Genomic DNA, 72,089 nt, shown 5'->3' with positions numbered 1-72,089 from the left:
GTCACAGTCATTGTGTAACTACCCATAACTGCACTGTGTTAACATGTCCGTGCAAATCAATTCAGGACAATGTCCTGGGATGACCTTCTGCCTACGGCAACTAAATTTAAAGTGCACTGCTGCATTAACACTAAATGAAGCTTAACTGGCATTTGTCATGAATGCTGATGTCATGACCTTTGAATCAGATTATGTTTCTCTAAGCTCAGCAGTCTGTGTGACTGCTGACATCACAATTGTAACGGTCTGGGCTTTTGTATCTCTGCCACTTGGGGTTTCTCTTCTGCTTTCTGAATCATTTGACTGTGGACTTCACAATCGTTTCTTCATTTCTCACTCACCTTCTCTCTGCTCTGTCTTTCTGCGTCAGATCAACATGTGGTGAGGACCAGGAGGCGGTGCAGGCACAAAAGATCTGGAAGAAAGCCATTATGCTGGTGTGGAGAGCTGCGGCCAACCACAGGTGGAGCGTCTTAGCCTGAATCTGCCTCGATAATCACTGGGGCTTTTGTTGTTTAGAAGCCAAAAAAAGTCTAATTTACTCTCATACTCTCTCTTTACGTTAAAAGCATCATGACTGCATTGAGAAATATCAATATTTTCATGCAATACTGAGGTCATGGGAGCCATTTCCCAGTTATCCATTTTTTTTACGAGGCACACAAAAAGTTTTTTTTTTGTTTTTTGTTTTTATTTAGCCAAGGAATTATGAATAATATAATTTTATATTTCATCAAGGTGATAAGAATTGGTCTTAAACATTTGGGTTTAATTTCTAATTGTAATGTGATTCAAAGTGTGAGCTTCTAAAAAGTGGTAAACCATTCTCTGAAACATTACAAGCAGCATGCCCTGGATGCACTTGTTGCCCTGATGTGAACTGTGCTTAAATATTCCCATGGCCACTGTTGTAAAGGCTAATGTGTTTTGCTGCTGCTGTTGTCTCTCAGGTATGCCAGTGTCTTCCTGCAGCCCGTGTCGGATGACATCGCCCCCGGTTACCACAGCATTGTACACAGGTCTGACCATCTACACCGCCACACTCACTGACACTTGATTTAATTTTGTGAAACGATATTAACTTAACCTCGCTTTACCAGCACATTATTGCTGTGGCCTCAGCCTGTCTTGTGTTGCTGGGCAACATCTAACCACCACTATTCTGAGAAACAGAGTCCTGTGGAGTTGATAGGCTTGATACACATTGTGTGAAGTCCTTTGACATTGGTTTGAATGAAATGGACGTCACATAAAAGTTAGCCACTACAGTTTTAAGTTAAAACATTTCCGTCTGCCCTGTGACTCCTGCCCCATGTTCCAGACCCATGGACCTGTCGGCCATAAAGAAGAACATCGAGTCAGGTGTGATCCGCACCACAGCCGAGTTCCAGCGAGACATCATGCTAATGTTTCAGAATGCCGTCATGTACAACTCGTCAGACCATGATGTGTACCACATGGCACTAGAGATGCAGCGTGATGTCCTGGAGCACGTCCAGCAGTTCCTGGCCACCCAGCTCATCATGCAGACCTCGGAGAGCGCCATCTCTGCCAAGAGCCTCCGCGGCAGAGAGGGAAATCGTAAGCCGGGAGAGCCAGCTGAGAAGGTGGGTGTGACATTAGGATTTCCCTCAAAGTGTTGAACTGATCGTCTCAATTTCATAAAGAACTTTCAAAAATTTCAAAAATGCCCACAAAATCTCAAAAGTACCTCCTTAATGTCCTAAAAGTCGACTGTCTTTGACTGAGCCTGTGTGATGTTTGCAGTCCTGTCTGCCTTTCCTTGTTTATAGGCCAGGATTATGAATTCAGTTTACATATGTAACTGGTTTAAGAGTTGATGTGCAGTGTGGAAAATAAAGTTATCAACACATTCACAGAAACTTGTGAAAGTCCACTTCTTCACTTATCCATGTGTCTGTACTGACCTTGGGAACAAGAACATGCATTGATTTGCTCTCTGCTGCTTCTGCTCCATATCCTGATAAACTGTGATCATGACCTTACAGCTCACCCTGGGAGCTGATTATAGATGAACACCGCTTAACTGCAGATCAGCACCTTTTTTTCAGCTTAACTCGGCTGTTCTTTTCTCAAACAGTTCATGTGACTCGTAAAATTCAGAATGTGCAATTATAAGCTGTTGACATTACAGTTTATACCTGATAAAATAGGAAATTCATTATTGTCTTTGCTGATTAACTGATTGGCTGCCAGCCATTTTCATTGCAGAATTGCTGTTTTACAGCAATTTGACCCAAAAACAGTGTGTTCTATGACGATGTAAACACTGAAACTACCAAAACAAACTGTATTCTTTTATCACACGCCATCGGCAGTGAACTGTTGTATTTGAATTGACGTCATTGGCAGACAATGAGTTAAGTTCTGTATGTGTTTTTTTTTGTTTTTTTTAAATAACAAGCACATTTGTTAAGAGAAAGAAAAGGTTATTTGAATAAAATGATCCCTCTGTTTTTCACAGGATGGGCCTCCAGAGAAAAAGTAATTAACATTCTGAGACCATGGCTTGTTGGTTTCATGTAGAATTGTAATTATGTGTTTTTTTTCTCTGATGATTGTGGTCATTTTAAATTAACACATGGTTAGTGCTGCCAGTTTTATGTATTTTACTCAAAGCTGTATGTATAAAGCCAACATGCTGTTTGAACCAGCACAAATTTCATGAAGGCAGGTGCTGAAAATCCAAGTAAACGCTTTTACATTAATGACATTATTCTATATTTCAGGATCGATGTGGTTCGCTCTAATTTAGGAGTGAATCCAAGGGGGAAAAATGTGAAATATTTGGATTATCATATATGCAGGCAGTCTACAGAAGAACACACAAGCAGTTATATGCACGGGACATTTAAGACGTCTAATCAACATTTTCCTCCACTCGTTGTGTTGTGCTTCAGTGGAATGATCCGTGGTCACGTCTCCACTGTTGATTCATGCCTTGCATGCTCTGTACCTCTCCTCACTAACTACTGTCTGTCACTGAGTCAGCCGTCTGCTTGTTGTCTGTTAACACTCGTCTTATGTGCCATTCATTGTGTGTATGTGACTTAACTGCATGGATGTGCGAGTGGATCCTTACTTTTTGTTAAGAGGCTTTTGTTGTGGATTTTCTCCAGCTGGGGAAAATCCTGGATTGTGCTGCACTGGCTTAATCTTCTTGGAAAATTCAAAACTATGTATGAATTTTACTTTACAGCTAATATTTATGAAGTCACACAATGTTTTAATCTATATCTGGCTGGATATGAGATTGGAGCCACATTATATTCACAGCATCAAGTTCCAGTGTGTACAGATTAGTGACGAGTAATGGTGACACTGCAGGTTGTAACACTCACCGTTCCCTTTCCCACCTGCATCAGGGAACTACAGCAGCACAAAGGAAGCTATAGGCCTCCGCTTCTAGATGCATGCTCTGGCTGGTTTGTCTGTTCCGGCTGCTGGAGCAAGAAGGTGGTGCAAGATTTTTGCCCTTGCCATAAGCACATGTATGACGTTTATTATGCACTTACACAAACAAACCTATGGGTGGTTTGTTCAATTTATGCCAATGAACTCCTCAATTTTACCCACTGGACCTTAAATGCAGCTGACTGATTGTTTAAGTGTAGCATCTGAAGTTCATGGGACTGAATGAAAGTCATGATATTGTGATAGAAACATTTTGTTGTTTGTGAGCTGTGTTGGAGAGTGTCTGCCTTCTTGTGCCCGTTTGTGTCATTTCTCTCTGTGTTTACAATCTGCAAACGTGTGTCTGTGTGTGGCATATGTGTCTAGTATGTTTTGTGCAGCAGCGGTCAGTTGGACTCCTGTCCCTCGGTGTGCTTCCGTGTTGACGCAGACTTGTTTGGAACTTGCTTCACATGCACGTGTGTCTTTTTCTCTCTTTCTCACTCCAATGTTTGTCCTCCTACAGGACAGTGTCCCAATGGCCTCTCCTGCTTTCCTTCTCTCTCTCTTTGTAAGTATTCAGGTCCTCCCTACGATTTCACCAGAACCAGGACATGCTCCGCATACACTTGTCTCAATGCAGACACACACATACACACACCACACATTCGTCTTTTACATCTTATCTCTTTCATTTTCCTAATCCTGGTTAAAAGTTTTTAAAACCTTTTGTAACTCAAGTTATTGACCGTTGAATTCACTAGAATAGTTTTAATTACAACTGTCTGTGAAGCCCCATCCCTTAAAATCACACTCTAAAAAATAGACTTTCAGGACATTTTTTTTTCCCAAAAAAGTCCCTTTGTCTTTTTCTTATTTCTGGACTCTTCTAATCAAGTCTGTCCATTGTGCTCCTGTCAGTAAGTCACGAAATTCAGTTTCAGAATGTATCTACACAACTATACTAGGCTCTATAGATTTGTATGGCGGAAAATACCTAAATGTCACCTACAGTGATACATGCACACTCTTCACACATCACTGTCTTTGTCATCCTCGTAAAACATTTTTTGAACACAATATTCTCACCACACACACAGAGGCTCCGTTCATCACCCCAGCTTCGTCGACCTTGGGTCAATGACTCCATGCCAGTTTCCTGTGTTTTTATGTTTCCGTGTTTGTCTGCATGTTCTAATTTCTTTTCTCCTTCTTTTACTTTTTTTAAAATTCCTTTTTGTTTTTCATCATTATTTTACGTTCTTCATTTGGGGAGGAAGCCTTTCGAAAGTGGACTGTGCTGTGTTTTTGTGTGGAGCTCAATCACGTGAGAAGTTACCACCACATGGCCTCCTTACAAGCTGTCCAAGTGACCGCTGCCTTTTCCTGTCTTAATTCCTTCTCTCTTTTTTTTCTTCTTTTCCCCCCGTTTCTCCTCACTTGTCTCTCCGCTGCAGGACGGAGGCACCAGAGGTCGCCGCAGTGCCATGGAGGCAGACCTCAAAATGAAAAAATAGACCGAGGTTTCAGAGAATGAGTCACAGAGACTGAGAGCCTGTTTTATAATCGGAAGAGTTGGCGCTAAATACTTACTGGTCACTTTGGTTGTTTTGTGATGAAGACTGTAGACTGTGTACCTGGTCTCTGTGTGTATACACACTTAGTCACCTGTGCTTTGCCATGGATGAGGGTATACGTGTTGGTGTGTGTCTGTCAGCGAGCTGGAGAGAGCTGCGTCGAGCTTCCTCTCCACTGTGAATGATTTGTTCATGTGAAGTACTTCACTTAAGGACAAATAAGCCGGTGCACCACCTTCTTCCTTAAGTATCACTTCACCAGCAAAGGTTGTAGGTTAATGTTTCCTCCAGCTGAGGTGGAACAGCAGAGAACACCACGAGAAAATACACTCTTTCACCAGCAAATGCTTGTTTGGCACCAGGTGAATGAAGTATGGGTGAGTTCCACTTACCAGATTGTTATAATGATGGATGCATTAATACTAATCAGCTGATTGTTCATTTGAGTTTGAGTGTCCTGCACCAAACTGTGACCAGATATGAGCTGAAATGGCATGAAACAGCAACAACAAATAATAATGTACAGGTTTCACAAAATAAATACGTTGTGAATACTAAAAGGAAACGATCCACATTCATCACATTTTTACTGCTGAGGTTTTAACGGTCTAACAAAGATCATGACTTGCATGATTTTACTGAACAGGTCGCTTATCTTTAAAGGATCACTGCTGTTTTGATCACATTTATTGCTTCATGTTCATGCCGACTGTTTTCAAAAGCACAGGTTGACTTCTGACTAACAATTTATGATAGACGAGGTGGGGCAGAGGCTAGCATTGTTGCCTCACAACAACAAAAAAGGATTCTGGTTCGGATTTCTGTTCAACTGAGGGTTTTCCTGCCTGGAGTTTGTGTGATGTTCTCCTCTCACAGTCTGAAAACAAGCAGAGGTTAATTTGACACTCTAAGTTGACCATAGGTGTGAGTGGGAGAGTGAAATATTCTTCTGCTTTGGCCTGGGGACATGTCAATGGTGTACTCCGCCTTTCGCCCTACGTCACCTGGGATTGGCTCCAGCTCCCCACAACCCTCATGTGGATGATCAAGCATTAGAAAATTAATGTAAAAAACTATTTAAACAGGCGTGTGAAATGTTTGAGTGACCTCGTTAGTATATGTATTTTGTTAAAAGTGATCGTGTTTTCAATTTGGTTCCGTGTTCAGGTACATTCATAGTCGATACGTGTGTCCAAGCCCAGAAAATAACAAGGAGTGGAAAGTAAATTGGCTCTTTGTGCATGTAAAAACATGTGAACCAGATGTTCAACTCTCATATGAAACGGCACTGAGATTAGCTTTGTTTAACAGGAGCCCCGTCAGTCTGTGAAAGTAGGAAGTTGAAGCATTCGTTTGCTTTGTGAAAATGTTTGGTGGTCGTGTAATCTCCAGGTTGTGCTGCGTTAAATGCCTGAAATAGCATTGATGCATCTGTATTTAAGATGGAGCCAGTGTGTGTTGTGTAAAAAGCGTAGGAAACATGTTTGTAATGTTTGTGTGTTAGCCGGAGAACAGAATCAATTGGTCAAATAGGTTTGTGTTTGGGTAGCCGATACATGTATTATGTTCTGTTGTACATTTGTTAAATAAAAAGATTTGATTTAAACCTAAAGCAGGTCTGTAAAGGTTGTCTTTTGGCCACTAACTGGTAATTCTGCCTGGGTGATGGATTTCAGGCACAATGTGTGGGGGGGGAAAAAAGTGGTTTAACACTAATGGAATCACGCAACCAGGAAATAGTGTAACATAATTTATTTTACAATGACATAAATAAAGGTAACAAAGTAGAGCAGCAGAGTGAGACCTGCCCACTCCCAGCAGGAAGTCATTTTTACAGTGTACATGTAAACATTCAGCTGCTCGCTACAAAATACTGCAGTCATTGGTTACAGAGTGGAAAAACAAGTTAGACATTGAATCATGAAAAGGAAAACGCTGCTACAGTGTGGTTCAGTGCTTGTCGGGGCAAACTGTGAATGTAGCCCAACATATCTATAACTAAAACAAAACTACTACATTCAAATACAAACACAATGTTGAACTGTGAAACAGGGGTTTACACGGTAACTTCATCCCGAGCTAAACTCATGGATTACAGGAGTGGCAGAGGAGTAGAGCTTCCTTTTCACCAGCCGGTACTCTGGCCTCAGCTTCAACACTTTGTTGGATTCAAAGATGTGCGTGAGCGACGGCCAGCCGTCATTCTTCTCCGCCTTGAAGATCACGGACAGTTCAAACGTTGGAGTGACGCTCGCGTCTGGGAGGACGGTCCCCACAGACTTGAGGCCATCTTTACACTCCACGTACACCTTGATGGACGCACCGCGAAGGCCACAGGGCTCGTCGATTGATGACGTCACCACGTCCTGACCAACCCTGGCAGTCATCAGACGTGGCAGCAGCAGCACCTGGCACTGAAGGCAGGACGCCTTGGCCTCCGTCAGACAGCGCTCCATCTGCCGTGTCACATCCTGCTGAAGTAACCGCTCCTCAAACTCCAAACCAGCATCTGGGTTGAAAACTGTGGGAAGAGACCAAGAGTTTTGTTAGAATATGGATCAATAATTCATAATCACTGCAAGTAAATGTAAAGAAAAGCCTCATATCTATGATGGAAGTCAGGCTTTTCTGTAAATATCTCATTTAACGGCTTATAATTTACCTGACTCTACATCAATGACATATCATATGACCACTCTTCATGCGTCATCTGCTATTCAGGAAGTGACCTGAATATTGCCGAGTGATATGTTTAAAAAAAAACATAATAATCAAGATTATAATTTTTCATTTAAAGTCAGTTTACATGATTTGATTTTTGGAAAACAAATAGTTATGAAATAAAAATACTTTAAATGAGCAGCATTTAACATCCGTGTAAACACCTGAACCAGTTACATCAGCCAAAGTAATTAATGTAATGTTTCTTCCGCCACAAAGTATAGTTCTTCTTGTCAGTTCAATTAATACCGTGTTAACTTTAGTGGCGCATTAATATCTGACTGTAATAAGGTGACTGTTGACCTAATTGCCGACCTAAGAACCTACTTCTTTAAACGACCGTTTTAATTAGCTTACGACTACCAATAAACGTGAGGCAATTAATTGTATTACTTTCTTTCTTTGTTTTAAAACGTTTATAGAACAACTTACATGACGAACTGTTCTCCCTCTCGTCGCAGCTTTCGACGCTCCCCCGCCGGGCAGAGCTGCTCTGTGAGCCCGGCGATGTGAGCTGGAGCAGGTACTTTCCTATCATGTCCACGACGCTCTCCTCCTCCGTCAGGACGGACGCAGCGTTTCCAAAGAGCAGAGCCGGTGTATGGACCATCCCGATTCTTGACTGCAAAGCTCCGGTGTTTCCTCCAATCGTTTGTTCTGTGTTTTCTCCATGTATGAGGTTAGTAAAGTCCGGCAGCTGTGACAGTTGCGCGGAGCTTTTATATCAGAGGAGCCGTGGGTTGGGTTGCATCAGCTGAGCCGTGTCACGTGTGGGCGGGGCTTCAATCGGGAAAGTTCCACACGCAACATGTCAGGGCATTGCGTCGGTGACGGAGCCGAGCCGAGCTGATCCAGGTCACGTATCAGGATCACAGACAAATATTTGACCATATTGTCATTTATTTTCCCAAACCGAAAAAAAGTGTGACGACCAAATTAACTAAATAACACGAGACAACAGTAAATAGCAACAGTGAATGCATGATGTAACATTTCTCACTATTCCCACCATGTCCTTTTACACCTGATATTTCGAATAGATATAAAGATCAGCCATTAAGCTAAGTGATGTTTGACAGATGAATTCACATTTATGTGAAAACAGACATAATTATTTTTTACAAAAGAGGCTGGAAAATTTTAAGCAAATTAATTTGGTTACCACAAAAATCATTCTCCCATCTGTTGGTCCCAACCCTGTTTCAAGGAATGACTTGGAAAGAATGAAAGAATGTGAATTCTTGTTTTCAAATTAATTTGCAGTAATCTCATAAAACACGAGGCCTTGCCAGATACTTAAATCTACAGTATGTAACTTTCAGTGATTTTTCTTATTATTATTATTGTTATTATTCCGCCTCTCTAGAACCAACCAGAGGTGAAAAAAGTACTAAAATATTGTACTCAAGTAAAAGTACCAATACTTTGATGAAATATTACTCAAGTAGAAGTAAAAGTAGTCATCTGAAAATGTACCCAAGTAGAAGTAAAAAGTAGTTCATTTGAAATGTACTTTGAGAAAAAGTTACTTAGTTACTTTGCGTGGGGTGTGAGGGTATTAGAAATATGACAAGGGCTCAGAAATCCAAAACGCACCTGGCGCGACACACGATATTACATCACTTTTTGCGCGCGTCCTCTATGTTCACGTGCCAGTGCTGGTGCTAATCACATCATCATTCGTCTGGTTCTGGTGTATATTTTCCCCCTGTAGGTCTTCATTGTGCTGAATTTTTATTTTTACTCAGTAACGGATAGGATTTTTTATTTAAGTAACTAAGTACAATACTCGAGTCAATACGTACTCAAGTAAAATACAAAATCCTGATTTTAAATTGTACTTAAATACAAAATACACACAAAAAAGTATTCAATACAGTAACTTGAGTAAATGTATTTCGTTACTTTCCAACTCTGGAACCAACGTAGCATGATTTCTATGCTGCGTCATTCATCTGAAAACTTTGTCAAGAATTGTCCACACGGAAACAGAGAAACACGTAAACAATCTTTTTCTTTGATGTTGTGAAAAGGTTCCGTGTGAATACGGCGTCATTTCAGGAAGTCTTCATCCACATATGCCAGGCCTGTGTAGTCATGTTTCCATCATGGTACAGTTCTATTTGGTACAGTATGGAATGGTAAAGCCCTGGGTCAGGTTTGTGTTTGGACTGTGGCCTGTGCCCGATGGCTGGGTCATCAAGAGATGTAGCACGGCGGCATAATGTGGCAACGACAATGAACGTTGGTTTGTGGCTGTTTTTCTCAACAAGGCATCAAACTTTGTATGAAACACTAAAAATACGTACCAACCTACAGTGGAAACGCGGCTTTTGCGGCAGCTGTAGTTCTGCTCTACCAAGACATTGATTGTGCACATACAGCATGTGTGCTTTTACAAACGGAAAAAAATAAAGGTAGGAAAGAATATAAAAGTTATCATAAAGCCGGCCTCTCAAGATCTTTACACACCTCCACTGAGAAACACACAGTCGTTTGGAGATAACGGCTATCCTCCGTATTGCATGAACTCTTTTGATAGTGGTTTGAAAGTAATTTGTTTGTATTTAAAAGTTATGCACGGCAGTTTTTAATGCATTAAGAAAGTACTAGTTCCATTTTTCCCTGCTTTGATGAACAACCAAATGAGTTTGTAGTCTGGATGTCTGTGAGCACATCAAGTCTAGACACGGTGACATGAGCTCTGCCTTACTCACAGGTGAGTAAGACACAGGCCATTCAGACACATGAACGCACACCTGGTGCAGCATCAGACGTGTTTCCATTCCACACAGCACTCTGCTTTGCCCCTTCATTGATTGCATAATATTTAGTCACTGTAACTCCCTTAACAAAAAAAAACATTTACCCAAAATAAATCCACTTGTGACTGACAGCCTGACATTATTAGAAAAAAAGCAGTGTAGCTCATTGTATTATGTTTAGTGAAAATATTCAAAGTAGAATTAAGAAAATTTAAACAATCACTCCGCTTAACACGTTTTTTCATACACACACATTTTCCTGTATAGCAGTCTTAGGAAGGACACTCGTTGCTCTTTACCCTAACCTTTAAAATCCCAACTAAATACTGAACCTAAACCTAATTCTAACCCTAACCCTAAAATCAATAAACGTCTCTTTATCAGAACATCTGAACAACATCAGACCATTCATATTGTCCTTTCACATCATTTCTTCTCTTCCTGTGGTTTACAAGGTTTTCTTTGGTCCTCAAAGATGTACAGGGTTAGGTTTGCACAGCTTTCCATCCGTTTGGAGAGCTTAATCAAAGCATTACCTCTAACCTTAACCATAGCCCTAAACTTAAGAAATGAGATTCTTACTCATTTGGACCAGGTTTTGGTCTCCATGAGGACTACTGGTCCTGACAAGGTCAGTGTTTGTGCCAGAGAAGGTCCAAATAAAAGTACACACATACACACACACATATATATATATATGGTACATGCAGGTTGGCTAAATGTCATGACGTGAGAGCAGACACGAATAAGGAAGTTGCATATTAACCATTATTCTTTGTAAAAACCCTAACTGTTGCATCGCAGCTGCCAACCATTCATGTTCAGTCTATGGTGTCATCAGAAAGTGGTGTCACCACAGAGGAAGTGTCATTTTATGGAGCTGTGGGGGAATTACAGACTGTGGTGACGTCACACACTCACTACATTGTGTTTTAATGTACGTGCTTTAGAGACACAGGGCGTTCTTCATGTATGATCAAATCTTGATCTTGAAAAGCAAAATTGTTCATTTTACCTTGTATTACAAGATGGTATTGTGTTATTCAATAACCACAAACACTGGGTCAAATTCTCCATGTGTCAGCTGATGTCGGCTGGATGGAAGTGTTTTTGGTAGAGAACAAGCTCAACCTGTCTCCTGAGGTCACAACACCCACCTCACCCGTCTGTAAACAAGGGTCAGTGCTGATCTTAACACACTCATCATATCAAACACAGGTTATTATTGTTACAGCAGAAGCCTTAGGCTGCATTGAAATGACTGTCCATTGCTGTCCACAGGTTCATGTTGAGCTGAAACTTTTTGTTCTAGATTATCGACTAAAATGTTTGATCTAATCAAAGGAACTTACTGTTACACACTGTATATCTCAGCTCCTTCAGTGTGGAGAGTCTGGGAATGAATGAGGAAAAACAATACTGACAACAGAATCCACCTATTTTATACAAGAACAGAATCAATCTTATAAAGTCTTCTTGTAATTCTTCATTCCTGGGACTGATCTTTGTTTAATAATATTAATAGTGAATATTTTCTTTATTGCACATTCGTAGATGTTAAAATGCATGTTATGCCTTTACACTGACTGTCTTTGCTGCTTTAACAATGTAAAAGACCCCATTGTGGGGCTAATGAAGGACTGTCTTATCTTGTGTGGAGGTGAGGTTTAGTTATTTTCCTCCTCCACCTCTTTGTTTTATTTGAATGATGCCACAGGAAACAGGAAACAGAGACAATCAAATGTCTTCACCTCCACAGGTGAGGATCAGTAGCTGCCAAATTGACTCCACACACAGTGAAGTTTATGTTCAAACAATGCTGTTTTATTTTAATCTACATGCTACATTTGCACACAGACGTGTTATAGGCACGTTAAGCACGTGCTAATTTAAAATGCAGTGTTCATGAATGGACGTTAACACGGTGAGGTTTGAATCTGAAGATAGAGAAAACATATCTGATGCAACCTCAGGGTGCAGTTTCAGCGGCAGCTCGGGAGGTGTGTGTGTGTGTGTGCACGTGTCAGGTGTGCATGTGTCACATGTATGAACATGGTGTCAGGTGTCCTGTGACTGCTTGTTTTGTTGATCGCTGTAAATTGACATACTCGTGTAGACCCCGCCCCACAACCCACACACACAGGTTTGCACAGCTATACTTCTTAGGACATTAGAACTATACATTGACTTCCATTCATTTGAACAGCCTAAACAAAGCAACATTATTACTAACCTTAACCAATTAATACTTAACCCTAACTAAACTTAAACGGTAAAAGAAGAAATGAGATTCTGGTCTAGAAAAGAAGAGACGAGAAATACAAGTACACACACGCACACACACTCTCTCTCTCTCTTTTTGTTTTGTTGGAATAAGCCTTTTTATATCTTCTTTCAGCAAGGAGCTTCATTGAGAGCAGATCTGGATTAAACAAAGCACATATGCTAATGTTTGAATCTGAACCTTGTTTGACATTTTAATGAAGGAGTTGAAACAGGCAGGTATGAAGATAGCAGATGAAGAGCAGCGTTTATGTGATTTGAATGTTTTTGAGGATGAATTTCATGTTCTGCTCCACTGTCCTGAATACAATAAGCAAAGGAACATTTAGTTTAAAAGTCCAGGGGAAGAACCCAGGTCTATTTTGGCTTTCTGAATGTGATGTTGCTTTGGTTGTTAGACAATGTGTGGTTAATAAGAAAGAGAATATTGTACCAAACTTAATGACTGCTTTTGTTGTTTCTGTTTTTTCCAGGAGAACTATCACTATAAAATTGTCAATGTATATATTGTTAGATGTTATGTGGTCATCTTTGTTTGGTGTTATAAGCCCTGATGTGCTGGGCACCGCTGAGTGCTTATTATGCAAATAGATTCACCCAAATGAACACAAAGCTCAAATCCACCAATACATAATTTAATGTATTGCTCATTCAGATCACACTAATTCTTACACACTGTTCAGTCAATGTAATATTTGACTTTATTATTCTAATTATACTAATTATTCTAATGCTACGAAAATCAACCTTTTTGGTTACACTTTATAACATGGGTGTCAAACTCTGGCCCGCGGGCCAAATTTAGCCCCGCCGTGTAATTTCATCAGCATTCACCGCTAATACTACAAATCCCATAATGCTCTGCTGTTGTTTTGTGTTCATTGTTATTTTATTTTCAAATTTATTAGCTTGTGGAAAAAGTTAATGATGATATTTACCTCAGAAGGCTGCAAATAGAAAAGAGGCATTACATTTTTTATTTAAATTTTATTTAATATGCCATTGATGTTTTTTCGTTTGTTTTTTGAAAGTTGATTTTGCACTATTAAGTTATATAAGCGTTGCTTGTTCCACATTCAGTGTTAAAGCAAATCAGTGTAGCAAACTGAGCAATAATTAACATTTTATTCATGCACTTTCTCTTGCTACTTCAAGGCTTGAATGTTTGATTCATTCATTATTGTTATTTTATTTTCAAATGTATTATTACCCTGTGGAAAAAGTTTATTTTGATATTTACCTCAGAAGGCTGCAAATAGGAAAGAGGCATTCAATTTTTATCCATCCATTATCTACCGCTTATCCTGTATTTAAGGTGCATTCAATTTTTATTTAAATTTTATTTGATATGCCATTGATTTTTTTTATTTATTATTATTATTATTATTATTATTATTTGAAACTCGATTTTGCATGTCACTATAAAGTTATATAAGCCTTGCTTGTTCAATATTCAATGCAAAACTTGTTTGGGTCCCTATTAAAAGGTTAAATTGTTCAACCTTGGCCCGCGGCTTTGTTCATTTTAAAAAGTTGGCCCACTCTGTATTTGAGTTTGACACCCCTGCTTTATAATAAATACCCACTATTAGCATTAGTTAAACATGAATAAATATTGAATTCATCATTTATACCGCAAGATTACTCATTAGTATGTAGTTCATAAACACATATATATGTTTTACTCATCACATCAGCTCAGTACAGGCTAACACATCAGCACATGAATAAACTGTGTTTATAAACTACACACTAATGAGTATTCATGCGTGTAATTAAATATTTATTAATGCTTAACTAATCCTTACAGTGTGTACTTCTTATAAAAGGTTACCAATGATTTTTGTTTTAAAACAATCTCACACTTCTACAAACACATTTATGGATGGCATATTGAAATTCTCACAGTTAATGTTCCTATATACACCATATGGACAAAAGTATTCGGACGCTTGACCATTCCACCACCAGTGATTGCAATGTCAAAACACACATACAGTACTTGAATATAGAGTTGTTCCCCGTTTTAGAGTTAGAACAGTTTCCTCTCTTCTTGGAAGACTTTCCTCAACATTTTAAAGTATTTCTATGTGTATTTGTGTCCTTCTGTAGAGCATTGATGAGGTCAGATGGGCACTGATGTTGGACGAGAAGGTCTGGCTCACAATCTCTGATCCAGTTCATCCCAAAGGTGCTCGATGGGGTTGAGGTCAGCACAACCTCTTCCACACTCAGTCAAACCATGTCTTTATAGTCCTTGCTTTGTGCACTGGGGCACAATCATTGCTTGGAAGTATAGCATTGTCCAAAAAGTCTTGATATGCTGAAGTGTTCTCCTTCATTGGAGATGAGATGAAGCCTGATTGAAAGACCTGAATTCATACCTTTGTCCATATGGTGTATGTTACACATTTGACCTCTAAGGTTAGGCTAAGGGGTGAAGGAATGCATTATGTCTATGAGTGTCCTCACTAAGAATGTGAGTGTGTGACCAAATTATTACTATAGGGACTAAAGGGAGTGAAGACATTTTGGGAAAGTGAGGACATTTTGGCTGGTCCTCATGTTCTGTCCAGTTGAGACTTAGTTTTAGGGTTAAGGTTAGGCATTTAGTTGTGATGGTTACAGTAAGGCTAAGGGGCTATGGAATGCATTACATGTCCTCACTGTGAATGCTGTGCTGTGTCTGTGTGTTTATAGCATGTGTTTATTTTAGTGCCTCTTGGAAATGGTCAGTGATCTCAACAGGTTCCTTCAGAGGTTGAGGTTTATCCAGACTGATCATGAGCGTGGGCTCCCTGCTCTCTGCCTCTATGTGCCGCCAGTCACCGTGTGGAGCACAGGGCCGGACGCCTGCTAACGGGTGCACTGTGTCCTGCTTAGGTGGTGGTGTGAGGCAGAACTCTTCCTTCTCCTGCTGCTGCAGGTGTCCGAGGATGGTCTTGGACAGGAAGTGAGGGTCGTCATCATGCTCATCTGGAGGGAAAATATTATAATTAACACAAAGATATAAAAGGTTTGCATTATTTCCTAACACTGACCTAAACTCTTCATTTTAGTTTCTTTCACTTTTACAGAAACATTGCAAAACAAATCTATTAACAGAAAAGTCCTGATTGGCAAACTAAAATAAAAAAGTGTAATCCCATTGAGAGAACTCTCTGACCATTGAGCAGGATGAGTCTGTAGCGGTTTCGACACTCCAGCGACTGCTCCAGAATGTTCTGCAGGGTTCTGTAGAAGAGCAGGACCTGCTGCCTGCGCTCAGGCTCCCCAAATCCAGCACTGCTCTCCTGGGACATGTTGTAGAAAGTCAGCAAAGGTGTGGCGTACTCTGCCACACAGTCATGGGCCTGTACACACACACACACACACACACACGCACACACACGAAGACATTAAATAAAGACAGATGATGCATTTTCCTGACAGATAATCCTTAAAAGCACCAGTAATGCTTAATTACCACATGGAACCGATAGATGGCGCAGTTACTCTACCGGTGAATTCTCATATTTAGCCACAAGGTGGTGCTCATGCTGTGTACTGAAAGAGAAAGAATAGTCTGGAGCTGCTGTACTTTTACAATATTTCTCTTAATGCGTCTCAGAGTGATAGTTGGCTTAGTTGAAAAACAGGTCTGTGTACTTCTAAAGACGTTCAAGACCAGAAAACTCTGATGTTTACGCTGTAATATTTAGAGTATAATGAATGTATATCAATCAATGTGTCAGTCATTCAGTAAGGATTAGACCGTGACATGTCGTCATCATCATAGTCATCAAGAGTTGTCTGATTTTGTACTTGAATGACTAAATCACTACAAGTGAACGTCTTACTATTAAAAATGTACTTTAGTAATAAAGGTAGGTACAAATGTTTATTTAAAGTAATACTATGTAACCTTTGTTGAATAGTACCGTGGCTCATTTAGGTCAATGTTCAATCAATCAGTCAAATATAATTTTAGTTGTATGGCCCAAGTAGCTTCATAGGACTCATCATGGTCCGTGAAGGTTAAAATAAAATAAAATAAAATAAAAACTTTTCAGCAGTGAAATAAATGAGATGCTGAAACGTCATTGAGAGTCACAAGTCCAAAGGTTACACACTCGCACTTCAAATATATCAAAACCGAAGTCAAATCTGGTGAAACACGTGGCCAGATGTGCAGATTATATTTACCTCATCTATCTAAAAAAGGACAACACACATCTTAATGTCAAAGATGTGATACAGTAACATTCATGTTTTTTAGGGCCCGAGCATGAACGCCAGGGGCTGAAACGGCTCCTGGCACAAACTTGTGCGAGGAACCTATCGTTATCCTTAAGATCATTATTATTATTATTATTATTATTCTGTGTCTTTGCAGTCATTTCTGAGGGGGTTAACGTGCATAAAAAAAACTCTGAAACTTTGCACGTTAGTGCCCGAACAAGTGCGTTGCTCCAGGCCTCTATAGCACCCCCAAGGCAAAATGTGGAAAGAGCTAGACAAAATTAAGTTGCACCAAATTTCGCGAAACTGTGTGGGAACTCACAGCCCAAGACGAACAAAACCATGGCCTCAACTCAACAGGAAGTCAGCCATTTTGAATGTGGCAGCCATTTTGGCCATGTGCACGTTTTGTAAGTGACCTAACTCATGCGCGTTTGTGAAAATGCAAATTTACCCACTGCAGGACTAATAAAGGACTATCTTATCTCATCCATGTGCGTCATAGGCACACATTTTAAAGGTGCATTATGTAATAACTCTAAAGCAACTGGCCATAGATCCTCCTAATATGTCACAGAGACTCAGGAATAATGTTCATTTAACAAACTGAACTCACCAACAACAGTACAGCCTAAATAATATGAAAAAAATATTTTGCAGACTGCAAATCATGTTTATGTTTTGAAATCGTGTTTTGGCATGTGGCGCCACCTACCGCTGTCTACCAATCATTGCAGTCAGTAGCGTCTCAGCTGCCGAGCAACCACAGGTTGCCAGTTACGACAGAAAACGAAACCTAAAAGACCTCGGTATTTTGAATTTGAATGTAGTAACTGTTTTTGGCCACATTCTTACATATGGCACCTTTAAACAAGTAAATGGAATAAACATTCATAATCAACTTGCACCTGTGAAATACTGTTGAAACACAGGATTTTCATGTTTCCCTCGACTAAACTACGAAGCCCAGTCAGAGTGAAATCTCTATTAGATTTACTGCATCAGAAACAGTGGATATAAAACACACTGATGTGTCATCTTGAAAAGCTGAAAAACAATATAGAGAAACCATCCCCTGAGTGTCACTTTACTGTGACTCCCTCTCTCTCTCTGTCACATTTATGATATGAAGTCTTTACAAATCTTATCAAAGGAGAAAATATCAGCACACGGAGTCTCTGAACCCACGCTGGCAATAAGAACTGAATTACAGCACAAGTAGTTTAGCGCTGAAGCAGCAGCTTCTCTGGGAGATATATGCGTCTGCCTGTAATCTCATACACTTGAACTTAGATCAACTTAAAGTGGAACCTGTAACTCTGCTATATTACATCTCCACCTACCTTCCCGTCCTCTGCCAGAACTCTGTAGACGCTGTGCTTGTAGACCCGGCCGCGGACCCCTGCCCTGTCTATCTCGTTGTTTGGCAGGTTGTCATGGAAACGAATGTTGTCGTCCTCGTCTTCCAGCTTGTGAGAGATGTTGGTGTTAAGAGGAATCAGGATGAGCAGCTTCCTGGAGCCGCGGCCCCAGTAGAGACCGCTGGATTGATGAGTGGCACAAAATGATTTGATTGAATCCTTCAAACCTGAGACACAGAAAGACAGTTATTTATATATGTTATATATGTTCATATTCATTCATACAGCTACAAATATGGTACTTATGCCCAGTTATAGTAGACAATGTTCAGCTGAGTATCTGTTTGGAGAGGGAACCACAATATGTGTTGTTTTGATGTGAATGAAGACGGAAAAGATAATTCAACGTCCAACTGAGAAAATAAGTAACCCAACAGTATTCCCAATGTTCACCATAGGTTTACCATGCCGTCAAAGACATTAGACATGTACTCGCCTTACTGTAATTGAGAAGGTTTTTTTGTCTACTTGCAGGTGAACGAAAAGGACAGGTGAACTATGAGGACAGGTGAACGAGGACAGGTGAAAGATGAGGACAGGTGAACTATGAGGACAGGTGAATGATGAGGATAGGTGAAAGATGAGGACAGGTGAATGATGAGGACAGGTGAATGACAAGGACAGGTGAACTATGAGAACAGGTGAAAGATGAGGACAGGTGAATGATGAGGACTGGTGAACTATGAGGACAGGTGAATGATGAGGACCGGTGAATGATGTGGACTGGTGAACTATGAGGACAGGTGAATGATGAGGACAGGTGAAAGATGAGGCAAGGTGAATGACGAGGACAGGTGAACTATGAAGACAGGGGAACTATGAGGACAGGTGAATGAAGAGGAAGGGTGAATGATGAGGACAGGTGAATGATGAGGTAGGGTGAAAGAGTAGGACAGGTGAAAGACGAGGACAAGTGAAAGATGAGGACAGGTGAACGACAAGGACAGGTGAATGACGAGGTGACGAGGTGAATTGGCGTTAATTAAGCTCCCTATGTGAGAACCTTTGTGAACTTTGACCCATTTTGACTGATTTGGGTTTCCCTATTTTATTTTGTCAGCACTTTAACTTGTAAAGGTTTGCCTTTTACAATTCATGTGAGATGTTTGTCCCCTTGTCCTTTTTGCACGACACAAGAAAGAACCTTGTTTAAAAAAAAAAAGTAACTAAATAACTTTTTTACTTGCACTTGTGATGAAAATAGTGGTACTTTTACTCGAGTAGAATATTTCAGTACTCTTTGCACCTCTGCATGTATGTATGTGTTATGATGCAGCAGACCTGCTGGTAAATCATTGACAGTATTTCAAATATTACTAAAAGTTAATAATATCTTGTTGATTTTTTTCTACAACAAAAATGGAGTTCTAGTTCTCCTGTCTCCAAACAGGCTGCACACTCAATGTGCTCTACCTCTAAAACCCTGAACTATCCCTTTAGTTGTTAAATGAGTGTGGACATAAAATCATAAACACAGACATAGTATAATAGTGTATAATACAGCAGTGTGTGAGTGTGTTTTGGCATTACTGACGTGGCAGAACCAGTCGTAAGTAACCCAGGTAGAAGGACCAGGCCAGGCCGTGGGCCACGTTCATCTTCCTTCCCTCACAGATGTCCGACACCTCCACCTCCGATGGACCCTGCACACCGAACACACACACAGATGTCACCTCACCCTCTGCTCCGGAGCTGCCTAACACCTGTCTAAAGGTGCACGGCAGAGAACAGGGGACATCCCTGCAGCCAAACTGGACAAATATCTTCTCAGATATAGAAACAGAACAAAGCCTGACTTGCTGTAAAGAGTCTGAGGGACGTTGATACAATTCTCTGAGGACAGTGTGATTGTCATGATGAAGATGAACACTGAGTCTATTTTTAACTCCAGAAATGACATATCAATGGCAAGTGTTTCAACACAGGGACTCTTCTGTCGGAAGTGAAGTCCTCTTTTGCTGAATCGGAGCTATTATTTAACTCTAACCCAAAACTCTTAATGTGATCTAAATGTAAACGGTGTGAATGTAGGACTGGATGATAAACGTTATAACTATATACAATTTAGACATCAGTTCGTATTGATCATTATTTATATGACGTTAATCATTACAGAGTGCTGTTTTCTCCAGAGTGAAAGTTGAAGAAGCCTGTTCATTGGGTTTTTAAACATCTTTAATGGCAGAAAGAAAGAAAGAAAGAAAGAAAGAAAGAAAGAAAGAAAGAAAGAAAGACTATATAATTATTGTATTTTTTTAGTATACAATGTAAACTATTACTAATTAATAGTATTGAATTACTCCATGGATGCCATGTGAGGTTAAATTTTCTAAATGACACTGCTTTAACATTATATCAGCTATTATTATAGACTATGGAGTTGTGTCTAGCACATTTCAGTCATTTGCCTTGTGACATTTCAAATGTGTGTTTTTGGTGTGTTTGCTCTACAGTCGAAGGAGGAAAATGAAAAACACAGTTGGGGCGTTCTTACCAGGAAGCCCAGGCTCTTGAACAGCGCGTACAGAATGGGCACTAGGACGATGAGTGTCCAGGATTGCCCACTGTCGGGCAGAGGAGATCCAAGCACGTAGATCCGGAGGACGGCCGACACTGCAGCCAGCAGAGTCTTTCCCCCCAAACCACAGGCTGAAGGCACACGACTCAGCCGCCCTCGATACCTGGGTAAAGCACAATACTGTTGAATGCTCAATTAAATTATACTGTTGGCAAATATTTAATCAAAAATAGTTCTACAGCAATGAAAATTGTCACTGTAACTGTAAAACTTTGTTATTGAAAGACTTAAAAGTAGAACACTGAGCTGTAAGACTGTCTGTGCGGCTGTTACTTACTCGTACACACCGGCACTTATACATAGTTAATAACCAGAGGAGCTCTTTCCTCTTTACTCCATCTCATATCTCACCTTGTGTTTGAGTGGTGCAGCATCTCCTCTGCCAGCAGACAGAGCCCGTGCAGCAGAGGGCCAAGGGTCAGGACAAGTGTTGCCATAGCAACCCAGCCAAATAACCTTTCAGGAGACAGAAACATGATGCCTCCTATTGTTATGGCAGCCAGCGTCGCAGCGCACACCTTAGGTAAATTCCCCCGAGGCAGCGGGATGAGAGCATCTTGTTGGCTTCGCATCTGTCAGGGAGTAGAGACTCGATGTCACTTTAAATAACAGACGTGACACTGATGGCTAAACTTTGTCAAACCAGTGCGTCTTAAATGATCCGGGCTTGAGAAACACATTTATACTACTCAAGTTTAAATGATGATTGAAGTGGTGCAGTATACACTGTGTCTTCATATACACGGTCAAAACAGGAAGTAACAACAATAACAATAGGTGTGAATGTTCGTCTCTGTACGTTGTGGAGGATAAAGTGATGGAAAATGAATGCACATCAGGAAAAGGACAAGGATATTTCGTTTCTCTATGAACAGTCTGCTTTGTTTCTAAATAATTTCATTTTAATGGCATCATTTTTTTGTATTCCAGAAATAAATTGCACTCTAACACACTCTGATTCTGATGTCCTCACAGTGTAAAGAAAACCCTGCAATTGCTGTTAAAGGACGAGCAGCAGCATTTTGAACTGACAGCAGATGTGAAAATGAGACGTGGCTGAGGCGTAAAGCGCAGTACAGTCATGATAAAAACAAACATTTAAAGGTGATGTCAGGTAAAAGCCACAAATGCTAAAAACTGGATTAGTTTATATAGTCGTTATCAAATCTATCAAACATAAAAGATTAAATGGACTAACCTTGTTGTGATTTCCTTTCCTTCTGTTCTCGCTCTGCTTCTGACGCTCCTTTTCTGCTCTCTCCACCTTTTCACTCACAGTCCAACACTTTCAATTTTGATTTCCTGGAAGTTTGCACTCCCTGTCTGTACCTGTAACACGCACGCACACGCACACGCACACACACACACACTTCATCATTGTTGAGCTTTTTCGTTTTTTTAGTTTCTCAAAGCAAGTGCAAGAGAGACAAATTAAAAAGTTTTTTGCTCGTCATAAAACTTTATATTTTGCAACGATAACCAATTTGTACTCTACAGCAAGTGTCACCGTGGCTACCGGTCAAATTGCATTTCACTGTGGAAGAGCTGTTAATAACTCTTTGCTGAACAAATTAAACAAAACCTTTATTTTCCCATTCAAAAGACGTTTAAGAACAGCAAAGACAATGAACACAAGCAAATATGCATGTACATGGCATGCCTGTGTGTTAAATCAAGTAAAAACACACTTATGTTGACTTATTTGTGTTGTTCTGCTCTCTGTCTGTCTCTGCAGTGGTTTCCTGGGATCAGTGTTGTCATGGAGGCTCGTGTTGTTGACAAGGACCAAACCAATTGTCATCTCAGGTTGGAAAAGATCTGTCTTATGTTGTTTAGTTTGTTTTTGTGTGTGATAAAATGTTCTTATTTACATCGTCTTTTGAAAAGATGAACGACTGCATGACACATGTACACTTTCAACTCCTCAACCCTTTTTTTGCAGATGTTAGTCTGTCAGTATACTTGGTGGATGTCTGGTGTTTTTTGAATGTTAGTGGAGGGGAATCCATGTCTCTCTTCAGCAACTAAGAGAGGCTAAAGGTAATTAACAGAAATACAAGTTTCTTCCTGTTCCTCATTCGTTTTAAGCACAGAAACTTAGACCTGAGCCAATATCTACACACCTTAGAAGCCTTTTTTACTCCAGCATGCACCTACTAGCTGACACAAAATGAAATGGCACCATTTCATTTGTTTATTTATGAAGGAAAAGATGCAAACAAATTCACTTGCCTGAGCTTCTCAAATGCACGTTTTTGCTGTTTTTTAGTGAGAAAGTCAGTCCTTCATCACCACTGCCATCAGTGATGTAGATCCATGGTTCTCAAACTGTGGTACATGTACCACCAGTGTGCACGTGTCCTCTGGTGGTAATGAGGAATTTTGACTGTGTGGAGTGTGTAAAAAATGGAACAAAAAACAGAATAATTGTAATAAATGAAATAATAATAATTAGAGTCACCTTATGTCTCGCTCCATCTTAATCTAATTTCACTATAACTGTGTGTGAAGTATTTGTGAGGAAGAGGAGAATGATGATTATTGGGAATAAATCTGCCTCCTGTGAAAAGACAAACATATTAACACCACTGTATGTTAACATTTGTGATAATGGTGTTACTTCAAGAGCTCAATATCTTCTCAGCTGGTATTTAGTATGAACGCTCACACACATTAACAGTGTCACAGTTACACATCCTAACAACAACAACAATCCTGTGCCACTGCATTTTTCCATGTCCTTTCTGTCATCGAAGGTCTTTATGTAAATGAGCTTCCTCATTTACAGGGTGTGTGCTGCTTCAATGTCACACTGTCCTGACCACAGCCAAATATCCAGAGAAATATCTGGAAAATCGCTTTCACATTTCTTATATTTATCTTATTCTATTCTGATTTCGCATGTCACCGTCCACCTCTGACCTTTCAGCTGATGTAGCAGGTGAGTTTATCTGATGGGAATCATAGCAGCTCATCGCTAATCTTCAGCAAACATCTTTTATTTTATTAAGTTACTTAGCTCTCATTGAAGGTTTTAAAATGTTGTTGTAGCGTCACTCAGTAAATGTGTATGTTGCGCATAAATGTGCTGTATAAATGTGGACAGTTACATTTACTCCTCGAGCGATCTAATCTAATGATATGCTGCATGACCTGCTCCTCGACCGCAAGTATGACTTTTTATGTCTAACTGAGAGGTGGCAACAACTTAATGATTTCTCTCAGCTCAATGAAGCTACACCACCTGGGTTTGTTTACTCCAGTCAGCCCCGTCTCACAGGAAGAGGAGGTGGAGACCTGGAAGATCTAGTCTGTCAAACTGACGGCATATTCATCTTTTGAAGCCATGGCTCTTCAACTGAACGGTCCAACTCCCACTGTTTTAGTCACTGTCTCTCGTCCACCTAAGCCAAATAAGGATTTCATTGATCATTGACTTGGTAATATCTTTTAACGCTACCTTAACACTAACAAAAGTGAAGCAGTCTCTGCTTATTTCTTTTTGAAACATCAAAAATATTAATTTAGCAGAGCTCTCATCTCTCATAATCATTGCCTCCATTCCCTGCTGAATTCACTTGCTCCTGTTAAAACTCAGACTGTCATTTATCAACTCTGCTCCCTGGTTCACACCGCATCTACGACAACTCAAAGCCAAGGGACGTCAACTAGAGCGGCTCTTCAAGAAAACCGGACTCTCCGTTCACAAACAAATGTATCACACCCACATCCTTCTCTACAAAGATACCCTCTCCTCAGTTAAATCTCAATACTATGCAGGTTTAATCAGTGCTGGTAATGGGAATACTCGAGCCCTGTTCTCAGTCCTCAACAACACACTACGCCCTCCGAACTCACTTCCTCCACAGTTTTACTCCTCAGATCACTGCAACTCCCTAATGTTATTTTTCAATGAAAAAATACAGAGGATCCACCAGCAACTGACCCCTCAAATCCCCTGCATTCCATCTCCTCCGGTTTTTCATGCCCTCTTCTCCCAAGCATTCTCGAGCTTCCAACTGCCCTCTGCTGCTGACATTTTGGATCTCATCCAGAAATCTAAAACATCTACATGTCAACTTGACCCCCTCCCTACCTCCTTAGTCACTGCCTGTCTCCCCTCCTTGTTACCTCTGATAACTCCCATTATTCACTACTCTCTCACCTCTGGTTCTGTACCTCCCACTCTTCAATCTGCTGCTGTTACACCTATACTTAAGAAACCCGGTTTAGACCCCAGTGACTTTAACAACCTGCGACCGATCTCCAACCTACCATTTCTCTCCAAGATTCTGGAGAAAGCAGTGGCTTCACAGATACATGCACATCTCCACAACAACAATAACCTTTATGAACAGTTCCAGTCTGGATTCCGCCCATGTCACAGCACAGAAACAGCCCTCCTTAAAATGACTAATGACCTTCTGTTGGCAGCTGACTCCAGACTATTATCCATCCTCATCCTCCTTGATCTGAGTGCAGCCTTCGACACAATCTCCCATACCACCCTCCTCGACAGACTAGCATCTATTGGCATCTTCGACACACCCCTGGAGTGGTTTAAATCTTTTCTCTCTGGCTGCCCTCAGTTCATCCAGTTGAAAACCTTCACATCCCAACCATCTCCCCTCTCCTCTGGTGTTCCCCAAGGCTCTGTACTTGGCCCCATCCTGTTCATCATCTATCTCCTCCCCCTTGGTCAGATCTTCCGCAAATTCAATATCCACTTCCACTGTTATGCGGACGACACCCAGCTCTACCTTTCTTCCAAACCCACCTCCACCTTCCCGCCCTCCTCCGTCTATAACTGTCTACAAGAAATCAAAACCTGGTTCTCTTCCAATTTCCTGAAACTCAACAGTGACAAAACCGAAGTTCTCCTCATAGGTTCCAAATCCACTCTCACCAACACTCCAAGTTTCACCATCCCCATCGATAACTCCTCTGTTTGCCCCTCCCTACAGGTTAAGAGTCTGGGTGTTGTCCTTGACGGCACTCTCTCATTCCAGACCCACATCAATAACACCACTCAGTCTGCCTATTACCACCTACGCAGCATCAACCGTCTCCGCCCATCTCTTACTCCTGACACCACTGCTATCCTGGTCCACTCCCTGGTCACATCTCGCCTTGATTGACTATTGTAACTCCCTTCTTATTGGTCTTCCCCACAAGTCCATCCATAAACTCCAATTGGTTCAGAACTCTGCCCCCCGCATCATCACCAGGATCCCATCTATCAATCAAATTACACCTCTTCTGCAACAGCTTCACTGGCTTCCGGTTAAATTCCACATCGATTTCAAAATTCTGCTTCTCACCTTCAAGGCCATCCATAACCTCTCTCCCCCATACCTCTCTGACCTCCTTCACATCAACACCCCTTCCCGGACACTAAGATCTGGCTCATCTATCAGCCTCATTGCGCCTCCTGCCCGTCTGACCACCATGGGGGCCAGAGCCTTCAGCCGCTCTGCCCCCATGGTGGTCTGGAACTCCCTCCCCCCGGGCATCAGGAACATTGTCTCATTCCCCATCTTCAAATCTTATCTGAAAACCCACATTTTTAAACAGTCCTACTCTCTCTAACTCTCTACCCGTTGCTGTTATTTTTTGTTGTTATTATTTTGTTGTTTTACGGCGACGTTGAGTGTCTTGAAATGTCGCCTTCAACTATAATGCATTATTATTATTATTATTATTATTATTATTATATGAGTTACATGCTCACATCCTCAGTGACTCTGAGGAAAGACTCGAGTCATTTCTGGATTATTTTCACTCATGTTCAAAAAACAACCAGTATCTTCAGTGTTTGATGATGAACTGAAATGAACCTGGATGTCAAATAACAAAGGATTCAGGGGCAGGAAATGTACTAAAAATACATACAAACCTTCACGCCTTTAGGGAGTGGAGAGTTAAATGAATGTCCTTGTTTGAATCAGATATAGCCTATATGGTGTCAGATTACATACTGGTTAATAATAGTCCACAAAACAAAAAAGGCTGCAATTTACTTCCTTCATATGTCCGGCGACTGAGTTTACATGTGATAAAAGATTAATTAAATCTTCACTGCTTAATGTTTGCACAGTGATTGTACTTTCAGTTCGAGCAAAGCACTGACTGTGATTTAGGTGAAGGAGAACATGTTGTTATTGAGCTGCTCTATAACAGGTCCTGTCAGTCCAACCGGCCTTGATGGAGACGGCTCTGTGTGTGTGTGTGTGTGTGTGTGTGTGTGTGTGTGTGTGTGTGTGTGTGTGTGTGTGTGTGTGTGTGTGTGTGTGTGTGTGTGTGTGTGTGTGTGTGTGTGTGTGTGTGTGTGTGTGTGTGATCTTGTCTTTCTATGCTTGTGTGGACCACCTCCTGGCAAAACACCTTTTTTATAGGGACATTTTTCCATGTGGGGACATTATGCCCGGTCCCCACAAAGGGGGTGGGGGGGGGGGTTTGTGTCTGTCCAGGTATTACAAATGTTCTGGGGACCTAAATCTGTTTACACATATTATGGGGACTTGTCTTTCTTATGGGGACAAAAACCAATTCCCCATAACGTAAATGATTATATTTTAAGGTGAAGCTATGTTTTAAGGTTAGCTTGTGATTAGATTGTGTGTGCGTGTGTGTGTGTGTGTGTGTGTGTGTGTGTGTGTGTGTGTGTGTGTGTGTGTGTGTGTGTGTGTGTGTGTGTGTGTGTGTGTGTGTGTGTGTGTGTGTGTGTGTGTGTGTGTGTGTGTGTGTGTGTGGCTGTGTGTGTGTGCATGTGCACGCTCACTCTTAAAGATATAAAAAGCACAGTATCCATACCAAAGGTTCATGCATATTTTATTCAAGAGTAAAAAAGTGGATCGTCCCATGGGGCATGCTTACAGTGTTAGTGACTGGGGGAGTCAAAACAGAAAGAGAGTGAGGGAGAGAGAGAGAGAGAAAAAAAGAGAGAGACCGGGAAACAAAGAGCAAGAGAGAGAGAGAGAGAGAGAGAGAGAGAGAGAGAGAGAGAGAGAGAGAGAGTCAGAACCGTGGCACAATTTCTATGGCACAGGGTCTCCCAGGGGGTTCACCTCTCCCAAAGAAGCACAACAAAATCAACCAAGGAGCAACGAGAGAGAGAGAGAGAGAGAGAGAGAGAGAGAGAGAGAGAGAGAGAGAGAGAGAGAGAGAGAGAGAGAGAGAGAGAGAGAGAGAGAGAGAGAGCTTAAATATTAAGAATAATGTCTATAATAAATAGAATCATAATAATCATAGAATCATAAATATCATCAAATAACAAGAGGAATCATCAAGAATTATGATCAGAGAGATTACACTTTTTTTCCTTTAAACTGTGATGGCAACACACTGGATCTTCTGTTAAAATGTTTCTTGCTGCGTTTTTTTTGCTTTGAGCAGCGCAAGTTTTAACCATGCAATCATGCGTCTGGCTGCCTGAATGCCTGTGCCTCTGTATATAGTATGGTCATTCATCGATGCTAGTTTAATTTGTCATTATTCATATTTATCGTTTTTAAAAACAACTCCTGTACACTGACAAAGAAGAGGAGGAGAGAACGTTGACTCGACACGTTGAGTAGATGTGTGTGTGTGTGTGTGTGTGTGTGTGTGTGTGTGTGTGCACCGTCATTCTGTACAGCGTCGAAAAGAAACCGCCAAACACAGGTCGTGAAAAAAGAAAAAAAAAAGAAAAACTAAAACATGGAGAGAGAGAAAAAATATATATAACGCAAAAATGAATACAAAAAATAAATTAACATTATGTACAAAATAAATAATTCATTATTCCTCAGTTCATTTATATTAACCAGAAAAAAAAACAAATAAAGAAAATGTCCTACCATAGTGAAACACAGAGCACAAATATAATCTTCACATTATTATCAAAGAACTTAACTCTGCATGCACTGATGCGTTAATATAAATGCTTTACAAAGACCTTTTCTTCTGATTTCTCCTTGTTGTCTGGACTGCTACCTTCACCAGGAGAGATTGTTTCCTCGGATGAAATATCAATTCCTGGTTTTGGTCGTTTTTTTTTTAGGCCAGAGATTCCCGACCATCGCTGCTGTTTGGCAGCAGACGGCAACACAGGAAGAAAGGAGGATGTAGAAAGAGAATGAATAGAGTATGACTTCACATTTCAATCCCAACTCCCTCACGTACATACTGTAAAGCATGTTAATGCCACTATACTGCATCGGGCATCACGTGACCATATGCATCAGATGTGCAATAGAGCCTCTTAATGTATCCTATTTACACACAACAGGTCGGGAGGAACACTTGATGGAATCTGATCCGGTCCCCAGTCTCAGGGCTTTTTCTGGCATGGGATCAGAGTTTTTCAGGAGGTGGATGGAGGTGGGGTGAGAGCCTCCACTTGGCTTCAGGCTGGAGGACGGGTGCAGTGCAGTGCTACAAAAGCAAACGGGGAATCTCCTTCCGAGAAGAAAAGGTCAGCAAGGGCTCAGATTACACTGCAGCTGAGATTATCTCACACCACCACACCACACGTCCCACGACCCTTTTTTTTTTCTTTCTGTCGCCCCGGTCGATGGCGACGTCATCAGTCTGTGTTCGCGAAACGAAAACACTTTTTCAAATATAACCGCACGGACATTTACATGTTTGAAGCATGTGCACGCAGGCAGGAGAACGTGTTACCTTACAAAAAAATCGTCCTATCGCAAATTTGCCTTCACATCCTGTTTGTGGGATAGTAACAGGGAAAAAGAACCACGCATTATCTTGATCATCATAACCCTCAACCCACCCTCCCACCCCCAAACTCCACGTGCAAACACCTGACCCCCACCTGACAAAACACACAGCACTGACACAGCCACATCATGCCTACACTGGTGATCCCAACACACATGAACAGCAGCTCGTCCTGTTTTGCATGGGGGAAGAGTTTTTTCCTCCCCCCTGTCGTTGTTGTGCAGATACATGGGAGTTGTAGTTCTCTAAATATGGCCGATCAGTACAATGAAGAGATTCAGCCTTTGGTGGTAAAGTCCTGGTACGCTCATGCCTTTAGATACAGCTGAGGGCAACAGGAAAAGGAGTAGGTAATCATGTGTGTGTGTGTATTTGCATATGTGTGTCATCTGTAGCCGTGTATGAAATACTGTGTGAGATTCTTGTTTTTTTTTTTTTTTCTTCCATGTGTTAATATGCCTATGTACACGTATCTATAAATATGGTACCATGTCAGTGTTGTAACTGTAGGTATGTGTCAGAGAATGGGGGAGTGTATGTCCATCACTGGATATTGCTGTTGCTGTCAGTGCCATTGGGCTCTCCCATGTTCATGCGGCCCATTGACAGGCCCACGCTGTTGACGCCGTCGCGCCGCGGCGGCATCCTCTCGTTGATCCGGTCCAGACCTTTGGCCTCCTCGAAACTGCTGATCCGATGCTGCGGGGAGAAGCCTCTGATGGCTGCAAAGATAACACACACACAGACAGACAGACAGACACAAGCATACACAAGTTAATATACAAAAATACATTCAGTAGAATCTTGTGCAAACCCAGTGGCAACTTTGAAGGACAGATACAGATCACACTGAACTGATCAACTTAAATTCCAAACCATATTTTGGTTGCTTGTGTATGCACACGCTCCCAAAACACACATTGTGCCTCAAATTCAAATTTTAAATGCTATCATTTGAGTTCACCACATAGAGCATTTGGGATAATCTCATTTGTGATGCTCCCTTTAGCTGAAGGCCATCAGTGGTTTGGATAAACAGAGTTCAGTCATGTACGCAACTAGGAATGGGACAATATACAATTTTATCTGGATTTGAAAATACTGTCTAGTTCACCAACATACAGTCCTAGATATTTATTTTCAAGCACCACATGGGGGAGCCTGCATCTCTGCAGTCATCTCAGTACCTCTTGGATTATATTCAGGGTTTCCACAGTTGATATCAAATTGAAGGACTTTTCAAGGACTGAATGTGCTGACTCAGCTTAAGATGGGAGGGCAACTCATAGAGCCGATTCGCCCATGGCGTCTGTCCACTTTTATTTGATTGTCCTTGGGATCTTGGACAAAGTCAGTGTTTGAAGTTTTGTTTGGTGAGCCAGAGATCTTGGAATTTACATTTCCCAGGCATCACGTTGTCATTCGCGCTCTCTTGCTTATCTTTACTCACTCATTGTCCTGCACGGAATCTCACGTCAACGGCAGAGAGAGAGAGAGACAGTGACAGTGTCCACAACAACGCTATAGTTGTTCCGTGTAGGCCTAGTCTATGTACATCAAGCAATGCAGTGCGTGAAACAGTAGGTGGCGTCGTAACAAACGAGGGAGATTTACCTAAATATCAACTTCTTTGTTGCACAAAATTCAAACTTTCAAGGACCCGTGGGAACCCTGTATAATGATCTTTATAAGATTCCAGTCTTTTAATATAAATCCTTTCTCACTCGCTCAGTTACCGTGATCTGCAACCATTTAGGTCAGAATAATGACATACGTAACATGAAATTTTGGGATCGTCCCATGCCTAATATGCACATCTACACTTTTGCTCCACCAACGTCCACACACACATCAGACAGTGTTCATCTGTTGTCAGAATGCTGAGCTAGGATTAGTTCAGTTAGTGCACCGTTGATCCTAGATCAGTAGTCTGAGACACTGGTATATTAAGAGACAGACACAGAGACCGAACAGAGCACAGTTGTCCATAAGTCCTTAAAACCTCTTTCACCTCCTCTGTTTGAGCCACTTTTTTGTTGTCAGTTACCAGTTTATCATCAATGTTGGTTAAGGAAGGACAGACGTGGGGTGAGCCTACCTTTTACTACACCAGTCAATATTTACCTGAAGAGTTACCTGTCAAGCAAAACTATCAGACATGACTGAGGGAGCAGTTGTGTGTATACAGCAGTAGCAGGAGAAGAAGTGTTTATCTTCATCTCAAACTGATTTTTCAGCAGTGGAATTCCCCCTCTGAAACATCTCACGGACGCTTCTTTGTGTTTTCAGTCATACTCTGACCTGTTTGCAGTCGTCTCACTTTACTCGCCCAATGTTGCCGTTGCGTTCGTCTGTCTTGATATGAAACGGATCACTTCCTGTGTGCAGCGTGGGAATCACGCCCCCACAACACGAGAGCTAAACATCGCTACACTGAGAAATGCTGAGTGGTGTGGAGTGCTTTAGGCTTAATCAGCATTGTGTGAATGAATTTGACAATGGTTTGAATGTAGCAGACACTTGTTTGTGTTTTTCCACAGTTTCTATACATTTTGAAATCAGTGAAGTACACTTTTATATTAGACATGTAGCAGAGGAAAGCATGGAGCAGATGTATGTATGTATGATTTCTTAGAGAATTTGTCATGAACACCATGATGTTTGAGCGTGATGCTTTAAAATGAGCCCAACTTCATATTACCTTTACACTCACCTCACAAACTGCTGCTGTGTTACACAGCAAACATCCAACATATCATATTACATAACAGTAAAACATAACACAGGACCATCATTTATTTTCTTAGGCAAATTATGGACTGTAGTTTACGTAAAGCCAAAGACAGCACTAAGGGTACAAACACAGGAACTACGGTTAACTAAGCGTGCAGATTAATCACTCTAGTCTACGGACACAGAATAAACACAAACGCCATGACCACAATCTGTTCAGCAGCACACGAGAACCTGTCAAGTTCTTTCTCTTTTCTTTACACTGTGGGTTTAGATTTTCTGATTAATTCTCAACTATGTAAACACATCCTGTAGTTAAAATATTCCAAACTCATCAGCTAAGGTGCAATAAGCAACATTCTGCACCACAAGGTGTCAGGAAATGTGAATTTCCATGTGTAGTAGAGAAGTAATGTCTTGAGGAAAGGGTGATTATGAGTACAGGAGTGCTCTGCTGAATGCAGACGAGCCACTTGGTGGCAGATACCAGAGTTAATATTGGTTTGGCATCTCCTGCGATGGGGAGCTCTAAGAGCTGTGACATGGCTCCAAAATGTCTGTTTTGATTGAATATCTTCGGTTGTCCGACATGAATACTAATATGCGACGCTCAAGTATTGCGTATTGGAACTTTTAACTTAATCTTACTCTGCAAATAATTGAAGCAGCAGCAACTTCTCCGTTTTGAATGTGTTTCAGCTTTCAGCTCAGTCTTTCACAGAGGTTCTGACCATGTCCCGCATTCTTCTACAGCAGGGGTTCTCAAAGTTTTGATACCTAAGGGCCAATTTAGGAACCCTACATTGGACTGAGGGCCGCCAAAGAAAAAAAACCAGAAAAAAATCCCATTTGTAATTATTTTAATGACCAGATTGCAGTTCAACAGTTTAGCTATAAGTAATATAAGTGTTAATAGAATGTAATTTAAGCATTACCCAGTATTTTGGCCATTGTTCTTACCTTTTAATTACAGGTTAATACCAAGTAACACATTTCTGTTACCATATATTTACTGGGTAAATAGCTAGTAATTGGGGGCTGTAGCTACTTGCTTATTACCAGCTTATTACCCAATAATACACTAAAATTCACCACATAGAAACCAGGTAAATACCCAGTATTTTTGTTTACACTTATTGGTCTTTATTGTCCAACAAACATTTAACAAGCTTAGTACCTCCTGGATTAAAACTATCAACTGTAATTCATTGCGGGCCGCCAGAAATGTTTCTGTGGGCCTCATTGGCCCCAGGGCCGCACTTTGAGAACCAGTGTTTTACAGCAAATGACTCACATGTCACATGACCTCACCTTCTGTATTAAGGTCATGTGGCCATTTGTCCTGGAGAGGAAAGGGATTTGGTCAAAATCTCTGTGGAAAAACTAACTTGAATTTTAAATTTTAGAATATTTTACCATCAGATTTGGTTTGACAGTTTTACAGGCGAGTGGTGAGAAACAGATTGATTGCATGTTCCATCCTCTACACAACTACAGCTCCTATGAAATAGAGAGAGAAACGGACAGCAGCACACTGCAGACGAGGAGAGGTCTGAGCGACCCTGCCCACCCCCACAACACCCACTCCCACCCACACTCCCGCTCTTCTTCTACACTCCGTGTAAGACGACGTGCGATGTGTGTTGGACTTGAATGGGACTTAAAATAAATGATTGCGTGTGTGTGTGTGTGCGTGTTGGAAGAGAAGATGCAGTGTGATAATTCCTGCTTTAGCTGAAGCAAAGAGAAAAATGCGCGTTCATGTTTGTGTGTTTGAGTGTGGTGACTTTAGCGCGCAGCAGGGTTTTAGTTTTGTTGTTGAGCGCTGATGTGGTTAGAAGAGCTTAGTGCGTCGTGGGTAAGGGAAAATCTATGATCTTATGAGCATGGGTGGCTGAGAGCGCAGCCATGCTGCACACACACACACACACACACACACACAGTGAGATGAGTGAGATTTTACCTTCGGCGTCCTTAACTGTCTCGATGGCTTCTATGGCCTCAATGGTAGCTGAAGGATGGGCAGAGAGAACAGTGAAGAGGTAGGAGGAGAGGAAGAGAGAGAGGGAGAGAAGACGACAGGCCCAGAGGGAAGAGGAAGTGCAAAGAAAGAAAGAAGGAGGAGGAGAAGAAGAAAGGGGTGAAGGCTGAAACATGCTTCTGTGCAGTTATGTATAAATGTATTGGCTTGAGGAGGCAAAGAAGCGGTTATGGGAAATTGCAGCTGGAGGAGGATCCTCCAAAATCTCAAGATGGATGAAATAATCACTTGGTTCGGTCCGTCACTAAAACAAAAAAGTAATTAGCCAGAAAAAAAACCGCCGGCAGGAAATGAAGCAGATTTAAGAGTGGAGTGCAGTCAGGGAAGATTTCTGTACATCATTTTCTCAGACATGATAAGAGTGATGAATTATTGATTACATGTAAACCCCCTCCTCTCTCACTTCTCACACTCTCCTGTCTGCCTCTTGACTTCACTTTAGTAAAAAACTGTAATTGTCATGGTTTGGTAAATGAACACAATCACCTGTTTGACACGCTGACGTTTGCATTGACTGACAAATATGAGCCTGTGCAGTCCACATTCACAGGTTCTTACAGGCTTCAGGTTTCAGTCATGTGAGGAAGTCAGGGCAGGGTCAGCGTTAGCAGTAGCTGGTGTTAACTCACACACACTGTAACTGCCTGTCTTTGCATTACTATACTTTAAAAGAAACAGTTCAGGTCCTTTGAAGAGTTGCTGTATGAGGTACTGACACATGAGTCAGCACTGATATTTTAGCCACTTAACAAAAGGCTTACCTGGTAAAAAAATCTACTCCCACTTAACTCCTGCACACTGCTAGATAGACTTACCCCAACTAGACACTGAAGAACGTGTTGCTTTGTCAGCAAGTTTACACCACAGCGCACAGAGAGTTGTTGATTCACTGCTGCCTCTATTAGTACAGTAAGTTCAAACGTGTTTTCTGTGACTTGAGTGTTGGAAATACCTCATTCAGATGAACCAAACTGACACAAATTTACTAAATGAGGCAGCAGCAGAACAGCAGCTCCCGTGTCCCCGTCTAAAAGCAGGTACCAGCTGTCATACGACAAGATTAAGCAGCAAGTTTCTTGAAGATATCGTAGCCTTCAACAGATGTAGATTTTATTTGGTACGCTCGCATTTACATGCATGTTAAAAGACCAATTTCAGTCAGGAGAAGACAATCATTTGCTTTTCATAGGACTTTTCTAAGGTCTCATATTATGTCCTATTTCTCCAAGTTAACCTAGTTCCCTGGTGTCCTAATGCACATGTCTGTGACATGCTTTGGTCAAAATACCATAAGGATGAAGCACCACAGCAGTTCAATCACCCTGCCAAAACAGCCCTGTTCAGAACAGACCACAAAAACATGACCGGGTCATCTTTTTTCACACTTTACCTACTCATAGGGCCTCCAGAGTCCCAAATATAAGTATTAAAATGATTAAAAAGTTGGTTTTGCGTAATATGTCTCCTTTAATGGCACATGAACATGTTAGTCTGACTAAAATCAAGCTGCTATAAACTGCAGTACATCTTTCTCCAGCAATCACAAGTCACACTCCATTTAATTTGTATCATGATCATGACTACAGCGCCACCTGTGGACATGGAGTCAGACGTACATGGCAAATAAATCAATTTTCTCCTAGGACTCAGCAAGTTGTCCGATTGCCTGTCTTAGTCAGACTATGACCTTAGATTAAACTGCGTGTAATCGTACTGAGTTAGTATAAGCATTGGCTACTGCATGTGTGTGTGTGTGTGTCAGTACCTCATACAACCTGAACATTAACGTATATCTCTCTGTGTCTCTCACACACACTCACACAACCTGCAGGCTGTTAGTATCCTGAGCACTGGTGAGGTGAGGTGGAGAGAGTGAGTGTGAGTGAGTCAGAAGAATGACAAGAGGACGGGAAGGAACTGGAAGATGGTCCAAAGCAGACAGTCAGCCTGTGTCTATGTGCATGTTGCTCTGGAAGGTGTTGTGTGTGTGTGTGTACAGTGTGTGTGTGTGTGTGTGTGTGTGTGTGTGTGTGTGTGTGTGTGTGTGTGTGTGTGTGTGTGTGTGTGTGTGTGTGTGTGTGTGTGTGTGTGTGTGTGTGTGTGTGTGTGTGTGTGTGTGTGTGTGTGTGTGTGTGTGTGTGTGTGTGTGTGTGTGTGTGTGTGTGTGTGTGTGTGTGTGTGTGTGTGTGTGTGTGTGTGCGCACATGTGTGAAACACTCACCACTCTGCAGAGTCTGTTTGCCCCCAGACAGCACTCCGCTGGGCAGCATGCCTGTAGGAGTCAGTCCCTTCAGGGTCAACACATTCTCACTCTCCTCCCTGAGAGACAGACAGAGATGGTGTAAATGTAGGTGTGAGACAGGTGTGTGTGTGTGTATGTGTGTGTGTGTGTGTGTGTGGAATAAAAAGAAGAGGGAAGAGGTGATAAAGAGAGACATGCAGAGAATTACACACTGTGCCATAATGGACATCTGCAAAAACATTAAAACACTCTTGTGTGTTTAAACGCAGTATCCAGGGACTGACAATCTGAAGACTGCTGATTAATTTCTGCAGAAGTTAAATGAAATACACACACACACACTCTGTTTTCCATGACTTCAGAGGACATTGCGTTGACGTATGCCATGTTTCCACTACATGGTCCCAGCTCGCCTCGCCTCTGCACGGTTCGGTTGGTTTTCCATTACAATGTAGTACCTCCTCAACGTGAGCGGAGTCATCTCAGCACGGCTGCATGAAACTGATGTGACTTTGTTTTACACACACACAAACTAGTGACTTGTAAAGTGGTTGTTTTCAGTGTCCTGAATCATTCGATTGAGTTAATTAAAAAGATTTGTTCATTACTTCCTGCATGACCTGAGCACAGACTCCATCTGATACAGTCACTGAAGTAAAATACAGCAGTTGTGACGCAGCTCGCCGCTCACTATCGCAGAGCAGTGCTGTCTCTAAATACACCAGACTCCTCTGTTGCATGATGAGATTCTAGACATTTCCTTGGTAATTGTTGGAGATTAACCCACAGTTTTTAGGATTGTTAAGTCTTTTTTTACTGATCTACACTTCGGCATTGTCCGCTTTGATTCCTGAGTCGGACGTCTTGCTCATGACTTCTCCAGTGATGTCCCTCTGGCAGTCTGACTACCTCACATTTTAGTATCATCTAACAGGTACTTAAAAAAGTACCAGGTACTAGGTAATATGGCTAATGGAAACGCAAAATAACCGTGCAGAGGCGAGGGCTTTACATTACTTATTCTCACCTTAACCTCAGCCTAACTTTAAAGCATGTCGTCACCTTAAAATGTAGTAATTTACTTTATGGGGACTTGATTTTGTCCCCCATAATGTGACTGTGTAAACAGATTTAGGTCCCCACAACATAAGGAAAACCAGGTACACACATATTATGTTGAAACCCACCGTAGAACAGAGAACATTTTGGCCATCTTCCCAATAGCTCGGATCTTGTTTTTGATCACCTCTTTCCTCGCCGCAGCTGCACTGGCTGTAAGACGATCAAGCGCAAACCTCATCATTAATAAACGCAGCAAATGTAAGCAAAAACATATATTCTACTAGCACATTTTTAGCTGTTTCTTCTCACCGTCAAAGATCTCCTCTCCGTCGTTCATGAGCTCGTCGTCAGAGCAGATGCTCAGGACGTTCACCAGCATCTCAGTGACTGTAGCACAAAGAAAGACACACTTAACCATATACATTACATCATATACAGTATCTACAATCATTATCTCTCCTTGGCACCACCAAAAATGACTTGAGAATCTGAAAAACATTGGCATATGGCATTTTTTTGGGAAAGGGGTTCCAGAGTAGAACGATCTTAAAATACCCTTTGTGTTTTTTGGGTTTACAACAAATACACAACTTTGGCAAAACAATAAAGTCATAGCTCCACCTCTCTAACCTAACCTTTAACCCCATTAGATGTCATGTACACGGTGCACAAGCTTTATGCAAATGCTCCATGTGTACGACAGTTTTAAAGGCGCGTTTTGTGATTTGTGAAATGATGCCGTGTTTCATTTTTAGGAGTTGATTCTTACTTTTTCACAACAAAAATGATCGTATAAGAAAAGTTATGGTTCTGTGTGGATAAGGTCTTACTGTGTGTGTGTGTGTGTGTGTGTGTGTGTGTGTGTGTGTGTGTGTGTGTGTGTGTGTGTGTGTGTGTGTGTGTGTGTGTGTGTGTGTGTGTGTGTGTGTGTGTGTGTGTGTGTGTGTGTGTGTGTGTGTGTGTGTGTGTGTTCCTGTATTTGTCACTTTGTGAGGACCAAAAGTCATATAGACCATACTGGTGAGGACATTTTGGCTGGTCCTTGGTTTTTGGTGGTTTTAGGGTTCGGCATTTAGTTGTGGTTAGGTTAGGGTAAGGGGCTAGAATGTGTTATGTCTATGAGGGTCCTCACTATGAATGGAGTGCAAACGTGTGTGTGTGTGTGTGTGCGTGTATGCGTGCATGTGTGTGTTACCCTTCTCCCCCACGAAAGGCAGAGACCAGGTGAAGACGTCCATGAAGTTTGGAAGCCAGTAGGGATGAGGAGAACAGTTGAACTGACGGATGTTCATCACATTATTCTCATACTTCAGCACTGCCGCTGTGCACACACACACACACACACATACAGAGAGGGAGAGAGAGAATGTGTGAGTGAGAGAAAGAGAGATTATCCTTTCCCTTAAACTGTTACAATTAAAAAGTAGTGAAGATAAAATGTAAAAATGAATATACTGTATGTTTCAGGTTTAGAGTTGGGTGACAAATATCAGCACAACTGATCTCATATATGTTTATTATGTGCGTGCGTGCGTGTGTGTGTGTCAGACCTTTGTTGTTGTACACATCCAGGTAGTTTGGAGCAGAGAAGATGGTGATGAGGGAGGGGAAACCTGTAGTCTGACTCTTCCTGTACATGCGGTACCTGAGGGAAAAAGAGAGACACCAACAAGCCGCCCACGTTATTCAAATAAAAACACACACACTCCGTGGACTAAAACTGACGAAAGCAAAAGAGGGAGAGGCTGAAGAGTAGACAAACGAAGAAGAAACGGGATCCCACACATAGCTGGCAAAAATATGTGTGTGTGTATGTGTGTGTGTGTGTGTAAACGTGCCACTGAGCAGCTTCTGAAGGACCCTGATGTTTGAAGAAGAAAGTGTCAGCGCCTTAGTCACAGTGCGAAGTAAGTCTAGTTCTGCTGGGTTTGATGTATTGCTTACTCATGGAAGAAGAAGGATATTGGTGGAACTTCTCTCTGGTTTAAAGACATGACTTTGCTGGAGAAAAAAAACATGTTTTAAGGATGAACCTAACAAGTTTTGGAAGAGTTTGACTTTATGGAACACAACAATATACAAAAAGCATGGATTAATAGTCTGATTTAGCTACTATTAAGGCTGCATCTTTTAACATAATGAACTTATAGTGTGATTGTAAAGTATATGTATACTGTTTTTTGTTGTCCTCTGTATTTGTAAACAGAAAATGTCCCGGCACAATTCTGTTTCCTGAGGTGACACATGATATTTGACTCAAGCGCACAAGTCATTAGTTCCCACAAAGTAATAAGAACACGTGATAGCACAGTCTCGTAAAGGTTACTAAACTCGTGACTAATGGGGATTTTCAGGTAAAAGCACTGAAGCTCATTCGACTAATATTGTGTTTTCTTTTTAACCTGCCCTTTTGCCAAGAGCAGCACGGCCCCGGATGATTACGCAGACTATTCTGCTGCAGGACAGACAAAAATGCCGTTAATGGATTCGCGAACAGTACAAATCAGAATAGCACTGCCTTAATTGCAGCATTATAGTTAGAGGATTTTCACTGAGTTAACAGATGCCGTTAATGGATTTGTATTTGGGCAGCAGATATTGTGTTTGTCTCCCTCTGTCTTTATTTAGAATAGTAGCGTAAGCCTCACATGGCCCTTTGCCTTCACACGCTGTTTCAGAGAAGTGTGTGACCGCAGTTAAAGACAATGCAAACAACACAGTTTCAGGGTGACGGAGAGAAAAATAGTGGAATGTATTTCTCTTATTGTGCCGATTCCCACACAAAGCAAAATAACAGCCCAGCACACGAAATGTCAAGGTAGGCCATTAAATTAAGTGGTGATCCCTTTTAAGCCGAGAGGAGGACTGAGCTGTGACAGTCAGTCAGCTTACCCAGCATCCTGTGCTTCGTGCGCTCGGATGATTGACAGCAGGTTGTTGGTCTGTAGGAACTCGCACACTGCTGGGTAACTGGGGACACAAGGAGGGGACACAGAGAGAAGCAGTGAGAGCGAGCACATACGTCTGAAATGGAATCATGCGAAAACATGGGGGGGGGGGGAGTGATCCAAAAAAAAAACCATCATGTGTCGTTATATATTAAGCCTTGATAGAAACCACAACACAGATGGAAGTGTTTAAAGTTGAGCAGAGCAAGATGAGTCGGCCTCTTGTTTTCTAATGTCACGTCACGCTGGGACCAGCAGGGGGCATCCATGAGCACAGACAGGACTGAGCTATGGCCGCCTCAGTGCTACACTGAGTCAGGACGATTGATGCTGTGTCTGCTAAACATAGAAAACACAGTGTTCTCCTCAGATAACATACCATAACACCAACTTTTACACACGAGGAGCCCAAGTACGACCACACCGGCTCTCCGTCTGTGCTCCAGCTCCAGCTCCTCGTCTTAACATCCCTCCGTTATTATTTTTTATTAACGTCCCAGCTTTCATCTTCTAACCGAACACCACCTCCACCACCACCACCATCACTCTCCTTCTGTGTTGCTCTCCCTCTTTCTCTCACTGTATCTTAATATCACTTCATATCTGGCAGGAGTAGCCAGTCGTCATAGCAACAGAACCGTGCAGTCTCCCTGGGGATTGTGGGATATCGTTTCATGCTGAAACGGAACTGTGTGTATGTGTTTGTGAATGTGCTGTGTTTATGTACAGTGTGTGTGTGTGTGTGTGTGTGTGTGAGAGAGAGAGAGAGAGAGAGAGAGAGTGAGTGAGAGAAGAGGCCAAGATTTTCTGTTTCTTGTACAAGTCCCAATCACTGTTGTATCTTGGACGTGATGTAACCAAGAGCATCTCTCCTCTCATAACCAACATCCCAAACTCATACACAAACACATATTACATTTGTGATTAGTCAATGAAAGCCACATCGCAATAACACACAGCGAGGAACACATTTGAGAGGAACAGTCTTATTTCTGACTGCAAAATCCACGTGTATTGTTATTACAGTCGGTCTTCAATATCCACGAGCTTCACAAGTGCAGGGATATGTGATTAAATCTGCTCCAATTGGAGCTGTTTCCCCCTAATGTAATAAGTTGCCACTGCTCTTATGTAATATATCCTTTGGTTGGTGTTACTATGAGGACTTTGTTTTGTCCTGTACCTGTAGAAGTAGGAGCAGCCTCTGACTGTGTTGTGGCCAAAATACTCCTGGGTCTTCTCATTGCCAAAGTCTTCCAGGGGGTCCGCCCACAGCAGGTCGCACATGGGCCCAAATGCCGGCGGCTCCTTGAATCGGTCCAACTAGGACACACACGCAAATACACACAGAGAAACACACTAAGTATAAGCTTACAGAAACATCATTCGAAGCCAACGTATGCAGAAATTTACACAGAAACACAATTATACATACATATATATATACATATATACATACCTTCATATTACGCCAAAGGTGCAGTCATATCAAGCACACTCATATGCATAAACCAATACTGTATAAATCAGAGGAGGAAGAAAGGCAAACACATAGTGCACACAAATGCACACAAACACATACTGTCAGAGCAGAGCATCTCCATGGCAACGCTCACCACACAGGAGGGAGAAGATGTCACACCAGCAGATTCACCATGGAAACATTGCCATTAGATGAGGAAGTGTGTGCTCTCATGTCACTGTGCGTGTGTGTGTGTGTGTGTGTGTGTGTGTGTGTGTGTGTGTGTGTGTGTGTGTGTGTGTGTGTGTGTGTGTGTGTGTGTGTGTGTGTGTGTGTGTGTGTGTGTGTGTGTGTGTGTGTGTGTGTGTGTGTGTGTGTGTGTGTGTGTGTGTGTGTGTGTGTGTGTGTGGTGCCTTTGTATTCTGTATTAACTGTAAACTGTGTGCGTGCGTGCGTGTGTGTACATTATTGTCTGTTTCTTATGAACTGTGCTTTTACAGTGGTAGCTGGTTTAATGGCATAATGTTGGTTGGTCAGTGTTTACAGATGTGTTTCAGTATTGTTCACACAGTAGGTCAATACAGATGTTAGTGTTTTTCTCGGCATGTATTTATTATTATACTGTCCATACAGTAAAGGTATATGAATCAGCAGTAACTCCAGTAAAGTGGAAAACTAAAGAAACTCTTGCACTGTTTTCATGTTTTTCTACTTTACTAAAAACAAAAAATGTAAGAGAACATTAATAATTCTACAAATGTAGATATTGAATTGAACTATTGAACTATTTTCTTTGACAAATTTAATGTTCCATATTTAATTTAAGACAAGGTTGTTATTCTGCCTCTGTTTGGTCTTTGTGAGCTGAAACAACTCCATCTGTCAAGTAATACTATCAGACCATACTGTGGGAGCGACTGTATGTATACAGGGGACGAGAAGCATCTATCCTGTCAAACCGCTGAATGCTCCTATTCCAACCAGCAGCCGTCTCATGTCACCAGAGCTGTGTTGCTGTTTCCTTCATCTGCCTTGACATAAAACCCTTGACTTCCTGTGTGCAGCACAGCAACACAGAGAGAGTCGTGCGGAGCTGAAAGGCTTTATCAGCTTTCTGTGAAGTCACATGACATACTGACTGATTACTTTTATTTACAATTTAATTGAATTTATTTTGTAATTAAAGGATCAACAGGCGTGACGGTGCCTTTAAGTGGGACTTTGTGTTTACAGCATGGAAAGTTTTGAAGACGGCATGCTTGCTGCTCAAATGCTAAAGTCGTGAGAAGACTGTTGCCAGGCAACAGCAACATCACCTAGCATGCAGGTATAATGTTAACGTAATACAAGGAATATAGAGTCCATTGGGAACCTTTTGGAAGACAAATTAAACAATTCTGAACTCCATAATTACGCAATATTACACTCCACAAACGATAACTTGATTTAAAAAAAGTCATGACGCCTCAGAAAACCTTTATGATGCTGTGAATAAGACTGAGGGACTGGACTTTAACTATTGATTTATTTAGTTCCACGGAATAAAATAATACTAAAATAACTAATTTCTAACTTTGAAAGAATGAAAATGTATATTTAGTATGTCAACATAGCTCTCTCACTTTAGTAAGTCACATTTAATAAGCTTCAGCCTACATAAGTTATGCATGTCAGTACGGACTTTTTATATGGCCCGCTTGTGTCTTACTTGTATGTGTGTGTGTTGTGTTGTGTCTTACTGTACCTTTTTGATGTCGTCCAGTGTATGGATCTCTGGTGAAAGGCCCCCATGCACACAGAGGAACTGCTGGTTCATCAGGGCTGCCAGCGGCAGGCAATCAAACGCCTCCATGCAGGAATCGTACACCTGCTCCGAGTACTTGATCTTACCTGGAGGTGGATGGAGGAGTGAGAGAGTACAAGGCTTGAGACAAAGGAAGCACCTCGGTGTGTTCTAACATGCTTTCAACAGCCACTATCCCTGCAAACATAAAGCCAGTCGCTTTCACTTGGGCTGCGTTTGTTTCATATCGCACACAAACACATTGTGCAACAAGAAATCAAACGCGGAGCCTGTACATGGACGGATCTGAAGGAACTCGGTCTTCAGGCCTTGGACTGACTCTGTATGTGAGTATAAAGGTGCTAACATAACACGTTATGAATAATGTCTTTCCCAGCACTCTCATGTGACCTGCTTTTTTAAATTATTAAGAAATGCTCCTTCCCAGAGAAGAAATGTATTTTGGTGAGGAAATGCACATATTCTTTCAGGCAACATACGGATGCAAAGACAAAAATCAGTCTAAAATATAAACAAGAAGCAGTGTAGAGGCAGAATCTTTGCTTTAAGAAAAATGATTTATGATTTGGCAGCGGCGTCCGTAAAGACATCCAACACACACTGGCCAAACAATACATCTGACACAGAACCACATCGTATGATTTAAATAGCTGGAGGAGAGAGAGAGCGAGAGAAAGGAGAAGACTGAGGAAGAACGGAGGATTTTGGATTACAGCGAGCAGGGAGGAGAATGATCACTTTATAAAGAGGAAAGGATGGAGTGATTGATGGGAGGAGACAGGAGAGGAAGGAGAGGTTACATGTGTGGAGGGGAGGAGAGGAAGCAGAAGTAACGATGAGGGGAGAGGGACGAGAGAAAGAAGAGAGGACGTGAGAACAAAATGTACACAAATCGAAGCCAGTATTGTTGAGCAGTTGTGTGTGTGTGTGTGTGGTGACGGTGAGGAGTGTGTTTGTCAACCTCTCCATCTGCCTTGTGTAGAGCAAGAGCTCATTATTGCACCAGTTGTGAGCTCCTTACACACACACACACACACACTTAAACATTTATAAAGACACTCTTGCACACACATGCAGTCATAGTACGTGCACTCACACTCACACACACACACACACACACAGCAGATGGTAATTGAGGGCGACCACTATTCGCCATGAGCACCAGGGGAAATTAGCTTCCTCGTCCCTTGGCCAATCAGACACAGAGGAGTAAGTCCCTGAGCCAATCATTACAAGCCAAATTAATTTGCTGCTAATCACCCACTCTCACTCAGAACGCTAAAACTCACTGGCAGAGGAGCGAGTCAGGGAGAGAGAGAGGAGAGGAGAGGGAGGTAGAGATGGAGGAGAAATAGGAAGGAAGTGTTAGAAAGGAGGGAGGATGCAAACCTGCCAGTAAAAGGAAAAGATGAGGAGGAGGGAAGAAGTAAAAATGTCCACAGTTATGTTTATAAGATGATGTGATGAATGTGTAACATTTGATGAATGTGAATTTGAATTCCTCCACACGTTGAAACAGTGTGCAAACAAAATCTGATGTTTGGACAGAGGTGACAATTACGTTGTATTATTTTTTGTAAATCCAAAAATGCAGTAATAATAATAACAATGGATGCAATTGGGTGCTCGGGAGAGAGCTGTAAATGTAGTTCAAGCCTGACTCATCATTGCAAAGAGCATTTCATTGGCTGGGACTATGTCATAGGGCTCCAGGAAGGTCATATTTCAGAAGAGGACCGATTATGACAGAGAATCTGCCTGGTTAGTTTGCCTGTATCGTGCAGTTTAAGCTCAAAAACAGTCTTTTAGTATCACATATATTATTTGACAATGATGGAAACATGAAGTTTTAACCAAATCATGGCATGGTGACTATGGTTAGCTGCTTGTTGGCTACTTACAGTTGTCAGTGACGTTACTGTATCAGCATGAAAGGGTTGTATTTGAGTCCCCTTTTTCAAAGAATTACTTTGATGTTTTGTCAAATCATATAATGAAAACTGCTCTAAAATGAAAGAAAAAATAACTAGTTAAAGGTGCCATATGTAAGAATGTGGCCAAAAACAGTTACTACATTCAAATTCGAAATACCGAGGCCCGTGGTTGCTCGGCAGCAGAGACTCTACTGACTGCAATGATTGGTAGACGGCGGAAGGTGGCGCCACATGCCAAAACGTGCATGATTTCAAAACATAAACATGATTTGCAGTCTGCAAAATATATTTTTTAATGCAAATATTTTGGCTGTACTGTTGTTGTTGGTGAGTTCAGTTTGTTATATGAACATTATTCCTGAGTCTCTGTGACATATTAGGAGGATTTGATGGCCAGTTGTTTTACATTTATTACATAATGCACCTTTAACAAACCAACAAGTAGTTAATAGAAAATGTGACTTAAAAGCTACAGGGAGCAGTGATGGACTGTTGTGTTTTATTTTATTTTTACAAGATACATCAGCAATATGATATGATATGATATGATATGAATAGTTACTCACATTCTTGTTTGAAGGTAAAATATTCCGTCAGATGTCTACATTCATGGTTTCCCCGTAGAAGAAAGAGCGTCTTTGGGTAGAGGATTTTCAGCGACCACAGGTACAACACACACTGAAAGTTTAGCCATGAATGAGAAAATAAAACCTTGTTAGCAAGAGAAGCTCAATAGGTTTATAGTAGTGATCACATGAATACAGTACACAGCAGGACGTGTTGGACAATCTAGTCACACTAACATTTAAGGCTTCTCTTTTACTTATGTTTTCAAGGTCTGTCAGTCTTTTAAAAGACTCACTGATTCTTCCTGTCATATCGCTGAGCTCTTGTGTCTATACAACTTTCCTGTTTCTAAGTGAATTTGTGTCCATTCCTTCTGCAGAGCATTTATGAGGTCAGGCACTGATGGATGGATGCGAAAGCCTGGCTCACAAATTCTGTTCCAGTTCATCCCAAAGGTGCTCGATGGGGTTGAGGTCAGGGCTCTGTGCAGTTCAGTCAAGTTCTTCCACACCAAACTCGTCAAACCATGACTAAACCATGTCAAACTAGTCCTTGCTGTGTGCACTGGGGCAGAGACAATGCTATGGACGCATAGCATTGTCCGATATCTTGGTACGCTGAAGCATTAAGATTGTCCTTCACAGGAGATAAGGCGCTGAGAGCCCAAAGCCTGACTGAAACACCTGATTCAATACTTAACAGTTGTGGCCAAATACTTTTGTCCATATATGGTATATTTACTGCACAGACATTAGAGTGATATCATTATTTTTCCATTGATCAATCCTTCAAACCACACATTCCACTGCTTTTTAGCGCATAATTAAACATTATAAATAATAGTATTTCACTTTCAGTTCCCTTCATTTCACTTCAACCTGCAAATTCAAATCACAACTCACAAGCCAGGAATTCCTCCTGTTAATGAATCATCTACTGCCCAAATTAATTGAGCTGAAAGCAAATTGATCTGTGCTCCAGACTAAACATGGACCTAAAGAGGGTTGTGACCAGAATCAGTGTTGATTAAGTGAGATGGAAAACAATAAAGTCATTACAGATGTACGGATGTCTTTTCAAATTTCCCTGCGTCTTACATGCTTTTACTGTCATCATTTTATTAACCTTACAAATGGCCGGGGAGAGCGTTCTCTCACCTTTACGCCATATCATCGCCGCTCTACACTGATTTCTCTGTGCCCTTGAAGTGTGTTAGGAAGGTGGCCTAAAAACTGTTCCCACTGCTCCAAACTCACTCCATGTCTCTGACACATGCCTCCTGCCATTGTGGCTTCAGAAGACATTCACCATGTGTATAATGGATTTAAAGGTCCAGTGTGTAACTTTTCAGAGGGATTGTTGGTGGAAATGTAATATACCGTAAACTACACAGACTATACTCTGGGCAAGGGATTTGCTTTAAAAATGCTGCCATCTTGCACCACTTTTGGCGCTTTTCCACAGTTCTATCACGACTCGACTATAAACGGTTTTTATTTGCTTTTCCATTAGCTATAATACCTGCTCTGGTGAAGTTCCAAGCGAACTGAGATGATACTGAAATGCAACATGGACAGACTTCCGGCTACTGATTGATCACCAAGTGTCGTTATTGGAAGAGTCACAAGTGTGATTTCCCAAGAATCAAACCGAACAATGCTGGACTGTAGATCAGCTAAAAATACTTAAAAATCCTGAAAGCATTTGTTAATCTCCAACATTTAGCAAAGAATGTCTCAAATCTTAACATTTAACAGAGGAGTCTGGTGTATTTAGTGACAGCTGAAAGCCGTGCTGTCCCCATCGGCCGTATTTCAGTTCAGTGGCTTTGTCAGACAGAGTGTGTGCTCTGGTCGTGCAGGAAGCGCTGAACGATTCTGTGAACAAATCTTTTTAATCAGCCGAGTCTAATGATTCAGTACACCAAAAATAACTGCTATACAAGTCACTAGTCAGTAGTGTTGTGTCACGTGTGAAACAAAATCATGGCAGTTTCATGCAGCTGTACTATGATGACTCCCCCACGTTGAGGAGGTATTATACTAACTAGTGCAGTGACCGTAGGAAGTATGTATTCCTATAGTGGCTTCTGCAGAAGATTGTTCAGTTATGGTAATGCATGATGAGGAACGTAAAGGCTAACATAATACAAACACTGTGCAACTTCATTAGGCAGAACGCAAATGTTTTCATTTTAGATTAGCATTAGCTTAGCTAGCTGTTGTGACTGTCAGCCACTGTGAAAATGTCTCACCCACCGTGAGGACTCCCACCTCCCTGCTCCAGACAGCGCAGCTGCTGCTGATGAGCCACTGTCTGTCTGGTGCAGCGTGATAAATCAGAGAAAATAAAAATTCCTCCAAAAATGTGAAAATCAAGGATGCACACCATCGGGCCATGCTCAAGCCATATCCAAAGTCTTAGGGCGATCTGACTAACGGTCAGCGAGATATGCCTGTGACAGACACAACTTGCTCCATAGATAGATGGAAAACCAACCAAACAAAGTAGAGTCAAGCCGAACCGTGCTAGAACTGTATAAACGCTCCATATTTTTCTATCTTTTCAATCTAAATGAACAAACCAGACAGAGTGTAAAGATAAAGAGGCTTATAGTGCAAACAAAGACATGATATCCGTGTGGTAAGTGAAGGCCACTGTAGTTCCTTCAGCAGAGGAGTTCTTCACTTTTCTACAATCTGTAGTCTCACCGTTAGACTAATTCTTACAGACTGGACCTTTAATTTGCTCTGCTGGTCTCTGCTGCATTTCAGTCAAGTCAAAGTATCGCTGTAATACTTCACTGCACTCACATCCAAAGAATCAAATGTCCAAACTGCCCTCTGGATGAGCTTCTGTCTCCACTCAGCTTCCATGCATATTTCAGTGAGCAGTAGATTATACTCCTGTCAGTGATTACAGGCCTTGAATCAGGCTCTGCCCATTGTGTCCTATAGGAAAGCTCTGGCTACTAAATGTGAATAGTGCGTGAAAGCTGATCTTAATAATGAGACTCCCTGTCCATGAATTTTAAATTACATCACCTTGGTTTATGTACAGACACACATATCTCAACACTGAAATCAATCTCACCTTAGAAAATACTTGTGCGTTTATTGTATACAATATTTTGTATGAATACACTTCAAATCTACAGACTGAACTGAAGACGTGCTGATAAGCGTCCATCGTTACCTCGATACTGAAGTAGCCCCTGTCCACATAGTCCCCAAGGAAGAGGTAGCGTGTGTTGGCAGGAGAACCTCCCACTTCAAACAACTTCATCAGGTCGAAGAACTGGCCGTGGATATCTCCACACACTGTGGAAAGAACACACGGCACTGTTACAGTCACAGACGCCACAGCTCGCAGCTGCCACATGTTTAGTTTCCACAACTCAGTGGACAAATGTGCGACCATGTTTGCTTCAGTGGCTCCATATGGCCTGATTTGCATCTACAGAGGTACATATCTGTCCTTTGTGCTGATCTAGAAACGCCGCTCATCTGTCTGCTATAAGAAATATATAAAAAAAAAACAAAGCAGACAAAATCTGGTTCTATCACTGTGAGGAGTTTGATTAAAGACTGCAGTCAGTATAAGAATGCAACAGATTTACACACAATGTACAATAAATCAATCAAGTCTTTCTCACACTGAGCATCACAGTCCTCATCTAAATCATCTAAAATGTTGTGTAATATGTATATTTACTATAAATGCAATGTGTGTAGTTATTATACTGAATATATGAATTTGTGTATTTGTGTGATTATTTTCCTGTCTTCAAATGTAAAATTGGATGTTAAGGAAGCTTAAAATCTGACCTTCAGAGACCAAAAATCTTAAATTATTGTAAAAAAAAAAAAAAACACAATGATAAAAATAATAATGTTTATCTAGTGTAGACACCTTAAGGTATAGTTGCCAAATAATTAATTTTAAAATAAATATTAGGAATGTGTATATTTTTTTATAAATAGTTGGTTGTGCCACCTGACATTTTTTTTGTTGTAAAGTTAAAGATACTGTTAAAAAATGATTTAAAACAGTTAGAATAGTAATTCTATATATGAGAAATGTTCAAACACATTGTTCTGGACTCAAAAATATGCATTACATCCATTTTGAAAATACTTAAAAAAAATACATTTTTAGAAGCTTTTTTTGTCATTGACCCAAATAACAGAAATAACTAATAACAGAAAACTAAATGAGAAATAAAAGTGCATGAGTTATGACTTTTGGTTGAGTCTCAACACTTTAAGGTCAGATCAGGAGACCGTGAATGACCTGCGAGAACATCTTCCCGTCCACCTCCCTCACCCTCACCATCTGTCTGGCCTCTCCTTTTTCACCCGTTTCACTAGTTGATGTCATAGACGCCCCTCCGCAGCCATTTTAAGACGGCCATTTCACATCCATTTAGAGTCTGTCTCCCAATCTGCTTGGCAAATTAATGTCTGTTTTTCTGTCTTCTCCTAAGCCTTCACTTTAATTTGAACTGGGATTTGGGAATACAAAAAAATGGCATGAATGAAACAGATCTGTAGCTGTCGTCCTCCTCAGACCCGTCTCTTCCAGACGCCTTCATGTGAACGCCTTAAAAGCCTGTCAGTTTCGATTAGAGCCGTCCACCTGCCTGTCTGTTCAATAGTTTGCCTTTATCTTAGAGCATTTCCACAGAGGCGGCATCAAAGTGCACAAACTATTTTCTGATTATCTTCTTAAACATCACATATCCTGCACTTTTTTCTGAAGTTTTTTTTCTAGAATATAATTTCCAATCACAGCTTACTCGGACAGACAAACATGAAAACACTCTCAAGTGTTTCTGGGTCAGATTCTCTGTTGGAAACAAACTTAGAAACAATGATCGATACGCAGCTCCTTGGGAACGAGAAGGCTGGAGAACCTCTGCACTTAGCTGCTTATGATTGACTGTCTCTCCAACCGCCTGTCTCTCTGTCTTTGTCCCCAGGGATCTGTACCTGTGAAAACTGAGCATTGTTCCCACACGGCGTGGGCCTGGCAACCCACACAACATGGTCTCACTGCCTGCACTTGCATAAATGCAGGCAGAGATGCGCAGGTACATTCACCAAGCGGTGTCAATAGGTTGAGAGCGTCTGAGTCTTGTCTTCCTGTTTGTCTGTAATCGCCTCAGAATCTTGTTTTTCCATTTTGTTTCTCAATCTCCTCCTCCTCCACCTCCACATACTCCACAGTTCCATTTCTCTGGCAAGGGAATTCTTGCAGATATCACCAAACACGGCACCCGCTATTGTCAGATACGTAAGTGCCAACTGGTTCTCTCAGTGAACTGCGACCAAATAGCGTTTCACATTAAGAGTGTGACAGGTAAGTGTGGCAGATTAATGAATTGACAAATAGAATCTGATTAATACATAATTACAAATCTTTCTGTCTTTTGCGCTGCAGCTCCATTTCCCTGTGTCTCTGTTTGTTACTATCTGTGTCCTCGCTGTGAAAGAGAGTGTGTGCTCGGCTGTCACTCATGTATATGCACACACACACCTCTTTTTTCAGTAGGAGAAATGCAAACTGTTTGAAAGAAACAGTTTGACACTTCAGGAAATTCACATTTCCACTTTTTTTACTCCATGAGAAGATTAATACCCCTCCTATTTTGTCAAGAGCCAGCAGCTCATTAGCATAGCGTTAGCATAATGAGTATAGAAACAGGGGGAAATGTCTTGGCTGGCTCTGTCCAAAGGTAAAACAAAATCTGCTGAGGTAAAGCTAAACTATTAACACATGTGCAAAAACAATAATTTGCCAGGGTTAGTTTTTGGCTAATCACCAAGTGATAATTCCAACAGTGGGAAAAGCACCGAAAATAGTATGATCCATGAGTGACAAACGTGTCTACAAACTGACTAACTAGTGAGTAATCACTCGATGCTTCATATCACGTTTGTCTCCAAATGTATAGCAGAGACGGTTAAAGAGGATGAAGCCATTAAATATTGATTTCTATGGTTTTAATGGCTTTTGGAAATCTTTTGGCTAATGTGAGTACACGTCGTCGTCAACAAGATATAGAACGTTGGTCTTGTTCTTAGATATTTTAATACACAAATGTTACATCTTTAAGTGTGAAATACTGAAAGACACAGCTCGTAGAGCTCGGCCCACACTCACTAATGTAGTGTGAACTCACAGAAGCAGCAAACACTCACAATCACATGACAACATGCCATGCATTGGGATGCACGAACTCTAAGGGTTGTGTAGACTGAACATAAGTCTTAACTCAACCCAATAACCTGGTTTATCATTTAAAAAGGAGATATTAAAAAGGGCCTGTTTACAAACTAGCTGTTCCTCATGCTAAGCTAAGCTGTCTAAGCAGGTTGTATTGTCATATTCACTGTGTAGACGTGTACCATCTGTCATCTAACTCTTTGTTTTCTCTTATAATTAGTATCGACTTCCCTGTAATTCTTCATTAAATTACAGACTCGTCCAGCAGCCCCTCCCATTTCCATACCCGTGACTGGCGCCTCAATGTCCAACATGGTGCGCTCTTGGCGCAGGATGGCGGCGCCCTCATCGATGATGCGCAGGGCCACGGCCTCCTCCAGCCGGCCCTCCTTGGTGAGATGAGCTTTGAGCAGGTCCACCCGCGGCCGACCCTCGGCGTCGAACACCTCCTTCATGGTCAGCCGGTGGGCCAGGGGGAAGGGGACCGCTACAGAGGGATGGTGGGTGATGGAGTGATGGAGAGGATAGCAGGCAGATGGAAGTAAGAAGGGAAATGTGAGTCAGAGGAGAATCAGTGATGGAGCAAGAGAGGGGAATAAATCATATTTGAGATTAAGGAAAAGGAGAGTTTAAGAATGTGGATGCACATATGGGTGGAGGGAGAAATGGATTGTGGAGGGAATGAGAGAGGTTGGTGTAGGAAAGAGAAGAGAATTTATTATAATGCAGAATTTGATTTATTGACATTTCTTGTATGCCACACTAAGCGCGCCACAAACATCGGCAGCTCTCAATCTTCACCATTATCCTGATCACACTTCTGCTGCAGGCTCCAAGCATGGGTGTGTGTGTGTGTGTGTGTTTCTGTTTTATGGAGAGAGCTATATGTGTTGTATTGAAGCAGGAGCTGCCAGCGTTACCACGGCTGCCTGCCTCTGTTCTGCAGCAATGTCTCTCTGCCTCTGTTCTGCAGTAATGTCTTTCTTACATAATGAAGGCCCCCGGGGCTCTGCTGGAGCGGGGGGTTGACTGTCAATGGGGGGTGATACAGCAAGAGAGCACAGCTGCACGTGAGCAGTCAGACCCACACACACACACACACACACACACACACACACATATAAAGACACACTCGACAAAATGCAGACACGCACACAAGTGTTCTTAAACAGGAACAAACTCAGCGGCAAGACACATAAAGCGGAGGCACATGAGCGCATGCGCACATTATGTATGGCAAAATGGCAATACCATGCATGAATACTCAAGTGTGGCACTGTAGTGGAACACTCTCACACACACACACATACACAACACAACACAACATAACACACACATACAAGCTTATAAAAGGTATTGTTATGCAGGATCCACAGAGCCTGTTGGAGCCCCACCAGTGCTAACACAGATAATGGCCTAGATTATACACTAAAACTAGGCCTAGCTCTCTCACTCTCTCGCTACACACACTCTTTCATTCTCTGTCACTTTGTCTCTGTTTTGCACCCTCTCTCTCTCTCTCTCTCTCTCTCTCTCTCCATCTCTTTCTGTCTCCATCTCTTTCTGTCTCTCCTGCTGCATCTCTCTCTTCCCACACTCTTAGCTTCACACTGGTGGCCGTCATTAAATGTTAATTGTTGCGCGTTAATGTCACTCAACAACCACATACACCCATAATGCATGGCTTGTAAAATCATCAGCACCATTTGACCAGTAACACCAACAGAGCTTGCGTTTGCCGTTTGTGAATAAAACTGAACCTCTGGCTTCTCACTGAGTTATTATTGAATGGCTGCAATGGTTTCGAGATATTTTCTGTCCCCAATCAAACCAACGATCTCTGATTACCCACGACTTTACAAAGACAAACTGCACGACATGTTTGGACACCCTAAATTATTTAACGGCACCTACCACAAACCAAGAAGGTTTGCCGAAGCTCAAGACTCAACCCAACACGCTATAACACCCTGAGATGTCCCAGAACACCGTGAGCTGCCAAGCTGCCAGCTCTGTTTTCTATCTGTGAGAACAGAAGTTGTACGAGTAACAACAACCAGTTGTGCTTTTCAGGTTGGGTTTAGTGTAAATGGTTTTTGCACCTCAGGCTGTGAGAGAAAATAGCCCAGAAAAGAGTTACTCATGCATGTTGGTGTTTACTGTATATGGCTTCATTTTTATGTATGAAACAAAACAAAACGAACCCAGCCAGTATAAAAGTATAAACCTCCTCCTTTATTCGTATATCGTACAAAACAACTGCACAAACAGTAAGTATGTGCAAGGATACATGAACTTTGTGCATTCTCTGTGCTGCATGTATATCTCTGGTTCGAGGTAAAACTGAGGCTCGTGTGTGAAAGGGAAAGGTGGGGGGTGTGAAACTCGTAAAATTGTGAGAGCAGTGTGAAAGTAGGGCAGGTATGAGAGGGAGAGTGGAGAGTGGCAGAGACACTGAGCTCAGGGAAAGGAACTATAGTTGGGAAAACTATAGTTGGCAGTTAGAAGAGAGAGAGGAGAAGTTCAGTACTGACACAGTCAAACCACAACGTTGTTTTACACCTGACCACCGATGCACGAGGTTCAAGACTGAAAGATTTCTGTTTAGAGCTGTGAATTATGAAGAAACTACGTCTGAAGTTAAATTTGTAACCACTACTTTCACCTTTTCTTTCCTCAAACCAGTTTTACTGGCAAAAATAGTAATTTTCTCCCCATTAATTAAAGCATTAATTAGTATTTATTCCTCATCTATCGTTCAAAGATCTGAACTCTTATATGAATTGAAGAGACAGAGAAATAAAAATGGATAAAGCAAAGAATGGGGGGCTTTTTAGTGACAGCCCTGTGAGATGGCACTTAATGCACAGCTGTGCTTTGCTAAATGCTGACATTAGAATGCTATCAAGCTGACAGTGGCACAATGCTAACATGCTGATGTTTAGCAGCTATATTGTTTACCATGTCCATTGTCTTTTTATGGGTAGTGCAGTGTCATTTGAATGTGGGAACATTCTGTGTGTGGACATTGCTGGTTCTTCCCAAGTCTGTGTGGCTCGTTTGAAGATTCAGTAAAATGACCATAAGTGTAAATGTGATTATGGATGGTTGTGTGTCTCTGCATGTTGGTCATGTGATAGACTGGCTGCTGACCTGTCAGGGGTGGAGACCTGCCCAAAGTCAGCTGGAAATGTCTCCGACTCCAATTTGGCCATCAGTGGTATCTAAAGTGGTATCTAAAGGATAATGGGCAAACCTTCTGATTAGCATGTTAGCATGCTACTATTTGCTAATTAGCACTAAGTGCAAGCAACTAGGAAATGTAATTTGATTCAAAGCATAGCAATCACTTAATTGAACATGTTACCTATGGACAACGTTGGAACAGTCCAAAGTCTCCGAGAGCCTGCATTGAAGCTACACAGCACAACCTTTGGTGATTTTGTTTGTTATTGTTGTTATTTTTATGTCTCTGTATGTAACATCATTAGTATGAAATGTCCTTCATCTGAACAGGCTCTGTCAAGCAATACTATCAGACCTGACTGAAGGAATGTTTGTGTAAAGAGGAGCAGTGCAGGGGTGGGCGGTAGAAATCAAATTGGAAACTATTCATGGGCGTCTGTTTGAGTTTTCAGTCGGTCACCCTGTTTGTAGCTGCTTCGCTTTACTGGAGCATCTGGCCTGTCTTGTCTGTCTTGACATGAAAGTAATCACTTCCTTTGTGCAGCGTGGTAATGAGAACTGAACAGTGCATTGAAGCGGTGTTTCCATCATGGTACTCTTTGGTTTGGTACAGTATGGTATGGTTTAGAACAGTAGAGCCCTCACTCAGGTTTGCTCGACTGAGAACAGTGCCTTCACTTGGTGGGAGGGATGTGGGCTGTGCCCAATGGGCACGTCAGCGAGACACGTTGTACCGGTGTGACGACAGCAGACAAAGACAAAGAAAAACGACAACAAACAGTGACATCAAACGCGACGCAACAGACAATGAAGGACATCCAGCAGCTAATTTTTTTTGTTTTTTTGTTTGTGGCTGTTTGTCTCAACAAGACATCAAGCCGGTCGCAAGGGAGTGATGCTTTTTTTGTCGCCCACTCACCTGACTATCGTGGGTCTAGCTCCACCCGTACCATTACTCTGGAACCCCAAGGGAAGGGTACCGAAAAATGGAACAGTTGGGGCCAGTTATTTTGGTGCTATTCCTAATGGAAACAAACCGTACCAAACCAAACTGAAGTGTGGCTAAAAAGACACTTCAGACAAATTTCTCACATAAAAATATTTAATATTTTTGTTGTCCTTCTATGTTAATTGACCTGTTGTATCCTGGTGAGTTTATCCCAGAACCTTTAGCGATTAATTGATTGTTATGGTCATGTCTCCTGATGAGCATGAGGTAAAAACTAAACACACGAAACACACTTAAGTTTAGAAATTGAATATGGTGTGACACACAAACACAATAGATCCACGTTTGTAAAGAGGTACTTCAGACATCACTTTTACAAATGATGTTTGGGCTCCCCGACAAAGGCTCATCTGACGAGCAGAAGTTGCACAAATTCAGTGGTTGAGCTTGTGCAGAACAAGAGCACACACTGACGATTCAATACATTTTAGTAGTTTCAAGTAGTCTAGTGGAACCAGTCTACTTAGAGTCTCTGTGTGAGAGCAGAGATAGTTGCAGCACAGGAAATGAAGAAAGCCACGTCATCCACAGAGTGTTTGGAACAGTTCAGATAATCTGCTGTTTGCTAAAAAAGGTAGTTATTGATGGGACTGTTTCAACTTCAAGAGCACAAACAGAAGCACCGCTTCAAAACTCTGCTAGTTCTACCTATTAAATCTTTCTGTCGTTGCGAGTTATAGCCCCTTGCAAAACAAATTTCCCCATGGCACTCAACCTTTAAAGGTTCTGTGCAAATGTTGTCATCCATCCATTTACAAAGCACATGAACTCTACACAGTCTGAGTGTATGCTCCAGGTAATGAAAATATTTTAGAATTGAACGTAGGATCGTGTGCACCAGACTGATGTGGATCCTCATTTCAGTATGAATGGAATCACAGGTGTGTATGCATGAATGAAACTCTCTGTGTGCATGGAAATAGGAATGAATGGAGAGGCTATTGCACTTTTCTGATCAAACTATTTCCCACGCCTACTCTTTTTATTTTTTTTTCCATTTCTCTTCCCCAATGTACAATTCAAAGTAAGCAATCTGTGAGTGATGATAAGTTAGTTATTTCATGTTATAACGTTGTGATGCATTATCATGATTGGCATCAAGGACCAACTTTAAATTGGTCAGGCAGTTGTATCAGGGGGACCTGAATACAGTGTCAAGTCCTTTTCAGACATGAATTCTGAATAATGTCCAGAAAATGGGCTTTGACATTGACATATGTCAGAAGCCACAGGAGACATGTTCACAACAGCAGCTGGATCCTCCAGAGATCCAGCTGCAAAACATGTTTGAGGATGCAGGAGGCAGGACACTCGCTTATTTCGTTCTCGCATGAGCTCACTCTGACATTATCCAGAGATTAGACTAAAGCCCAATTTATACTCCTGCGTAAAGGGCTCTACGTAGGTTACGCGGAGCCTCTTCGACAGGCTCTGCGTCGTCTCCAACAGCACAAAATATTTTTTAAGTGTCCTTCACTCCGTCGAGGGACAACGGAGACGGCAAGAGCTGCGATTGGTCCTCAGGACAGGCCGAGCGAAGCTGCTCTGTGCCGGCTCACAGTGCACACCGAGCGTCCACAGAGACGTCGACAACGTTGCTGCCAAACTATAAATACGCCATATCTTAACACACAAACCACATGTTTAGACTCTAAATGGCCAATTTCTCGCCTCAAATTATCTTAAAACTGCGTTCCGTGACACAGAAAAGTGAGAAACGGCCACTGTTTCAACAACAACAGTCTTTCTCTCTCTTTCTCTCTCGGACGCCATTGCTCACTGTAGCCAAAAGCACAACAACCTTGCGCAGCGACCCCTACGGATCGGGCGGGAAATTGCAGCGAGTATCCGTCACCACGACGCAGAAGTATGAAGGTTCGAGGGTCTCCGTGGTGACGCAGTCGGATAACGCATTACGCAGTCGGAGAAGTATACTGTGGCCTTAAGGAGGAGCCATTTTCATTCATTCACACATACAGCCCGCCTGGACAATCTCCAGAGTATCTCCAGAGTTCAGTGCATGTCTGAGAGCAGCTTAAGGCCGTGTTTACACTGGATACATGTGTGGCACGTGTGAACCATAAAATGTCTTGTGGACAGTAAAAATGATCTTTTTTCACAGGTTCAGTATCTACATCTTCCACAAGCGCCATATGTCTTACATATTGCAACTTTAATATATGTATAAAGATGATAAGCCTAAACTGCTCAAGAGCAACCTACTAGGAAGACCGGAAGGATGTAACCAGACCTAGACACGGCACTATGCACCATGACAGCCTTTTATCTGCTAGCAGTTACTTTTTAATTAGTAAATGTTGGGGAGATTTCTGTTACCAGGGCTTTGGGATCAGTGATAAAATCTCTGGAGTCAGTGATGAATTAAGGTGGAAGAATTGATTGAAGACAGCTCAGTACTGAGGAGGCAAAGCCAGACATAAACTGCAGGGCGTCATCTCAGATTCTGACGAACAACTTGCCCGTGTTGATACATGAATACAGCCAAACAATCCTTGAGACGGTGCACAAGGCCAGTATGCCCGACACACTCTCTCTATTTGAGGTTCAACAGTGGCAAACTACTCACTATCAGTCTCAACCTTGACCGTGCATCGTTTCTCTGTCTTACATCCCCCTTTTCCCGGAGAATTTAGGAATAACAGGCCTTCAGTTTGAAAAACAGGCCTTATATGAATCTAAAAACAAACTCCATCATTTGAGCCATGAGATTAATTGTAGTTTTGTATTTCTTGTTTATCAAATGAATATATACTACAGGAAGTTTTAAAGGTATACATAATCCCATTAGTATAATAAATCTACATTTTGCCACATTTGAAAACTAAGTACAAAGGTTGATTTGCCATCAGGCAGGCTTAATTAATGTATAATAACTGAAATGCTACCTGTGGGTAAACTGACTGTGAATTGATTACACCCTCCCATGCTTGGCAAAAATCCAATCCGATTGATAAAATATTGTCACATTTAGCAGGAAGATGAACAGTGAAGCCAGTTAATAAAATCCTGCACTTCTTGACTAAAGTGATTGTTGTGATGAACACGGTGAACTCCACTCACTGAAGTGGAGACAAGTGCAATGAAAAAACATGTCATTCATCCAGAGCTGTCCTTTTCACTGAGTCAACCGATCACATGACTCGCGCTTGTGAGGTGAGATGGACCAAATGGTGTGAGATGAGCAAAGAGGTGAAAAGCATTTTCAGCTTCCCCCTAATGTAGTTTATACTGTTTTTGTCTTCTGGCCCTTTCCCCATAGCTAAACTCCCCAGTGTGGAATTTATTAGGCACCAAAGCTGCCAGCTCAGCCAAAAATCTCCACATCACAGAGCAGTGAGAGGAAGCTTGAGAGGAAATCTATGACATAGCTTTCAACCAAATCTCTGTAATTTGTTTGGGCTGGCCTAATAGCCTAACTGGAGCAGAATCTGATCAGAATCATCTTGTTATTGTGTGCACCCTTCATCCCTAATGGCTAAAGTTAATTATGGGAATATTTCATCAGTTTTAATAACACAGGGACACCTTCCGCATTCAGAAATGACAATTGCAGAAATGACGGTAGAAGTCGGTGATGATCCATCAGCACTTGTTTGTGCCTGTCGCCTGGCAAAAAATAGGTACGAGGCAAAACAAACTAGTGCTTCTCCATCAACTGCTTGTCAGATTTAGAGAAGATAAACAGAAATGGCCTTTGGGGCTCAGCTGTAAATATGTCAGAAGTTAAACTGCATCCGTTCTCAAGGTAAAAATGATACGCAAACATTTATCACAAAAAGCATGACAGAACCGCGCTCGTGTCGGCTGTGAATGGAATTATTACAATGCAGTACTGTGTCTGCAAGTCCAGACTGTATCTGACTACTGCTCATCCTGTGACATCAACCAGATGTGATGGCATTCCTGCATGTGTGTGCGCATGTGTGTGTGTGTGATGTTATATGCGTTGTCCTCAACAGGACTTAATCTAAAGTGATTACACACACACACACACACACACACACGCACATCTCCAAAGATCAGTTCAGCCCACTGCCTGTCTTAGCAGGAACAAATGAAGAAGGGACACACTGAGGGAGGAAAGAACAGAAATCTGGGTGCACAAGAGTATTTTTCAACCATCTTTGACCCAGATCAGCTAACACACATCCATGGGTCTTTGAAGGTGCTGGTGGTGGTGGTGGTGAGGGGGCAACAAAAGAGGCGTTTGAAGTCATTCAATTAATGCACAGTACACACATGCACACACACATGCACGAACAGAAACAGCGCCCCAACCCCTAACAGCCTGCCCTCATTAGACACCCCCCCCCCCCCTCTGGAGTACTTTCATATAAATAGCCATTGTCCTGCCACCCTGCACACCACATGGGCACAGAGACCTGTCAAGGTGGGACCCCTGATTCACAAAATAACACCAGACTCCAACACACACACACACAGGGGGGGGGAGAGAGTGTGCATGAGAGAGCGAGAGCGCTCTAGGGGACCATGGAGGAACGGGACAGCATGCTGTACTAAAAAGAAATATGCCCAATGTGCCTCAAGCCTTGCCAGAGGTGGTGTGTATGTGTGTATGTGTGTGTGTGTGTGTGTGTGTGTGTGTGTGTGTGCGTGTGTGTGTCATGAATACTACATAATTGCATGTGTGCTTATTGGACATGGGTCCACTCAGTTTCTGTGAAAACGCGTCTCTTTCCCTGATATGTTTAAAGGCAAACAATTACATAAAGACCTCTTTGCACTATATTTGCATGATGACAACGTTTTATGGAGATGACTTTGTTGAAGTTGAAGTCCCACTATGTCCCACTTTGATAACTTAGAATGATATGATAGAAATACCAATAGTCTATAAAAACGTACAAATTATAATGGCACTTTAGTCAAATGTGCCTGTTTAATGTGTGTTAGCAAAGGTCATCCACTCTGAAACAGAGACTAAAGCTTTACTGGTGGTGGCCAAATAATTAAGTGGTGTCTGCAGTTGCAATGGACACAACATAGCACAAAAATAACCCTTTTTTTCCCACAGATACATAAATCAAATCCAATTTTGGAAAACTTGAGGTCCTTTAATATACCTTAGATTATCTTATTCCCTTGCAATTTGACCTAGTTTGAACGTTGACTTAATGAATCGCCCACTGAGTTCCCGCTCTTATTAGATAAACCCATACAATACAGCATATACCGCACACTTTAAAGTATATAATTAAAATTGCTTTGGTGTTAATGTGGCATCAGAAAGGTCATTTTAGAGCCTCTCTCAGTCTGCACTGTTTGATTTGTCACAGCGGTGTAACTAACTGTGAATAATAATGTTCTTATTCCATTTAGATTAACCAGTAAGCCATGACAATGAAGCAGTGTGCACATTACAGACACCTAAATGAAACACCTAACCGGAGCACACGCAGACGTGATTAATGCTGTTAGTCACACGGATGTTCGACAAGCCAAGCTGTATCCACCAAAATGACATATCCTTTTTGCTCCTCAATATTTCGTCCGTTCACCTGCACAGGGAGAGTTCACCTTTAACTTGTGCTGACTCAGAGGTCACACTAATCCACACATTTTGGAAGCTGTGTCCATTAAATGCCTACTTGTCTCTGTGTCCAACGCACCGTTCTTCACACATTTTGATATATTATGTTGTGAAAGAAAAAGTGCAAATGTACCTAACAACATAAACCATGGTTCCTTTCCATGTCAGTGACTCAGCGTGCACAGCACCAGGCCAGTGACACCGGCTGGACAGCAGCCATCAATAATGTTATTAATTAAAATGCTGTGGATCCTGTTACATGTTAAAGAGCCTCTAAGGAAAACAAACCTGGTATTTAAATGTTAAGGTTGCACACAGGAGTATACATTTGTTTTTGTTTCATATTTGGAACTCCAGTTTAGTCTAATATCACACGTTGCTGGTTTCATTGAATAAGACCACGTTTGTGTGAATTACACACCCTAGGTGCTAGAGGGGGTAGCAAAAGGCAGTCGGAAAAACTGCCTTTAATCCATTTAATTCATCTTTCAGGTTCATGGTTTTTCTGCAGCAGTGAGATTTGGCCATTTCCACTGGGTCTGTCTTAATCTGGACCAGATTTTTGAACCATTCAAAAACTTCTAAGAAACTGTAACATCAGAACTACAGAGCCAAGCTCCATGTCTGTGTTATGCACAAGTATACCATTTGTTAGTAGCACTCACCATTTAATAAGAATAATGTTCTTGTCCCAGTACACAAACATTGATTTATTGAATATAATGTGTTCAACTCTATGACACAAGGTGGCGATATACCTGCTTTCATTTAGTTAGTAATAGGCATTTTCCTGTTTGTTTTTTAAAATGCAAACCAAAACAGCTTTAGTTGGTGGATGGATGGCAACTTATCCATCCCATATCTTTCTACTGTACATTAACTTCAAAATAGTTAATTCTTTTACACTGAAAGAGCATAAATGTGTCCTGCTCGTCAGTCCAAAAATCCATCGTTCTGCATTTTGCCATGTTGTTTTTCTTTGCACAATAGCTTCTTCTAGCTTCTTTTGTTTGTGTTTTTGTTCTGTTTTGTCTTCTTGTACAGAGACCTTTGGTTTTGTGAATGGTGCTTTATAAAGTTTTAAAGTTTTTATTGTTGTTATTAGTCTATCACTTCTGGCTCCAAGCTCATTTGTGGGAACTATTGAGTACAATTAAATGTATACATGAAGTAGTTATTCAACTCCAAACTGTATTATTACCTGAGTGAGTTAGTCCTACTTTGAGAAATACGAGTTAGTACAATTCAGTATAAGTCGGACTAATTTTTAATCTCATCTTTTCAAACATAAAGTAAATGTACTGACTGATGAGCTCGTCTATTATCACAGTAAAATAAGTGTAGTTTTCCTTATTGTGTCTTTAATGCTGCAGGATGTCCCTCTGTGAGCAGAGAATACACAGAGACTGACAGCATAATGTCTTCTTACTGTTACAGACGGTAAATTAGATCCACTTTGACCAGCTGTATTTACAGTTATCAGTCTGGCATGCGGTGGAAAAGAACTTACATTGTGTTCCTGCAAATGTTGTGTTCTGTTTTGTCCAATTCAAGTCTGCACAACACAGACACAGATCAGTGAATCAAAAAGGGTGTGAGAGGTCCATTGGTTCAGGAACAGAAATCTGTCCTGCTGCTCAGCAGTGTGTGAAACACTATGTCCCCTGTATTTTTCTCTTGTTTCTCTCTCTCTCTCTCTCTCTCTCTCTCTCTCTCTCTCCAGCAACTTCACCTCCTTCGTGGCCTTGTCACATTCTCTCCTTCCCGCTCCCTCACCTCGCCCCCACACTCTCTGCCTCTCTGTCCGTTCGTCTCCGTGTGCTTTGTCTTTTGGCTCCATCTCTGTGCATTTCTCACAGCAATCTATAATGTGGGGGAACTACCTGGCACAGTCCATCCGTTAGAGGTGACGTCTCTTTGAACGATGTCCCTCGATACACTCTAAATCATTCTCACCAATGTCTGAGAGAAGATGCAACTATGTGTGTGTGTCTGAGTGCATGTGTGATGGACGGTACGTGAGAATATAGAGCACTATAGGGTTTGTTTAGTGTTGGGGTGGCGTTTGGGTTTTGATGACCCAGCTGCAAACAGAAATTATTATGTGGACTGACACGGTGCATGTGAGGAGGAGGCAGAGAACAGATGGAATGGGTGCTGGGGTGGGGGGGGGGATCAGTTAGTTGCAGTCAATGTTTCCCCTCCAGGAGCCTCGCTTTACTAGCACCGCCCCTGCACAGCTGCAGTCATGTATGCTAGTAGCATAGCTGTACTGTAGGCATATGCAAATGCAGTGCTCGAGTCCTGTACGTGCAAAAACTGCAAGAGCCCTAACGCCCCCCAGCACACCCCTCCCCCCCTCCAAAGCACGACGCACGCACGCACGGAATACCGGGGCATGCCCGAGCGGCGCATCCAACTGTCAGCCCCACTTCTTCCGGCAGAGAGACCTCGTGAGTTTGTTAAGCGGAGCCAGTGGGAGAGACAGTCCGCCAGGCGTCGTCGCGTGTGACAGGCTGCGTGCGTGGAAGCCGTGCCAGCCCGGTTGTGACCCGATAAACACGACAATCTGTGCGAGCTCCGCGGATCCTGACCCGAGCGAGCGGGAGCCCCTCCTTTACCTCCCCCTATAGCCGCCCACGCGTGAAGCAGAAACAGACACTCGCATAAACGCATTAAATATTCCATAATCCAATGATTGACTAACAGCTGTTATTAAGGCGACATCCTCGCTCACATGTATGCGCAGCCCAGCATCCTTAAAAACACCATTTTGTCTCTCGGTTAAGTCTGAGAGGGAAACCAGAGGGAAGGGGAAGCCTTCACGGAGCCGTGGAACAGGGATACGCACGAGAGAGAGAGAGAGGCACAGTCACCCACTGACATTCAGGCCTCTGTGACAGAAGCCACGGATCAAAAGCACTCACAGATCCATCATGTGTGAACACTGTGTCACATCAGCGAACACGGGGACGGTTTCATGGCACGCACAGGCTGGGAAAACTCAATTTAAACTCGCGGGTACGATGATGCGCACTCGGCCTGCAAAGTTGTCTGTCTGCCCACCTGCCTGCCCGATTAGACCAATCGATTACGCGACTTTGGCTCAGATTTGGCTAAAAATAAAACTAGATCGCTAATGTAGGCCACTCATGTGGAAGTGGTCGGCACATCCGAGCAGAGGCACGGTCGCGACGCACGGACACACGCGCACCACAACATGAAGGCAAAGACAGAGAAGATGAAAAATCCTTGAATCTCAGAGTGATGAGTCTTCCATAGCATCCTTCCCTCCCTCTCTCCTTCTCTCCTCTCCTCTGCTTACATCGTTGCTTTCATGCAACATCATCCCGTGACACCAAGCACATCCACAGCAGAAGCACCAAACACCAAAGATCGCAGGTTATGCGTAACATTTATTTACCTTTATGTCTGCCTTTCGCTGTCATCGTCACACTGCTTGATGTTTCATTGGAACAAGATGCTCATCTCCTCTCTCTCTCTCTCTCCCTCTCTCTCTCTCTCTCTCTCTGTGCTTCCCCTCCTCTCTATCACTCTCAGTTGTGTCTCTATAGGGTTTTACTATTCAGTAACACGAAACCACCGCTAGGAGTGGATGGTGTAAACGGAGCTCATGCAGCACTGAGTGTCGCACATTTAGCTTTGGTGATACACAGAGGCAGAGACTTCCCCTTGTTAGAAAATGGGGTAATGCCTCGGTGAGGGGGTGAATTCTAATAGAATAACGAGGGAAGACCCTGATTATGGCGTATCGTGCTGGGTTACCCCCCCCCCCCTCTCTCCACCTCCTCCATCCATCCATCATCACCTCCCCTAAAAGGTTAAGAGGCACATGCATGGCGACTCGCCGGTCAAATGGGCTTCTTTCTTCTTCTTCTTTTTTTAATTATTATTATTGTTATAATAATATTACAAGGTGCTAGAATAAACACACGGGCATGGACTTCAAACAAAACCAGAACAAAAAAAGAAAGAAAGAAACGGTGCAACGAGAGGGATGCAAACAGAACAGAACGATGATGAGTGACAGGCACAGAGGAAGCGCTCAGTGGCCGTGCAGGGTCTGGCATGCCTACATTTGATCACCCGGTCGTCGTCGGGACTTGCGCTGCAGTCGGACATCCTGGAGTCGGGACGGGAGCAGAGCCGTGGGAGGGGGTGGGGGGTGGGGAGGGGAGGCTCTCTCTCTTTATCTCTCACTCTCTCTTCTGTCAAGGGCCGAGTCTGTGGTGTCTGGTCCTCTCCTCCGGCAGCAGCAGCAGCAGCAGCAGGCGTCAAAGATGTGCGCGGTCGCTGGCTGCTGGTCTCGCAGATGCAGCAGTGGCATCACTCGGTGGAGTCTCCGTGCTCTCTCGGACGGGGGAAGCCCGCTGCTGCGCCTGCGGTGACTTTGGGGGGAGGATAGGCGGACACCTATAGCTGCTGTTGTGGCATGCTTGAATCCCCGAATTTGTTCTTTAAGCGGAGGCGGGAGGGCGGCGGCGGCGGCGGGGGGGGGGGGTGCTGGTGTAGCGGTGCTGATGGTGGAGCATATATGGGAGGTGAGGATGGGGTGGAGCGCGGGGGGCTAAACTCTGGAGGTTGGAGGGCGAAGAGACGCCTCGGAGAGAGGAGAGACGCGCTGGCTCTAGCTCCCTCTGTGAGAGCGAGTGTGCGCTGCTGTTGTGCAGCTGCCAACACCCCGCAATGGCGAGAGAAGGAACTCCCACGCAGAGTCACGCACACACGCAGCTATTCTTCTTTGCACATTATGATGAGTTTCTGACCATTCATGGAAACAGCCTAAACACAGTGTTATCCCGAACCTCAACCATAACCAGTTAATGCCAAACCCTAGTTTTAACCTAACCACAATTCAGAGCCCTAACCTTAACCAGTTCCTTTAGAAATGAGGTTCTGTCTCTCTTTTTAGGACCAGGTTTTGGTCTCTATGAGGACTATTGGTCCTGACAAGGCCAGTGTTTATCCCAGAAAAGAAGAGGTTACAAGAAGTACACACACATACATGTGTATACACACACACACACAAGGTATTATTTTCACTCAGCCACTTACTGCCATCATGTGGAGGCAGTGATCAGTGCTTTCCCCTCCTGTGATAAATCCCATTCAGTTGTACAAAATAATTTACCTTGGACATTAGTTACATGCAGTTCAGTTAAAAAATAATCATTGTTCCGCAGGATGAAATCAATAAAAACAATTAAAGAAACACAGTTAACAAAGGACACACAGCCAAACGTGACTTAAACCATCACAATCAATGTCTCATGTTCATAAAAACAAAGGTTAAAACTGTCTGTGTACATTTAAAATCAAATCACTATCACTATAAACTGAATCACTATCCCACTGTCCTGAAATAGGGATGGGTCATACCACGTTTTTGTGTCCAATACCAATAACGATATCACAAACTCACAGAGTATTTACCAATACCAATATTAGTCGGATACAGTCATTTTAGATCATTTATGAACTATATGACGCTGTTAGCAACACATTTATGCTGAGTCATTTCAAAGACTTAATTCTCCAACTGTGTCAAATATTGTTGTAATAAACAGCCCAAACATGACTCAGCTAAAATGATTTTGCTGATTTTTTTAATGTACATCTTTACAGTGTGTGTGTGCCGGTGGGTGCAGGCGGAGGTCAGTGACAGGGCTTCTAAAAACTGTGATGAGCTACTTTTCCATTCAATAAAAATATGTGGTTTATCTGTTAAAGAGAAACAGCTTCAGTAAAAATAATTAGCATTAAATTACTGTTTTAAATATAAATACACATTGAGTGGAGTATAGGAAACCTATAAAAGTACTTAAACAGAGCACAGCACTAAATATTGCCTTGTATTTATGAATGACTTTCAGTCAAAAGCAGCAAGCAGAGGATACTCAGGATTCTCTCATCTCTCCCAACTCCATTTCAGCAGTACAGCGTGGTCCTCTCGTCACATGAGCCCACGTACGCCCCCTTGTGGAACTAAACTTGCTTGATCAGTGATTGATTTAATTAAAATGTGTTTGAAAACAGAGTATTTTTCAAATAATTCCAGGCATAGGATCAATATGAATTGTTATTATTTTTCTTTTTTTTGGAGGACTACAGCAGTCTAACCCTGAACAGAACAACGTTCATAGCCACAAACTGCCAAAACTCATCAGCAAACGAATTATCAGGCTGAAAATCTTGTACTGTGTGAAATGGTCTTGGTTACAATTGTAATGTGGTTTGCTTTGTTCAATGTTAACAATGTTGTTTTCACAAGGACACCAGATATGAAAAGTGAACGATAGCCAGTCGGTGGCCCTAAAGAAAAATCTGTAGAAGGTAACATTTGTAGTACACTTCTGATTCAGGCTCATATTCTTTCTGTGACTCACTTGAAGACACAGATTGTACCCTCTGCATGTGCACAGCTGCACTGTAAATCTTAACTCCATGTGTCGTTTTATTTGCTGCACGTTTGACAGGCTCTGCTGGAGTTTGTGACATTCAGTCTGATGTGAACCACTGATGACTCCTGACATTTGCAGCTGCTCTTAAACGCTGCATGAAACAAAGAACATAAAAAGTGAGTATTAAATATGTGAGTATTTCCTGTCCCTGGCTCTCTTAAACCTGAAGTGGAACCCTAATTAATGGTAACCTTAATTGTTTGTCCAACTATTTTATGTCAGGAAATACCAAAAGGTCCATTACGGCAGGATTCATTTAAGACATGCTTGAGCATTACATACACATGTGAGATAAACCTGTTGAAAGCTTGCTAATATACTATAGTACCCAGATGTGGAAAGTAAAGAAATACATTTACTCAAGTTACTGTATTGAATAATTTTTTTAATGTATTTTGTATTTTTACTTGAGTATGTATTGACTCAAGTATTGTACTTAGTCACTTTATAAATCCTATCCGTTACTAAGTAAAAATAAAAATTCAGCACAATGAAGACCTACCTATAGCTGCACTCGCAAAGTACATTTCAAATGAACTAATTTTTACTTCTACTTGAGTACATTTTCAGATGACTACTTTTTCTTCTACTTGAGTAATATTTCATCAAAGTATTGGTACTTTTACTTGAGTACAACTTTGTTGTACTTTTTCCACCTCTGATAGTACCAACATTCACTCACATCATTCCAATCCAAATGCCAAAGATCGGGGAAATTTGACATAACAACAACAAAGCTAGTGGTGCCCTGAGACTTTCGCACAGTTCTGCATATTTTCTTGTGCCATTGAAGCACTTCAGCAGAGGCTTACAGCAACTGGCAGCTGTTTGGATAAACACTCATACAAGAAGGATGGTTTACCAGGCTCCTTAATATAGAGACATAAGAACAGTGAGAAAAATACAGTCTAATTTAGTATTTTAATACTTTAATAACATAAAGTAATAACATTAGTAGTGGTATAATGTGAAAAATAAATGTAATATGTCATTTTGTGAATTTCTCAGGTACATCTGGAAAAAGCTCCATGTAAACATGTAAAGTGACCAGTGTTTGCTTTTCTGCAACTGTAAATGCAGACTGTGCTGTGGCTCCTGACACTGCAACACAACATTCATGATAAAGACAGGCATAACTAATCAACGAAGCCCCCCATACCAGCCAATAAACGTGTCGTGCTGTAGATATCGCGATGACAGCCTTTACAATCACACCAACACACAGTGCTGGAGTCGTAGACACAGTCACCACATTTGTCTTATAGCGACTGCGACAGATGTAGAAAATAAATCATTTACAAACGGGAAAACCTCCCGCTGACAAGTAAATATACTAACGACGCTGTGTCGGTGACAGTAAATCATTTTTAACGTAGCTAACCTATGAGGCTAGCTAATGCTCAGTTCGCACATGGAGGACATTTCGGCTCTGTCAGGCCCATGTAAACAGAGCCGCGCCGCCGCGTGCACGGAACCACAATGATGCCAGTTGCAGCAGTCCGCTGCGTGTGCGCGCGCATGGCGAGGGGCTTCAGTGGTAGCGGCAGATCACAGGCTCCGACAATAATGTCCGGTTTTGGTAGCAGACTTTCACAATAAAAGAAAAGTATTTATTTATTTATTAATTCATTTATTTATTTATTTGAATGATTGAGTGTTTGTAAGCAAGTGAAAAAATAATAAATAAACAAGTAATAAAAAAATAAAAAATATTTGCATTAGCATATAAATCGCAATTTACAAAAACAGGTAAAGCAATAGCATCATCACCTAATATGTGATCAATATGTGATTATCAAAATGTACTCTAATGCAAGGATATGAAGTGAAATGGTCTGTATTTATATGTACAAGCAGGTGATTTTGTATTCCCTGCGTCTGAGATCGAAAATAAATATTTAATCATGTGTTTGGATTCTTTGACACAGTATGAATAATCATAAATATAATGCCTGCATTTGTTTATTTCAGCCTCATCGTGACCTATTCTCTGATCGGAATCACATGTTCTATAGATGTCCCAGTTTGACCCAAACCACTGATGTTCCCGAGGACCTCATGCCTTTACTGAGCGGACCTTTTATTGTGAATAATTAGACTTGATCCGGTGTGTGCTCGTTGTCGGTGCTGGCTGCTGCTGTTGGAAGAGCACAGGCCGCAGTGATTTGGTAGCCGCTGCAGTAGGAGGAAGGACCGCGGTTCTACCACCTCTATCTTTCACTTTCGTCTCGAAACCCTTTCGGTGGTTCCCTCTTGTAGTGACCAGTAAACTGATTACACAGCAACGTGTTCTATGATTACGAAGTCGTAGTCTTACCGACGGACAGTGATACCAATCGCCATTTTAATCGCACGTTTCCCCCTGACAGAAGCGCTAGCACAACAATGGCTCTGAAAAGAATTCACAAGGTAAGGAAATGAACGACGAGGCCCGGGATTTCGCAGTTTCATCGGGGATTTTAACACAATTGTTGATTACATAATGCTAATCTGGTGGGTTTACTAGACTGTGAACACTTAAACGATATTGTCTTTAATAACCGGGAGATGTTTCGCCTGCCAGCTAACGGTCTGTGAATAGCAAGTGACGACAGTGAGAGCAGCAATGCGCCGCTTTTCTGTGTTCTCCAGAGCCGCTATGAACGGCCCAAGTCATCAGTTGACTTGCATGTTACCGTTATGTTAGCGTCTATTGGTTTACGCCACACGGGTTTACCCCGCTATATGTTCATAAACACTGGGTATGACGAGACATTTAAATGGCAGTAACTGCCGCGAGTAAATGATATTAGTGGTGTTAGCTGTTCTGCCCAGCGTTATCTGCCCCGGTGGCTGGCTAAATCGGGTAGCTACTTGTTCTGATGAAGCTGGCTAACTACATTAACGTTCTATATTTATAATGAAGCGAGGACAAACGCGTCATATTTACGACTCTATCGTGTAGTGTGAGACTCAAACACGACACCATACACAACTAACATCGTTTATTATAGCTCTTAAGCTATAACCCAACAGGCTCCTTGATTTGACAGATAAGTTAACCAGCTAGCATGCAAGCTAACGTTAGCGTTGGCTTCAAGGTGGAAACTCGCGCTTAGTTTTATCAACGACTTGTCGT

At 41.9% G+C, this 72,089-nt stretch overlaps 5 protein-coding genes across 5 annotated transcripts in view; 2 read left to right on the top strand and 3 right to left on the bottom strand.

The window, feature by feature from the left end:
• The window catches only part of brd8b (bromodomain containing 8b), a 12,612-nt gene extending 7,562 nt beyond the window's left edge, over positions 1-5,050 (top strand). Inside the window, exons 15-18 of the mRNA XM_083890672.1 lie at positions 371-463; positions 951-1,019; positions 1,322-1,607; positions 4,872-5,050. Of these exons, the coding sequence (XP_083746798.1) occupies positions 371-463; positions 951-1,019; positions 1,322-1,607; positions 4,872-4,931 (508 nt within the window). The 3' untranslated portion in view covers positions 4,932-5,050. The remainder of the gene's footprint in view (positions 1-370; positions 464-950; positions 1,020-1,321; positions 1,608-4,871) is intronic.
• A 1,842-nt stretch (positions 5,051-6,892) lies between these two features.
• On the bottom strand, positions 6,893-8,367 carry LOC310928198 (DNA damage-inducible transcript 4-like protein). The gene is made up of 2 exons (XM_083890695.1): positions 8,145-8,367; positions 6,893-7,512 (listed from the first exon to the last, which is right to left on the bottom strand). Exons 1-2 carry the CDS (start codon positions 8,320-8,322, stop codon positions 7,061-7,063), a joined length of 630 nt encoding a protein of 209 aa, XP_083746821.1. The 5' UTR covers positions 8,323-8,367; the 3' UTR covers positions 6,893-7,060.
• A 7,100-nt stretch (positions 8,368-15,467) lies between these two features.
• Positions 15,468-21,552, bottom strand: sting1 (stimulator of interferon response cGAMP interactor 1; the record flags this gene model as incomplete). Its single annotated transcript, XM_083890814.1, has 6 exons — positions 15,468-15,736; positions 15,927-16,113; positions 18,325-18,569; positions 19,937-20,045; positions 20,897-21,083; positions 21,332-21,552. The coding sequence occupies 6 exons, from the start codon at positions 21,550-21,552 to the stop codon at positions 15,468-15,470; spliced, it is 1,218 nt and encodes a 405-aa protein (XP_083746940.1).
• An 8,692-nt stretch (positions 21,553-30,244) lies between these two features.
• LOC310929020 (protein phosphatase 3 catalytic subunit alpha-like) lies at positions 30,245-66,632 on the bottom strand (the record flags this gene model as incomplete). The annotated part of the gene is made up of 14 exons (XM_083891716.1): positions 30,245-30,423; positions 34,398-34,445; positions 36,697-36,794; positions 37,905-37,989; positions 38,089-38,166; positions 38,975-39,100; positions 39,330-39,424; positions 40,672-40,749; positions 41,911-42,050; positions 43,934-44,079; positions 46,494-46,605; positions 49,690-49,814; positions 53,009-53,209; positions 66,587-66,632. The coding sequence occupies 14 exons, from the start codon at positions 66,630-66,632 to the stop codon at positions 30,245-30,247; spliced, it is 1,557 nt and encodes a 518-aa protein (XP_083747842.1).
• Positions 66,633-71,160: 4,528 nt separating this feature from the next.
• Positions 71,161-72,089, top strand: part of ube2d2 (ubiquitin-conjugating enzyme E2D 2) — a 13,723-nt gene continuing 12,794 nt past the window's right edge. The window contains exon 1 of the mRNA XM_083891650.1: positions 71,161-71,380. Coding sequence (XP_083747776.1) covers positions 71,357-71,380 — 24 coding nt within the window. The 5' untranslated portion in view covers positions 71,161-71,356. The remainder of the gene's footprint in view (positions 71,381-72,089) is intronic.

Source organism: Microchirus variegatus, assembly GCF_963457635.1.
Source record: "Microchirus variegatus genome assembly, chromosome: 6".
Lineage (NCBI taxonomy): Eukaryota > Metazoa > Chordata > Actinopteri > Pleuronectiformes > Soleidae > Microchirus > Microchirus variegatus.
This window is presented reverse-complemented; position numbering and strand designations above follow the sequence as displayed.

Bases quoted from the DNA above. Each gene is read 5' to 3' on its own strand.
- LOC310928198 (XM_083890695.1), bottom strand. From the start codon at position 8,322: ATGGTCCATACACCGGCTCTGCTCTTTGGAAACGCTGCGTCCGTCCTG. The intron at 7,513-8,144 runs GTAAGTTGTTCT...CTCTTCCCACAG, and splicing joins GAGGGAGAACAGTTCGTCAT to TTTTCAACCCAGATGCTGGT.